Raw genomic sequence first — 72,089 nt, 5'->3', positions numbered from 1 at the left:
ACCTTAACACCAATATTCTTACTAAAGCACAATTACTCATCAACATGACTCACATACCACATCATCATATCTCAAAACGATTACAAGGAATCAAGTTTATTTTGTCCAATGATCTTCATGAAAGTTTTTATTATATCCTTCTTGGATATCTATCACTTTGGGACTAATTTTCATGTGTTGCTTTTGTTAAGCTCAAACAAATATAAGTGAAGATCATGAACATAATTTTTCTTTCTCTCAAAATAATTTAAGTGAAGCAAAAGAGAATTTCTGGAAAATTTTACTAAATCTCAAATAAATCTAAGGGAAGCAAGAGAGTATTTCTTTAAAAATAACTAAGCACACCGTGCTAAAAAAAGATATAAGTGAAGTACTAGAGCAAATCCATAGCTCATAAAAATTTAAGTGAAGCAAAGAGAGCTATTCTAACAAGTCATGGCATAATTTTGGCTCTCTCAAATAGGTGTGTCCAGCAAGGATTCATGACTCAGAACACAAAGCAAAACAACCAAAGACTCAAATCATACAAGACGCTCCAAGCAAAACTCATAGTATGTGACGAATAAAAATATAGCTTCGAGTAAAATACCGATGGTCGTTAGAAGAAAGAGGGGATGCCACTCGGGGCATCCCCAATCTTAGTTGCTTGCTTCTCTTTGTATAATAACTTGGGGTACCATGGGCATCCCCAAGCTTAGGATCTTCTTACTCCTTATTCCTTCATCCGTCGTAAGATAACCCAAAACTCGAAAACTTCAATCACACAAAGCTCAACAAAACCTTCGTGAGATCTGTTAGTATAAAAAAAACAAATCACTACTATAAGTACTGTATCAAACCACTTCATATTTTATTTTTGCATTATATCTACTGTATTCCAACTTTTCTATGGCAAAAACTCATCAAAGAAAACTATAGAATCATCAAAACAAGCACACAACGCAAAGAAAACAGAATCTGTCAAAAACAGAACAGTCTGTAGTAATCTGGATATTTTGAAAACTTCTGTTACTCCAAAAATTCTAAAAAATTAGGAAAACCTGAGCAATTTGTATATCAATCTACTGTAAAACATTCAGGATTTTATGGCGCTTCTGTGATTTTTAAAAATTGTTTTTCTTGGCGCAAAAGTTTCTATTTTTTCAGCAAGATCAAACAACTATCACCCAAGAAGATCCTAAAGGCTTTGCTTGGCACAAACACTAATTAAAACACAAAAAACACAATCATAACAGTAGCATAATTGTGCAAACACTCAAGAGCAGAAAGCAAGAAGTAAAAAATAAATTTTATTCATTGGGTTGCCTCCCAACAAGCGCTATCATTTTACGCCCTTAGCTAGGCATAAAGCAAGGATCTATGTTTTGTCATCTTTGTTTCGAGATCCATAAGATGCCCTCATGATTGATTCATATGGTGGCCTAATTCTTGTTCTAGGGATATTCCATTCCCTTCCTTAGTGGAAATTGAAATTTAACAGTGCCTTCTTTCATATCAATCACGGCACCTATAGTGCGTAAAAACGTTCTACCAAGAATAATTGGACAAGACGGATTGCAATCAATATCAAGAACAATAAAATCTATGGGCACATAGTTCCTATTTGCAAGAATAATAACATCGTTAATTCTTCCCATAGGCTTTTTAATAGTTGAATCCACCAAGTTTAAATTTAAAGAACATTCTTCAGTATCGGTAAGACCAAGCACATCACATAAAGATTTCAGAATTGTAGAAACACTAGCACCCAAGTCACATAAAGAAAAACACTCATAATTTTCAATCTTGACTTTGATAGTAGGTTCCCATTCATCATGTAATTTTCTAGGAATTGAAACTTCTAATTCCAACTTTTCTTCAAAAGCTTTCATGATAGCATCAACAATATGTTTAGTAAAAGCTTTATTCTGTTCATAAGCATGAGGTGAATTTATCATGGATTGCAGCAAAGAAATAAAATCAAACAAAGAGCAACCTATTTTAATTGAAGTCTTTGTAATCCAAAAGAGTGGGCACATCACTAGTTAAAGTCTTGACCTCTTCAAACCCACTTTTATCAATTTTCTCAACAAGATTTTCACCCTCCGAATTATCAGGACGCCTTCTAACTAAAGTTGACTCTTCTCCAATCCCTTTTTTCATCAATCTTTACTTTACTAAACAAGGAATCAATAGAATAAACACCAATCACTTTAAGATCTTCATCACTTTTATGAAAGCAATCACTAGAAAACGCTTTTTCTAAAAATTCTCTTCTAGCTCTAAGCATAGCGGTTCTTTTCTTACTTTCATCCATAGAAACATAAAGAGCTTTAATTGATTCCTCTGCCTTCGGAAAACAAAAAATCATCTTGAGATTTTCAACATCATGAGAAATTCTATCAACACTTCTAAACAAATCATCAATCTTATTCAACTTTTCTTCTATGGTAGTGTTGAAAACTTTTTGCGTGTTGATAAATTCTTTAATATTATTCTCAAGATCAGAGGTGTTCCTATTATTATTATAAGAAGGATTCTCATAGGAATTACCATAATTATTAGAGGAATTAATAGGAAAAGGCCTAGGATTAAAATTACCTCTATAAGCATTGTTATTGAAATTATTTCGAGAGATAAAAATCACATCTATGGCATCACTATTTTGCTCAATCAAAGTAGACAAAGGCATATCATTGAAATCAATAGGAGCACTTCTACTAGCAACCAATTTCATAAGAGCATCAACTTTTTCACTCAAAGAAGAAATTTCTTCAACTGAATTAACTTTTTTACTAGTAGGAGCCCTTTCGGTATGCCATTGTGAATAATTTGCCATAATATTATCAAGCAATTTGGTGGCTTCACCCAAAGTAATTTCCATAAAAGTACCACCTGCGGCGGAATCTAAAAGATTACGAGAAACAAAATTCAATCCCGCATAATTTTTTTGCATGATCATCCAAAGATTTAACCCATGAGTTGGGCATTTCCTTAGCATCATTTTCATCCTTTCCCAAGATTGTGCAACATGCTCATGTTCAAGTTGCTTGAAATTCATGATCTGGGTTCTAAGGGAAATAATTTTCACGGGCAGAAAATACTTAGTGATAAAAACATCTTTGCACTTATTCCAAGAATCGATACAATTGCGAGGCAAAGAAGAAAACCAAATTTTTACAGAATCACGCAAAGAAAACGGAAATAATTTCATATTCACAACATCATTGTCCACATCTTTTTTCTTTTGCATATCGCATAATTCCAGGAATGTGTTAGGATGGGACATGGCATCCTCATTAGGAGTACCGGAAAATTGATCTTTCATAACAAGATTCAACAAAGCAGTATTAATATCACACAACTCCGCACTAGTGGCGGGAGGAGCAATCGGAGTGCCAATAAAATCATTGTTGTTGGTATTTGAGAAATCACACAACTTGGAGTTCTCTTGAGTCATGGTAACTACGCAACAGGATTGCACTCAAAAACAGATCCGGCAAGAAAATGGCAAACGAAAAAAAGGGCGAATAAAACGGCAAAATTTTGTGAAGTGGGGGAGAGGAAAACGAGAGGCAAATGGTAAATAATGTAAATTGCGAGGAGATGAGATTTGTGATTAGGAACCTGGTATATGTTGAAGATCCTCCCCGGAAACGGCGCCAGAAATTGGCTCGTTGACGGGAGACTATGCTGACGTGAATCATCTCCGGCAATGGCGCCAGAAATTCCTTTTGATGTTTGCCTGAACTACGTCGGTATTTCCCCAAAGAGGAATGGATGATGTGTTGGAGAACGTAGTAATTTCAAAAATTTCCTACGCACACGCAAGATCATGGTGATGCATAGCAACGAGAAGGGAGAGTGTTGTCCACGTACCCTCGTAGACCGAAAGCGGAAGCGTTAGCACAACGCGGTTGATGTAGTCGTACGTCTTCACGATCCGACCGATCAAGTACCGAACGCACGGCACCTCCGAGTTCAGCACACGTTCAGCTCGATGACGTCCCTCGAACTCCGATCCAGCTGAGCTTTGAGGGAGAGTTTCGTCAGCATGACGGCGTGGTGACGATGATGATGTTCTACCGACGCAGGGCTTCGCCTAAGCACCGCTACGATATTATCGAGGTGGATTATGGTGGAGGGGGGCACCGCACATGGCTAAGAGATCAAGAGATCAATTGTTGGGTCTCTGGGGTGCCCCCTTGCCCCCGTATATAAAGGAGCAAGGGGGAGGCGGCCGGCCTAGGAGGAGGGCGCGCCAAGGGGGGCGTCCTACTCCCACCGGGAGTAGGACTCCTCCTTTCCTTGTTGGAGTAGGAGAAGGGAAGGGAGAAAGAGAAGGAAGGAAGGGGGCGCCCCCCCCCTCCCTAGTCCAATTCGGACTAGTCCATGGGGAGGGGTGCGGCCACTCTTTGGGGCCTTTCTCTCCTTTCCCGTATGGCCCATTGAGGCCCAATACGAATTCCCGTAACTCTCGTGTACTCCGAAAAATACCCGAATCACTCGGAATCTTTCCGATGTCCGAATATAGTCGTCCAATATATCAATCTTTACGTCTCGACCATTTCGAGACTCCTCATCATGTCCCTGATCTCATCCGGGACTCCGAACTCCTCCGGTACATCAAAACACATAAACTCATAATATAACCATCATCTAACTTTAAGTGTGCGGACCCTACGGGTTCGAGAACTATGTAGACATGACCGAGATACGTCTCCGGTCAATAACCAATAGCGGAACCTGGACGCTCATATTGGCTCCCACATATTCTACGAAGATCTTTATCGGTCAAACCGCATAACAACATACGTTGTTCCCTTTGTCATCGGTATGTTACTTGCCCGAGATTCGATCGTCGGTATCTCAATACCTAGTTCAATCTCGTTACCGGAAAGTCTCTTTACTCGTTCCGTAATACATCATTCCGCAACTAACTCATTAGTTACAATGCTTGCAAGGCTTATAGTGATGTGCATTACCGAGTGGGCCCAGAGATACCTCTCCGACAATCGGAGTGACAAATCCTAATCTCGAAATACGCCAACCGAACAAGTACCTTCAGAGACACCTGTAGAGCACCTTTATAATCACCCAGTTACGTTGTGACGTTTGGTAGCACACAAAGTGTTCCTCCGGTAAATGGGAGTTGCATAATCTCATAGTCATAGGAACATGTATAAGTCATGAAGAAAGCAATAGCAACATACAAAACGATCGAGTGCTAAGCTAACGGAATGGGTCAAGTCAATCACATCATTCTCCCAATGACGTGACCCCGTTAATCAAATGACAACTCATGTCAATGGCTAGGAAACATAACCATCTTTGATCAACGAGCTAGTCAAGTAGAGGCATACTAGTGACACTATGTTTGTCTATGTATTCACACATGTATTATGTTTCCGGTTAATAAAATTCTAGCATGAATAATAAACATTTATCATGATATAAGGAAATAAATAATAACTTTATTATTGCCTCTAGGGCATATTTCCTTCAGTCTCCCACTTGCACTAGAGTCAATAATCTAGTTCACATCGCCATGTGATTTAACACCAATAGTTCACATCACCATGTGATTAACACCCATAGTTCACATCGTTATGTGACCAACACTGAAAGGGTTTACTAGAGTCAATAATCTAGTTCACATCGCTATGTGATTCACACCCAAAGATTGCAAATTTCTATATCTACAATGCTCTGCACGGAGCTACTCTAGCTAATTACTCCCACTTTCAATATGTATCTAGACCGAGACTTAGAGTCATCTAGATTAGTGTCAAAACTTTCATCGACATAACCCTTTACGACCAACCTTTTGTCACTTCCATAATCGAGAAACATATCCTTATTCCACTAAGGATAATTTTGACCGCTGTCCAGTGATCTACTCCTAGATCACTATTGTACTCTCTTTCCAAACTCAGTGGTAGGGTATGCAATAGATCTTGTACACAGCATGGCATACTTTATAGAACCTATGGCTGAGGCATAGGGAATGATTTTCATTCTCTTTCTATCTTCTGCCGTGGTCGGGCTTTGAGTCTTACTCAATTTCACACCTTGTAACACAGGCAAGAAACTCTTTCTTTGACTGTTCCATTTTGAACTACTTCAAAATCTTGTCAAGGTATGTACTCATTGAAAAAACTTATCAAGCGTCTTGATCTATCTCTATAGATCTTGATGCTCAATATGTAAGCAGCTTCACCGAGGTCCTTCTTTGAAAAACTCCTTTCAAAAACTCCTTTATGCTTTGCAGAATAATTCTACATTATTTCCGATCAACAATATGTCAATCACATATACTTATCAGAAATGCTGTAGTGCTCCCACTCACTTTCTTGTAAATACAGGCTTCACCGCAAGTCTGTATAAAACTATATCCTTTGATCAACTTATCAAAGCGTATATTCCAACTCCGAGATGCTTGCTCCAGTCCATAGATGGATCGCTAGAGCTTGCATATTTTGTTAGCACCTTTAGGATTGACAAAACCTTCTGGTTGCATCATATACAACTCTTCTTTAAGAAATCCATTAAGGAATGCAGTTTTGTTTATCCATTTGCCAGATTTCATAAAATGCGGCAATTGCTAACATGATTCGGACAGGCTTAAGCATAGATACGAGTGAGAAACTCCCATCGTAGTCAACACCTTGAACTTGTTGAAAACCTTTTTGCGACAATTCTAGCTTTGTAGATAGTAACACTACTATCAACGTTCGTCTTCCTCTTGAAGATCCATTTATTCTCAATGGCTTGCCGATCATCGGGCAATTCCACCAAAGTCCATACTTTGTTTTCATACATGGATCCTATCTCAGATTTCATGGCCTCAAGCCATTTTGCGGAATCTGGGCTCATCATCGCTTCCTCATAGTTCGCAGGTTCGTCATGGTCAAGTAACATGAGCTCCAGAACAGGATTACTGTACCACTCTGGTGCAGATCTCACTCTGGTTTACCTACGAGGTTCGGTAGTAACTTGATCTGAAGTTACATGATCATCATCATTAGCTTCCTCACTAATTGGTGTAGTAGTCATAGGAACAGATTTCTATGATGAACTACTTTCCAATAAGGGAGCAGGTACAGTTACCTCATCAAGTTCTACTTTCCTCCTACTCACTTCTTTCGAGAGAAACTCCATCTCTAGAAAGGATCCATTCTCAGCAACGAATATCTTGCCTTCGGATCTTTGATAGAAGGGGTACCCAACAGTTTCTTTTGGGTATCCTATGAAGATTTACTTCTCCGATTTGGGTTCGAGCTTATCATGTTGAAACATTTTCACATAAGCATCACAGCCCCAAACTTTAAGAAACGACAATTTGGGTTTCTTGCCAAACCATAGTTCATATGGTGTCGTCTCAACGGATTTAGATGGTGCCCTATTTAACGTGAATGCAACCGTCTCTAAAGCATAACCCCAAAACGATAGTGGTAAATCAGTAAGAGACATCATAGGTTGCACCATATCCAGTAGAGTACGATTACGACGTTCGGACACACCATTACGCTGTGGTGTTCCGGGTGGCGTGAGTTGCGAAACTATTCCGCATTGTTTCAAATGAAGACGAAACTCATAACTCAAATATTCTCCTCCACGATCAGATCGTAGAAACTTTATTTTCTTGTTACGATGATTTTCAACTTCACTCTGAAATTCTTTGAACTTTTCAAATGTTTCAGACTTATGTTTCATTAAGTAGATATACCCATATCTGCTCAAATCATCTGTGAAGGTGAGAAAATAACGATATCCGCCACGAGCCTCAATATTCATCGGACCACATACATCTGTATGTATGATTTCCAACAAATCTGTTGCTCTCTCCATAGTTCCGGAGAACGGCGTTTTAGTCATCTTGCCCATGAGGCACGGTTCACAAGTACCAAGTGATTCATAATCAAGTGGTTCCAAAAGTCCATCAGTGTGGAGTTTCTTCATGCGCTTTAAACCGATATGACCTAAACGGTAGTGCCACAAATAAGTTGCACTATCATTATCAACTCTGCATCTTTTGGCTTCAATATTATGAATATGTGTATCACTACTATCGAGATTCAACAAAAATAGACCACTCTTCAAGGGTGCATGACCATAACTCATATAAATAGAACAACCATTATTCTCTGATTTAAATGAATAACCGTCTCGCATCAAACAAGATCCAGATATAATGTTCATGCTTAACGCTGGCACCAAATAACAATTATTTAGGTCTAAAACTAATCCGGAAGGTAGATGTAGAGGTAGCGTGCCGACCGCGATCGCATCGACTTTGGAACCATTTCCCACGCGCATCGTCACCACGTCCTTAGCCAATCTTCGCTTAATCCATAGCCCCTGTTTCGAGTTGCAAATATTAGCAACAGAACCAGTATCAAATACCCAGGTGCTACTGCGAGCATTAGTAAGGTACACATCAATAACATTTATATCACATATACCTTTGTTCACCTTGCCATCCTTCTTATCCGCCAAATACTTGGGGCAGTTCCGCTTCCAGTGACCAGTCTGCTTGCAGTAGAAGCACTCAGTCTCAGGCTTAGGTTCAGACTTGGGTTTCTTCTCCTGAGCAACAACTTGCTTGCTGTTCTTCTTGAAGTTCCCCTTCTTCTTCCCTTTGCCCTTTTTCTTGAAACTGGTGGTCTTATTGACCATCAACACTTGATGCTCCTTTTTGATTTCTACCTCCGCAACCATTAGCATTGCGAAGAGCTCGGGAATTGTCTTATCCATCCCTTGCATGTTATAGTTCATCACGAAGCTCTTGTAGCTTGGTGGCAGTGATTGGAGAATTCTGTCAATGACGCTATCATCCGGAAGATTAACTCCCAGTTGAATCATGTGATTATTATACCCAGACATTTTGAGTATATGCTCACTGACAGAACTATTCTCCTCCATCTTGCAGCTGTAGAACTTATTGGAGACTTCATATCTCTCAATCCGGGCATTCTTATTAACTTCAACTCCTGGAACATCTCATATGCTCCATGACGTTCAAAACGTTGTTGAAGTCCCGGTTCTAAGCCGTAAAGCATGGCACATTGAACTATCGAGTAGTCATCAACACGTGACTGCCAGGCATTCACAATGTCTGCAGTTGCTGGCGCAGGTGGTACACCTAGCGGTGCTTCCAGGACGTAATTCTTCTGTGCAGCAATGAGGATAATCCTCAAGTTACGGACCCAGTCCTTGTAATTGCTACCATCATCTTTCAACTTTGCTTTCTCAAGGAACGCATTAAAATTCAACGGAACAACAACACGGGCTATCTATCTACAATCAACATAGACAAGCAAGATACTATCAAGTACTAAGTTCATGATAAATTCAAGTTCATTTAATCATATTACTTAAGAACTCCCACTTAGATAGACATCCCTCTAATCCTCTAAGTGATCACGTGATCCATATCAACTAAACCATGTCCGATCATCACGTGAGATGGAGTAGTTTCAACGGTGAACATCACTATGTTGATCATATCTACTATATGATTCACGCTCGACCTTTCGGTCTCCGTGTTCCGAGGCCATATCTGTTATATGCTAGGCTCGTCAAACTTAACCTGAGTATTCCGCGTGTGCAACTGTTTTGCACCCGTTGTATTTGAACGTAGAGGCTATCACACCCGATCATCACGTGGTGTCTCAGCACGAAAAACTTTCGCAACGGTGCATACTCAGGGAGAACACTTATACTTTGATAATTTAGTGAGGGATCATCTTATAATGCTACCGTCGATCAAAGGAAGATAAGATGCATAAAAGATAAACATCACATGCAATCAATATAAGTGATATGATATGGCCATCATCATCTTGTGCTTGTGATCTCCATCTCCGAAGCACCGTCATGATCACCATCGTCACCGGCGCGACACCTTGATCTCCATCGTAGCATTGTTGTCGTCTCACCAATCTTATGCTTCTACGACTATCGCTACCGCTTAGTGATAAAGTAAAGCATTACAGGGCGATTGCATTGCATACAATAAAGTGACAACCATATGGCTCCAGCCAGTTGCCGATAACTCGGTTACAAAACATGATCATCTCATACAATAAATTTAGCATCATGCTTTGACCATATCACATCACAACATGCCCTGCAAAAACAAGTTAGACGTCCTCTACTTTGTTGTTGCAAGTTTTACGTGGCTGCTACGGGCTTAGCAAGAACCGTTCTTACCTATGCATCAAAACCACAACGATAGTTTGTCAAGTTGGTGCTGTTTTAACCTTCGCAAGGACCGGGCGTAGCCACACTCGGTTCAACTAAAGTTGGAGAAACTGACACCCGCCAGCCACCTATGTGCAAAGCACGTCGGTAGAACCAGTCTCGCGTAAGCGTACGCGTAATGTCGGTCCGGGCCGCTTCATCCAACAATACCGCCGAACCAAAGTATGACATGCTGGTAAGCAGTATGACTTATATCGTCCACAACTCACTTGTGTTCTACTCATGCATATGACATCTACGCATAAAACCAGGCTCGGATGCCACTGTTGGGTAACGTAGTAATTTCAAAAATTTCCTACGCACACGCAAGATCATGGTGATGCATAGCAACGAGAAGGGAGAGTGTTGTCCACGTACCCTCGTAGACCGAAAGCAGAAGCGTTAGCACAACGCGGTTGATGTAGTCGTACGTCTTCACGATCCGACCGATCAAGTACCGAATGCACGGCACCTCCGAGTTCAGCACACGTTCAGCTCGATGACGTCCCTCGAACTCCGATCCAGCCGAGCTTTGAGGGAGAGTTCCGTCAGCACGACGGCGTGGTGACGATGATGATGTTCTACCGACGCAGGGCTTCGCCTAAGCACCGCTACGATATTATCGAGGTGGATTATGGTGGAGGGGGGCACCGCACACGGCTAAGAGATCAAGAGATCAATTGTTGTGTCTTTGGGGTGCCCCCTGCCCCCGTATATAAAAGAGCAAGGGGGGAGGCGGCCGGCCTAGGAGGAGGGGGCGCCAAGGGGGGAGTCCTACTCCCACTGGGAGTAGGACTCCTCCTTTCCTTGTTGGAGTAGGAGAAGGGAAGGGAGAAAGAGAAGGAAGGAAGGGGGCGCCCCCTCCCTAGTCCAATTCGGACTAGTCCATGGGGAGGGGTGCGACCACTCTTTGGGGCCTTTCTCTCCTTTCCCGTATGGCCCATTGAGGCCCAATACGAATTCCCGTAACTCTCGTGTACTCCGAAAAATACCCGAATCACTCGGAACCTTTCCGATGTCCGAATATAGTCGTCCAATATATCGATCTTTACGTCTCAACCATTTCGAGACTCCTCGTCATGTCCCTGATCTCATCCGGGACTCCGAACTCCTTCGGTACATCAAAGCACATAAACTCATAATATAACCGTCATCTAACTTTAAGCGTGCGGACCCTACGGGTTCGAGAACTATGTAGACATGACCGAGACACGTCTCCGGTCAATAACCAATAGCGGAACCTGGACGCTCATATTGGCTCCCACATATTCTACGAAGATCTTTATCGGTCAAACCGCATAACAACATACGTTGTTCCCTTTGTCATCGGTATGTTACTTGCCCGAGATTCGGTCGTCGGTATCTCAATACCTAGTTCAATCTCGTTACCGGCAAGTCTCTTTACTCGTTCCGTAATACATCATTCCGCAACTAACTCATTAGTTACAATGCTTGCAAGGCTTATAGTGATGTGCATTACCGAGTGGGCCCAGAGATACCTCTCCGACAATCGGAGTGACAAATCCTAATCTCGAAATACGCCAACCCAACAAGTACCTTCGGAGACACCTGTAGAGCATCTTTATAATCATCCAGTTACGTTATGACGTTTGGTAGCACACAAAGTGTTCCTCCGTTAAACGGGAGTTGCATAATCTCATAGTCATAGGAACATGTGTAAGTCATGAAGAAAGCAATAGCAACATACAAAACGATCGAGTGCTAAGCTCACGGAATGGGTCAAGTCAATCACATCATTCTCCCAATGACGTGACCCCGTTAATCAAATGGCAACTCATGTCAATGGCTAGGAAACATAACCATCTTTGATCAACGAGCTAGTCAAGTAGAGGCATACTAGTGACACTATGTTTGTCTATGTATTCACACATGTATTATGTTTCCGGTTAATAAAATTCTAGCATGAATAATAAACATTTATCATGATATAAGGAAATAAATAATAACTTTATTATTGCCTCTAGGGCATATTTCCTTCATGATGCAGCACAACAACGGTAGGTATTTCCCTCAGTGATGAGACCAAGGTTATCGAACCAATAGGAGAACCAAGCAACACAACGTAAACAACACTTGCACACAAATAGCAAATACTCGCAACCCAACGTGTAAAAGGGGTTGTCAATCCCTTTTGGGTAACGACGCCTAGAGATAGGCAAATGGACGTGAGAGAGTTGTGAATATTGATAGATCGAGCGCCAAATAAAATAAATTGCAGTAAGGTATTTTTGTATTTTTGGTTTAATAGATATGAAAATAAAAGGCAAATAAAATAGATTGCAAAGGAAAATAATATGAGAAAGAGACCCGGTGGCCGTAGGTTTCACTAGTGGCTTCTCTCGAGAAAATAGCAAATGGTGGGTGAACCAATTACTGTTGGGCAATTGATAGAACTTCAAATAATCATGACGATATCCAGGCAATGATCATTATATAGGCATCGCGTCCAAGATTAGTAGACCGACTCCTGCCTGCATCTACTACTATTACTCCACACATCAACCGCTATCCAGCATGCATCTAGTGTATTAAGTTCATGGAGAAACGGAGTAATGCAATAAGAACGATGACATGATGTAGACAAGATCTATTTATGTAGAAATAGACCCCATCGTTTTATCCTTAGTAGCAACGATATATACATGTCGGTTCCCCTTCTGTCACTGGGATCATGCACCGTAAGATCGAACCCACTACAAAGCACCTCTTCCCATTGCAAGATAAATAGATCAAGTTGGCCAAACAAAACCCAAATATCGGAGAAGAAATACGAGGCTATAAGCAATCATGCATATAAGAGATCAAAGAAGACTCAAATAATTTTCATGGATAAAAAAATAGATCTGATCATAAACTCAAAGTTCATCGGATCCCAACAAACATACCGCAAAAAGAGTTACATCATATGGATCTCCAGAAGACCATTGTATTGAGAATCAAACGAGAGAGAGGAAGCCATCTAGCTACTAACTACGGACCCGTAGGTCTACAAAGAACTATTCACGCATTATCGGAAAGGCACCAATGGACATGATGCACCCTTTCGTGATGGTGTCTAGATTGGATCTGGTGGTTCTGGACTCTGCGGCGTTTGGAATTGATTTTCTTCGACTTTCCTAGGGTTTCCAGAATATTGGGGTGTTTATAGAGCAAAGAGTCGGTTCAGGGGGCACCCGAGGTGGGCACAACCCATCAGGGAGCGCCTGGGCCTCCTGGCGCGTCCTGGTGGGTTGTGCTCCCCTCGGAGCACCCCCCCCAGGCGCTTCTCCGGCCCACTTAATGTCTTCTGGTCCCAAAAAAATCCATAAAAAGTTTCGCTGCGTTTGGACTCCGTTTGGTATTGATTTCCTGCGATGTAAAAACATGCAGAAAACAACAACTGGCACTTAGCACTATGTCAATAGGCTAGTACAAAAAATGTTATAAAATGACTATAAAATGATTATAAAACATCTAGGAATGATAATATAACAGCATGGAACAATAAAAAATTATATATACGTTGGAGACGTATCAACACTCTAGAGGACGATCCTCTGGTTACATTTACAAATCGTAAAGATTCAACCAGATAATAAAAACAACTAATCAATTTCAATAGGAACGGTGGATCCGCGAGCAATTATTCCACAACTATAATTCAAACTACACATAGACAATGTTCGTAATTAATTGCACTAGTGATTAAACTTAATTTATTCATAATTGTGCTCCCACTCAAACCAATATCCCTCATAATTGATGTTAAGTGATTCAATACCCATATCTAATGTTGGAGATATGCCCTAGAGGCAATCATGTATGATGATATTTCTTATGTGTTTATGAATAAAGATAGTCCTTGGATATTATCGATGATGTGTATCAACAAGTACGTGACTTGTTTGTGGGACTATGCATTATATGATGACTAAATAGCTGTGTGGACGCGCGGCCAACTAGACTAGCATATGACACGGTGGATGGCTCAGTCTCACTAGCCATTGAACATTGGATGCTAACCGCATAATATGGACTCAGAAGGATCTGGTCGGATTCGACGTAATCGGATCCGAGTCGAGATAAGGTCCGATTCGGACAGACCCACCTATGAGACGCAGCGATATGTCATCTGCGAGTCTCTAGTACAACATATGTTCTATGTCCTAAGACCTAAGCTAGCGCATGTACTCGGGATGGTGACACACCTGATTTGGGCCGACCAAACGCTACTTCGCGACTGGGTAGTTACAAAGGTAGGTTTCAGGCTTGTCCAGACCCATGCTACGAGACATGGTCGAGCAAGATGGGATTTGCCCCTCCTATTAGGAGAGATATACTCTAGGACCCTCGTGTAATCCGACCAATATAATCATGGCCATGCGACAAGTATTATGAGATAATCTGGTTTGTGGTCGGCATCACTGGAACGAGAAAGAGGTCGGGCTAGCACAAGGATGAGAGACTCGCCTTGAGCCCGACAACATATATCATGTGGCAAAGGGAATAGAAGTGTGACATGTTGTACATGTTCATCTAACCAGCTTCATTGGACACTTGGAGTCGGCACACTTTTCTAGAGGCCGCTACCGACTAGACGAGCTGGATGTGATCTGACTCGCGACCAAGTGAACGAGAACCTAAGGGGTCGCGCGCTTAAGGGAAGGAACCTGTGAGGCCCGATCCGACTCCACGAGTCAGATGTAATCCTACTCAGACTCGGACCCAGGCCGAACAGACTTTGGGCTTTCGGATCCGTGCGAGGCCCAAGTGTTGAGCCTGCGACGGATGCCTATATATAGTGGGGGTGCGGCACACTCATTCAGTTGATCGCTTTGGCGCTGTCACTAGGGTTTGCATGTGTTGCGAATAGCCACCTCCACTCGCCGCCGACTGTGTGATCGGACCTAGCAGTCCGCTACACGGGGTTCCTCCTGCACGCGCGGATACCATTAGAGGCGGTGCACTTGCGCCGCTCCGGCGAACCTATTCGAGGGATATGATCGGCTACGTGGGAGATCGATGAGGAGACTCCGGAGACGCGCTGCCCCAACTCTTCTCCCGCTGCACGGCACTGCGCGTCTAGTGGTAACGACCTGTGGTCTATCTCTCGTAACATGTTCCTGGATGTTCTTCGGATAGGAATTTTTAATTTGCAGTCGACACACCCTACAGTAGATCCGAACATCTAATTCACTGTCATTGATGTGGACATCACTGATGACGTGAACTTCAATCGGTAGGCCAACTTGTCGATCACATCTCCATGTGACTCTTGTTCGTCGGTAGAACAATTTCCGATCTCTTTGCTCGAGACTGCGTTTTCGAAACTTTTGGGAGGGATTGCTCCTTGGTATGTAACTCCTTCATTGGTACAATTAGTTTTTCCTCTACTGGATTATACTTTGCTTATTTTCTACTATAAGTGACCATGAAAATGAGCTTGCACATCATATTTTATTTGGTTCTAAGTAGTTTTGATGCATGGTTTAGGGTCTAGAAGCATGTGGGAGTAGTTCCTGTCAATTATATTGAGTTTTGTTCACTTTTTATGAGTTGCTAAAAAAATTCAGAAAATGGAGAAGGTGAAGAAATTATTTTTAGGGGTTCCACAAGCCACAGTACCGCGAGGACCGCCTATCATGAGCCTAGATACAATGTCCCTCGAGCAGTTGATATTCGACCCTATCAATGGCCATGTGAGACCTTTATGGGAGGAGCAGGTATTAAGTTGGAGTTTGAACAATTTGTGGAAAATGTGGGTCTGGCTGCCTTCCTCGCAGATAAGTGTCCCCAGTATCATCTCCTCACTAATACTTTTGTGCAAAATTTTGAGTACATCATTGGTCGTTCTGGGCATCGAGTGGCTTTTCATTTATATTATCATCATATTACCATATCCTTAGAAGAGTTATGTGAGATCCATAAAATTCCATTTTGGGATTCACTTAAGAGCCTCGTTCAGTGGACTTTCAAGTATTTCTTATGATCCTTTGTAATGATGGAACTAGGGGTGTTACCCAGGGTAGAATTCACAACATTCATTTTCCTTTTGTTCATTACTTAGCTTATTTCATAGGAAGATGTGTGACTGGTAAGCAAGATCCTAATGCCACTTGTCCTCCTAATTTGAGTATTTTGCATAGTGCTCTCTACAAAGATAGAACTTATAATGTTGGAGCAATTGTTGCACGTCGTTTGAGCAAGAATGTATCTAGCGGTGATGTTTATGGTGGAATTTACACGTCTCGTCTGGCTGCTCATTTTCAGATACCTATTAAATATGACGAGGACTGTGAGCTTCCCACTAGTTATCTTGATTTTGAAGCTATGCAACGTCATGGATTTATTGATCATAGAGCTAAGGTTAATGATTATAGATATAACCTGCTCTTTGATACGTATCACACTGTTACTATTACTTTGCATGCACCTACTTTATTTGACTATCAGGGCAAGGATAGATATTATGTCACTTCAGGAGAGGTTGAGGATCATCGGGCAGCAATAAAAGCTGCTCATCACGCAAGGATGGATGAACAAAGGTGTAGATGGAGCTTTCATTAGTCTCAAATGGAGAGATAGGAGTACCAACCTGACTTCGGGGCAGGACCTTCGAGGTATCCGCACCACCAGTGGCTGTGAGCCCAAGTAAGCCAGCATGAGTGATGTGTGTATATGTTGAGATAATTTTTTTAAGGGGATATGTTGAGATTGTAGAAGTGCATGTTCTAGCCAATGCAACCAAAAAATCGATCTGATGGAAGAGACTAGGCAATACATTTATACATCAACACTCCCCCTCACGTGTGGCTCCCTTAAACCTAAACGTGGACCAAAAGTGGATTGCAATTTAATTGCGCCAGCCTGGTCTTGAACTCGAGACCTCTTGGCTCTCATACCATGTAGAAATGCATGCTCTAGCCAATGCAATCAAAAGACCGATTTGATGGAAGAGAATAGACAATGCATTTATACGTATCGTACACATCAGGCGTTTTCTTTCTTCGGTTCGAAGAAAGGAAAAGCGATCTCCCCAGCCGCCTCCGGGGGAGTTCCTCCACCGCCGTTCCTCCGGCAACTCCCCTCCGCCGGCGACCTCGGTCGTCGGTGGTGAGGTGGGTCACCGGATCCACGCGTGTGGATTGGTTTAGGCCTACGTAGTCTAGATTTTTAGGCTATTCATCATCTCGTCTTCGGCGGTGGCGATGGCGGTGCTGAATAAAGATTCTTCAGATCCTTCTCCAACGAGGCGATCGGTCCTATGGTTGGGGATGGATTTGGAAACCAGTCTGTTCAAGCAAGGATGGTGTGGCGGCGACGACATCCTCGTGGTGGACATGTGTCCTCGGGCTTTGCTGTTGCAACGATGTTTGCTCCGGCGTCGGCGCAGAGCTTGGGAGGTAGTCCAGGAGCGGATGCAGATTGTGGTCTGCATCGACGACAGCTGGAAGATGGAACATGTGCCGGGTTTGTGGTTCATGGATGGCAGGTATGGTTTCCTCCTTCGACGTCTTAGTCGTGGTGGGGTGCCAGATCTGGAGTTCGATCGCGTGTCCAGGGTGTTGCCCCGGTCTGGTTCGTTCAACGACAAGGGCTTCACTTTTGGTGAGCCACCTTGGAGGTCAGCAAAGCTGCATATCAGCGATGGAGCCGCGTTGAGCTCGGGTGAGGAGATGATCCGTCATTCTTTTTTTGGTGGCTGTTGTGGTGGTGCCGGAGGCAGGTGACGGGCGCTAGTGTCAAGCTCAGAGATGTTCTGCTATATTTTCAATTTTTTTTCTTGAATATGCACGAGTGTGCATATCATATATTAAAGAAGAAAGGCAAAGAAATCCTCCACCGCAATTACACAGTACTTAGTACATATTACTCCTCACTAGTCTCCCACCTCTCCACCCTACTAAAGAAGGGAGCTACATTCCCTTTTATTAGCCCGGCCGATGCCCACACTTGGCCCTCTTGCCTCACTCTCCCTAGTAGAAACTCTATTGAAGGGCGCGCTTCATCGAAGATAATTGCATTCCTATGCTTCCACAACTCCCACCATACGAGCGCAACAATAGTACGAAGATCCTTCATGCTCATGCCATCTAATTCTTGCTTGGAAACTGCCCATTCCGTCAGCGTGTCTTGTTGAGATGGGGTCCAATCCGGCTTGCCCAAGGCCTCACATATCCTCGCCCAAGCAGTCCTAGCAAAGACGCAAGTGAGTAGAATGTGGTTAATTGTTTCCTCCTCCTGGTCACAAAACGGGCACGCGTTCTGGTGCGGCAGCCCTCTCCTCGCAAGTCGATCCGACGTCCAACACCTATCCCTGAGGGCCAACCAAGTGAAGAATCCGCACCATGAGGGTGCACGTGACTTCCAAGTCAGATCTGCCGTCACACTGACCTCTCTACCCCAAAAGCCAGCCGCATAAGCAGATTTCACCGAGAACTGCCCGATGGCCTCCCACGACCATGATATCTTGTCAGGCACATCCACCATGAGCTCCCAAGCTGAAACTAATTGCCATAGCAAGAAGAACTCATGCAGCACACTAGGTCCTATGTCCGGGCCAACATCCAATGCCCAACTTCCATTCTCCACCGCCGGCCCAACTAGCCGGGAGGCTCTGATGCGTGCTGGAACCAAACTGTAAAGGAGCGGCGCAATCTCCTGAATTCTGCTGCCATCGAGCCATCGGTCCTCCCAAAAAAGTGTCGTGAGCCCAGAATTAGCCACACTCCTCATGGCCGCCTGACAAAGCAACTTCGACTCATCCAGGACTTTGATCTTGAACTCATTCCATGGCCTCATCACATCTGTCCTTGCAAGCCACGGCCATCTCGCATGCATTGCTACATTCATCCAGCGTAGGTTAGGCAAACCAAGACCACCTGCCCACTTTGGCGTGCACACCGTGTCCCAACCAACCGCACAATTACCACCATTAGCCTCCGCGCGTCTGCACCACAAGAAACCTCTACAGATCTTGTTCATTGCAGCAATGGTTTTCATTGGTAGGTCCAACGCCATCATTGTGTGGATAGGCATGGCACAAAGCACAGATTGGACCAACGTTATCCTGCCACTCTTCGGCATAAGAGATGCCTTCCATTTCGGTAACTTATTAGCCATTTGGTCCACCAAGTACTTCAACTGTGTCGCCGATTGCTTCCTTAACGAGAGTGGAAGCCCCAAGTACTTGATCGGGAAGGATCCCAAGGGGCACTGGAGCTCGGCACTTGCCATGGTAATCTGATCCTCCGAGCATCTAATAGGAATAGCTGCAGATTTTTGCATGTTGATCCTCAGGCCTGACGCTTCTCCAAAGAGCTCCAAGATGCACTTGCAAGCCGCAAGATCCAGCTTATTGGGCTTGACAAATAATACAACATCATCCGCAAAGATTGATAGTCGCTTCTCAATGCCCACTCGCGCCAAAGGTGCCAGCACCCATCGGGTCACGGCTAACTGCATCATCTTCTGCATCGGCTCCATAGTTAGGATGAAAAGCATTGGGGAGATAGGATCCCCTTGCCGTAGCCCTTTGCAGTTGTATATCGTGTCACTCGGTTCACTGTTAACCATAACTTTTGTGGTGGAAGTTAAGAGGATCCCACAAATCCACGACCTCCACGTTGGCCCGAAGCCCATATGTTGCAACACCTCAACCAAGAAGAGCCATTGCATGGAGTCAAAAGCTTTTGAGATGTCCAGCTTAAGTAGAATTGCATAATTCTTCAGAGCATGCAACCGTCTTGCCGTGCTTTGCACAAGCATGAAATTATCATGCAAAGATCTGCCCTTGACGAAAGCACTTTGGTGATTACCAACCAGTTTAGGTAGATCCTCCACCAACCTACATGCAAGCACCTTCTCGAAGATCTTCACTGCCCCATGCACAAGATTTATGGGTCTGAAGTCACCTCCAGGGCTCCTTCTTTCTTGGGTAGAAGAGAGACCAAGGACTTATTGATGGCCGACAAACCCCTCATGTCACCTTTATAGAAACAGTCCATGGCTCTCATGAAATCCTCCTTGATTATACTCCAACAAGTTGCATAAAACCTGCCCGTAAAACCATCCAGACCCGGCGCTTTATCCCGGGGCATCAACTTGATCGCCCCCTCTACTTCCTCCTCAGTAAACGGCCGTTCGAGGTGTGACAGATTAAGGCGCGGAAGGCCCAGCTCCTCCAAGTTGAGCGCATACCTTCTAGAGCTTGCAACCCCAAAGGTCGCACCAAAATAACCATCCACAGCCGAAGCCACTTCCTCCTGCCCGGAGTATAGATGATCATTGTACCTCACCGTCCTCAAGACGTTCTTTCTTTGCCTATGACTTGCTTGCTGGTGAAACAACCTCGTGTTCCTGTCGCCCTCACGTAGTTGCAGCATTCTTGATCGCTGCCTAGCGATTTTTCTCTCCAACGAGCTCAATCCCAAGAGCTTCCTCTTTAAACACTTCGCAAATGCCTCTCCGCATCCGACAGCGTCCTTGCCTCCATCGCAATATCCAACTGCTTAATAACCTCGAGAGCCATGGCAATTTGCAGCTTCACATTACCAACCCAGCGATCACTCCACTTTTGGAGACTCCGCATCATGGCCCTTAGCTTGTTTTGCAATGTAAGGTAATCATTAGAGGCCGCCAGAGTCGTAGTCCAAGCCACCTTGACCACATCAAAGAAACCTTCCGCACGAGTCCAGAAGGACTCAAACTTGAACCGCTTCTTAAAACAGATGGAGACATTCATGTCCAACATTAACGGGCAATGATCTGAGACCGCAGTGCCCAAAGCCGAGAGGAAACACGTCGGATATGCCTCATCCCACTCATTTGACACGAACACATGATCAATCTTCTCCAAAGTAGCCACCTGCCTCTCATTGGACCACGTATATCGTCTGCCATTTAGGTAGAGCTCCTTAAGCTCGAGTAAGTTCAACTTCGCCCTGAACCTGCCCATCATCCTGCGATTGATCAAAGCATTGGTTTTGGCCTCCTCCCTGCCAATTAGATTGAAGTCTCCCGCCACCAACCAGGGCCCTGCGTGCAAATCACGGATGTCTACTAGGTCTTGCAAAAAATCCACCTTGTCAGCCTCGTCCTGCGACCCATACACACATGTGAGCCACCATGGCCGCTCGTCTTCCGGACACATCACCAGTGCCGTTAGCGTATGATTCATGTAGTGTGGATTCGAAAGTTGCGTAACCGCGGCGTCCCAAGCCACCAAAATCCCACCTTGTGTACCCAAAGCCGGCAAGTAGAAAAAGTTCTCATATTTAGCGCCAAGGCACTGACGCACAATGGTCACAGATACATCATGCAATTTTGTTTCCTGGAGACAAACAATAGCAGGGCTTGCCGAAGTAACAACCTGGAAAACGGTGTTCCGGCGGGCCAGAGCATTTAGCCCACGGACATTCCACACGATCATCCTCAATGGCTGCGCATTCATGATCAGAACCAACCTTGACCACCAGCCAATCTGCTAGTGCACCACCGCACTCGCCAGCGGCACTGCTGGTGACTCCCACTCGAACAGAGAAGTATCGCAGCGATGTGAGCATCCGAGAGTGGACTTGAGAAAAGGTCCATGTACATCCGCATCGCTTCCTCCGAGATTACCTCCCCTTCATGCGCCAAACACAGTCTTCTAATGAGTACTTGTTGCTGTTTGGAAGCACCATTCTTCGCCAACCGAGCACTCCTCCTCGGCGTGACATCCACCCTCTGCTTCTCCTGGGGTTACGGGCTTGCAGCCCACATGCATAGCTGGGCGGGCGTGGCAAGAGCGGGGTTAGAGACTTGCACATCTGCACCCCCATGGACTGAATGTCATCGAGCAAGGGAACCTCCCCATCAGCACGCAGCGGTGTGGTCACAGTCTGCACAGGGTTGAGATGCTCGGCTTCATCCACCGCACCATCCGGACTCACCAGCCCCACCGTACGTAAAGGAGTGCATGGTGCATGGGTGCAGCCATCCTCTGATAGGCTCACCGGAAATGTATCCCAGGCTTCCACCTGTCCATGCAGCCTTCGCGAGCAAACACTCCCTGAATCCTCCTCGAACAACGAGTCCAAGCCATCCCATCTGTCCCCACAGGAGTTGGCGCCATCATCATCCACCGGGTCCCGCAGGGGGATACGATACGATCCGATTTGGACGGATCCATCCCCATGCACACCACCAACAGGCTCCAGATCCGAGAGCCTGGCCACCTCAGGTGCGTGAGCATCTTTGTCGGCTCATGCCCACCGAGACAGCTGGACCGAGGCGGGCGAGACAACGGGAACCTGCACATCTGCCCCCCGAGCCGTCGCAGCACATTGGACCGCCGATGCTTCTTTTTGACCAGTCCCCGCCTGCGCCGACACGTCAAACTCCACCATAGGCTGGCAAACAACCTCACCTGCATGTGGGCCCAAAGGATCGGCCAAAAGCGATCCAGTGACGATGGCCATGCAACTGCCGCTGACCGAACCACCTGCCGAACCCGTCCTGATTTGAATGCAACACATCGCCGGCGGCGGCAACGCCGTCGACGACTCCGCCGTACCGGCCAAAGCGATAGACACCGCTGGATTGCGGGCATCCCCCTCGGCGGCCCGCGCACTGGATCATCATTCCTCAAAGGTGGCGACGACGACGGCGGCGGCGGTGGAGGCCTCCGGCCACCATCATCCTCCAAGTCCACCATAGCCGGCTCCTCCAGGACCACGACGTCGATCGGGTACTAGAGTGTGCGGGCACGCCGGCCAACGGAAGCACGCCAGCCCTCCTCCTCAGCCCAAAGGTTCCGCCGGGGCTCGTCGATGTAGAGCAAAGGGTGACGAGGAATCTGGTGAGGCCGATCCGTGCGCAGCCAAAGCCGAAAGTCCGCCATGTCGAGCCGGCGAGCAGTGCAATCATCCACCCTCACAACGTAGCCGAGACCACGCAGAATCACACTCGCCGTCCTCTGGTTCCACGCATGCGCAAGCACTCCCCGCAGCGAAAATAGGAACAAGGTAGGGGAGCGAGGTCGCCGTTACCTGCGCCTGCCTATTCCATGGTCGGAGGTTGAGCTCGAACCAGGAGGAGTGAGCATGGCCCGCGCGCACCATCCGATCCCGGACCGCCCAATCACGGCAGAGGACCAGGAAGTCGTCGGGGAAGAAAGCGTGGATGGACATATCCGCCGGACCAATGTCGAACGCCGTGTGCAGCGCCTCCGCCGCAGAAGCCAAGTCCACCGAGGGCCTGTTGCCGGTGACCGTGACGAGAACCGCCAAGCAAGCTCGGCCTCCATCCGCCATGTGTTGTCCCCCGCTTCCAAGAAGCAAACTTCCACCGGGGCCTCCTGAGCAACAGCCACCCCGGGCAGTGCAGACTCCGGCGGGCCGAATGGCTCCGAGAACTTCGGGCTGGCAGCCGACCGCGCGCCCCGGGACAGCGCCCGCACCACCTCACTCCAAAGCCTGACCGCGCCAGGTGGCGGAGGACCCGGCGGTGGAGGCGGCAAGATGGTGCCCGAGCGCCGCGGCGACGCAGGGGCGGACACCTCCACCGGAAGACGTAGAGCATGCGGCGGGCGCACAGGCTGCTCCACCGGAGACGGACTACGCGGCCTGGTGCAGCCGCGAGAGATGTGCCCGACACCACGACACCTGACGCAGAACGCTGGGTTAGTGCAGTCCACCGAGATATGCCCGTCGCTCCCGCAGTTGTAGCAGCATCAGTGCAGCTCGCAGGGAGTCGCGAAGACGGCGGCGGGCGGGGAGCACGCAGCACGCGGGGTCGGCCAGGGGGAGCACGGCGCCGAGGACGTTGCAGAGCCCGAGGACGGCGGCTCGTCTTGGTCTGCCAGCCACCCCCAACCCGCAAAGGCGCCGGCGTGCGCGATGGCCCCGCCGCCCTACCCTGGACGATAGGGCCAAAGGCCGTGCCCAGGACCGGCGACACAATGATGGAGCGCAGCTGAGGCCAGGGCTGCGCCGGGGACGGAGCGGAGGGACCAGCATGCGGAGAGAGCGGGGGATCTCGCCGCGCCGAAGAAGGCGGAGATGGCGGGGGAAGGGAGGACGCGGAGGAGAAGGAGCCCGACAGGGAGACTCTGGACGCCATAGCTCAGCGGAGGGAAGGTGGCCGCCGCCTCCGGAGTGGAGGACGGCGCGAGGTGGCCGCCGGCGCCAGAGTGGCGGCTGGCGCGAGCGCAAGAGGAGAGGGGCGCTAGAGCAGGGGAGCGCTAGGAGAGGTCAACGAGTGATGAACTACAGTAGACCTCGTGGCAATTCTCTTTTTAGTTTTGTCATATCGATCATTACGTGACTTGTATTTTAATCTTTACTATATGAATGAGACACGTATTACCATGCAAAAAAAACAATGCATTTATACGTCAACAGAGATAAATTGAAACAGTGGAAATAAACCATGCTTGTAGAAAAGAAAAGTAAGACTCGTCTCGTGAACCTCACTTGGCCGAATATTCCGTGGGCCAGGCTCCGCAGATAGGTCAGCCCACGACCAACTGCGCCCGCGATGCGTACGAAAAGCGGCTTCGCTGCTGACCTGCCTCGAACCCTTGCTCGACTGCGACTGCGATTGCGTCCCGGCGGTAGCCGCTGCCGTCCGGCCGCGCTGCTATGGCGAGTTAGACGTCGCGGCCCTCATTGATCCCCGTTACGGATTTCCCCTTCTTCCCCGGGGATCCCGCCTGCCCTACCACCGAATCGTGCTGCTCCATTGCCTTGGAAGGTCGCCGCCGCCGCCGCCCGTTCCTCCTTCCGTCACAATGTGAGTGGCTACGCCCTTGTTTATCGGTTCCTATGTATTTAGTGTGAGATTCATATCAGTAGATCAGCTGAGTCTGTATGTCCAGGCTGTAGTTTTTTACCCAAAAGAAATGGGTCTTAGAGCATCTCTAACTTTTTTCTTTTGAGAATCACCAGGGGGAGTTTCCCCACCTGAATATATTATTCAAATTGGCCAAAATCCCAGAGTGGTGATCCAGTTTATAAGGAAAACCGGATCGAAAATCTTAAACAAATTGACCCCGTTTATAAAGGAAACCGGGCTGAAAAACAAACAAGGCACGGCCAAGCTAGCAGACATAACACCAACACCATGAGGGACACAAGTAGATGTGGGGTGCCGTCGAGAGATCACAATACGAGGACTTTGCAAACAGCCGAACGCATCGGCGGGCAAACCGGCCCCATGGCACAACTCAGGAGCATCCACAGCCAACGAGTGTCATCCCAGACACGAACCTTGACTGGGGCTCCGCCATAAAAAGAACGGAACGAATAGCAGTTTGAGAGGCATCTTGCGCCATCCTTGAGCAAAGATGAGTCGAGACAACACCAAGAGCACCAAGCTCGCCGCAACACAACAGTAACCATGAGAGGGTCTTGAGCAACCGTTACCAGAGCCGCATGAGAACACCACCACCGTAGACGAAGAGCTCCAATCAACCGAGACCATCCATGATACCTCAAGGCTATTGGTGCAGCCGAAGGGCAACGAGCGACCGAGTCCACACCGGACGAAGAGTCACACGCTGCCGAGTCTACATCACAACAGCGGCACCGCCGGTGAAGCCGAAGGGCATCAAGGAGCTGAGTCTACACCCGGATCGCTTCTCCGAGCACACCAGCAGAAGCCGGCCGCACCACCACCACCGACTAACCCGCAGTGAGCAGCCACCACACAATCCACCAAGCTGATGCCTTCAGGAAGGAATGCGACGCGAATAACGCCGCCGTCGGCCGTTCCGGACGGACCAGGAACATGGGTTTCCCCAGGAGCCTCGAAGGGGAAGTCACTATGACAGCGATGCCTCCAAGGAGGTAAGCGGCACTCGCGGGCGTCACCATCGCCGGCTCCGGCTGGAGCTGTGGCTTTCGCCCAAGTGAGCAGACCACCTCCGAGGAGCACCGGTAGACTGCGGATCGCTGCTCCCTGCACCACCACAGAGCAAGGGTCACTGCAGCCCGCCGCCGCACGTGACCAAATCCGGACCACTGCAGACCAGATCCTGCTCAGCCGCTATTGAGCAGCACCACCGCCTCAGGAGCACCGCACCTTGCCGCCGACGAAGTCGAGCAGCACCACCGCACCGCAGCCGTAAGCCTGCGAGCAGAGGACGGGGGGCTGCCACCCCGCCCCATCGAGGTCGGCCAGATCTGAGGGCCGAGCCAGGGGCCCTGCGCGCCGCCACACGAGCCGGTCCCTGACCGCCGGATCCGCTCCACGCCAGGCCAGGAGACGCTGCCGGAGGAGCCACCCACCGGACCTGCTCCCCTGGACACCGGGACGACGCCGCCGGCCGCCGAGCAGACCGAAGAAGAGCCAACCCCATCCTCCTCCGCAAGCACCCGACGCGGCGGCAGCACCACGCCCAGGCCTGACCACCACGCCGCCCTAGCGGCCGCAGCGCCGCCGTCGCCACGCAGACCGAGGCCGCAACAGGGCAGTCCCGGCTCGAACCCGGGTCATCCGCTGCGCCGCTCCACCACCCCAACGCCGCGCTCGAGCGGCCAAGCCACGGCACCGACGAGATGCAGGTCGCCGGAGCTGATCTGAGACCCACACGAGAACGCCGCCGCGGTCACCGAGGGAGGGCTCTGCCGTGCCCGAGGCCTACCCACGACGCGAGCAAGGTCTCCGCCGCCGCCGTCGGCCGCAGAGGCTTCGCCCTGCAACTTCCTCCGGCGGCGGCGGGGAGGAGAGGGAGGATTTTGCGGCGGGGAGCTAGGGTTGCTTTTTTCCGCCCGAGCCGCTCGCACAGGAGCGACGCGGGGGCCGAAGTTGTGATGGCCTTTCTGCTTTTGATTGAGCATCTCTAACTGAACCCTTAAAAGATTTTCTCTCAACTTTCTTCTCGAATCTGAACTCTTCAAATATGAAAAGTTAAAAAAGTATGAAGCTAACTGAACCCTAAAGTATAACTCCGCAAACCCAAATTATGCACAAACATCTCACTGGAAACTCAAATTTAAAACTAGATTATAATTATACATAGTAGTTCATTACACAACATCATTGGTAGTTCATAATTAAATTATATAAAACTTAATTAGAGCTAAACTAAAGCTAAAACGAGGTAATTTAAGATAAAACAAGCACTAATCCGATTCGGGGTCGAGGTTCATCACCGCCGGCAGATCCCTACGCCTCAGCGTGATTGGTGCCCCGCCATGGCATCGGCACATCGCCGGAGTCGTCGGCGACGAGCTCGTAGAAGAGTGCATCGCACTCGCGATCTGCCTCAGCCAAGTACCGTCGGCTGGCCTCCGCCTCACGCTCATCGGCGATGGACTGCTCGAAAGCTCGTCAGACCTCCATCATCTCAGCGTCTGTGCAAGCCAGGCGGCCGCCTTAGTGTTGACGTGCTCCACTGCCCGGTGCTCCTCCTCATCGAGCAAAGCACGCTCATACTCTCTCCGCCTCCTCCCACGAGAAGCTGGCGCCGGCGCCACCCTTCTCCTCGGCTTCATCCGCCGGCCTGTCCTCCACCTTTGCCTCGCCCCCTCCTCCTCTTCCTTGGCTTTCGACGCCACAGCCGCTGCAAGCTGCGCCGCCTCTTGCTCGTCGCCAGAGTTGTGTGCCGATGACGAGTTGATGGGCATGACATCCGCCATGGTGATCCTCCGCTGCTCACCCCATTACAGGAGGCTGGTGATTCCAGCGGCGACGACGACGAAATCGAGCGGCGGCGGCGGTGATTTGGGTAGAAATGGGGGTGGCGGTGAAGGATTTAGGGTTTGTGTGGGGCGCCGATGTGAATTTTATACCGGCGGGCCGTCAATTTAGTGTCTCGCTGTCGGTTGAGCCATTTTTCCAGTGAGAGGAGCACAAAGGAGATTTGATGGGAAGTGGTGTTGCTCTCTCAATTTCGAGCCAAAAAGGAATCTTTTTAGGCTTAACTCAATTTTTTGGAGGTATAGGTTTGAGAGTTCGGTTAGGTGGCGTTTAACTTCCCAAAAGATGCAGATTTTTATATTAGTTATAAAGAAATTTGAGAGTTCCGGTACAGATGGTCTTAGCTACTTAAGGTAGTTTATTTTGGTTTTGCACGAATAACTAAGAAATTACATGTCTATTTGTTATCATTTATTCTGAAAAATATAAGCTGAACCAAAATGATTGATGATTTTGTCATGGTACTTTGCTAGCTTGTGATGATTTCAGAGGTTAATAACGTTGATTTTTGAAGTAACTCCCCGTATGAAAAGTCAAGTGATTCAAGAGCCAACATAGTGAGGTGTTTGTGATTTGTGCAGACAAGGTGATCAATGGCGTCAGGTGCACCTGGTATCATGCTCCGACACCTTTCCAAAACACTTGCTGTAAGCCCAGCAGTGGCATCTGGTATGACCAGCCAGCATCACCAGCTTCAACAGCGTGCACCAGTGGGTGGCACATCCAAAGGCAAGGCTAAGCTCAAAGCCGGCCTGCCTTTGAAGCGCAGCGTCATAGCAAAGAAGGGGGGCGCGCCTGCCACTGCTGGGAGCGGTGGTGCTGGCCGTGGTCGTCGTGAAGCCATTGAGCGCATTACTCAGATTGCAGAGTCTTGTCTGAAGTCCTCTACTCCTCTACGGCACTTGTCCCCCAAGGAGTGTCTTCGCGAGGCAAAACGTGAGGAGCTTGGACTCATCTCCAAGGAACGACAACGTGAACTTGATATTGCCAAGGCTAAAGCCAAGTCCAAAGGTACCATTGGAGGTGATGGTGGCCGTGTTCTGATGGGTCCACCTGGCCTTGACTATATCAGTCTTGGCCTTGTAGATGAGAAGACCATCCCTACTTATGAGCTGACAGTTGAGGATGGTCGGCGTCTTGCCAAAGAATACAGCCGTGTGCTAATGCAACGACACCGTGCACGCCAAACTGCGGAATCAACACTTTTGAGCCTCAAGAAGGAGGCCGTTGCTGCACTCCCCGAGAAGCTGCAAGCTGCTGCTATGGTTCCTGACATGACACCATTCCCTGCAAACCGGTACATGGCAACACTCACGCCACCAATTGAAGGGTATATTGAAAAGGTGCGAGATGCTGCCAAGAAGTATTCTGTGAAAGAGAAGCTTCGCTGAGTTCAATTCAATCCATATAAGGTGGCTGAGAGTTCTGGAACTTTTTCTTATGTTGTATTCTTGAGAATCTGTCAGTTTTGCTGACTTCGTGCTGTTTTTGCCTCTAATAATCAGATAGCGGTAATAAACTGCCACGATTTTGCTTTGCAAGACCATGTTATTTTGGCTGAATCTTTTTACTCCAGTTTTGCTGTGTAGCACAAATTGATATGTTGAACTAAAATCAAGAAAAGTTTGTTGCTTTGAAATGATGCTTATACTGAAAGTATCCTGCCAAGGTTACTAGAAAAATGACTTGTCCAAGCTTTAAGTAGTAGAGTACTTACGTAAATGTTATGTTGCTTTCCATCAATATTTTTGAGTTTATTGCGAGTAATGTGCCTTGGCCCCTTAGAAGATACATTTATTAAGTTTAATTGTAGCCATTAGTGAGTGCAGATATAGTGATGATGCTGAGTGTTTGTTTGTGCGTGCTAGTACCAGAATAACTTCGTTTTTGTGGATCATGGCTGCGAGATCTAAGGTATACAAGAGCATCTACAGCTGGACCTCTCAAACACGCGGGCAGACCGTCCGATCACTGATCGGTCACAAAAAAACGGATCCAACCGGAGCTCTCAAACCGCGGACAAACGTCTGGGTTGGACGGCATCCCTCATATCCAGCCCAAACGTAGAGCGGATATGAGGCAGCCCGGGCGTGTCCGCCACGTCAGCCCGGCCCACCGTTGGCCCACCCTGACCCAACAAAATCCTCCTCCGGAGCAAACCCTAGCTCACTCCGCTCCGCTCTGCTCCCTGACGCCCCCCTTTCCCCAATCCGTCCAATCTCTAGCGCCGGCGAGCATCTCCAGCACCGGTAGTCACTCCGACGGCAGCTCCGGAGACGAGGACGGCTGGCGCTTCGTATCGCGCTCGAGCGCTCGCGGGTCAATATGGGTGGCAGCTCCAGGTCAGGTGCGACGCCACCTGTCGCCGCAGCGCCAACGCCGGCACTAGACCTCCGTGCGTGGATCTGGAGGGCTGCCCAATCGGCGTCGCCTACCCGACAGCCTCCTCCACCTTCGGCCACTGCTCCGCGCGGGCAGCGATGGGTTCTAGTGCCCGTTCCACCGGAACCGCGGATGCGTACTCCGGAGTCGTAGGCACGCGCCGCCCGCCGCGAGAGGCAGAGGGCAAGGGAGATGGAGGGAGCGTCCGACGTGGCTGCGCAGTTCGCCCGCCGCAGTCGCGTGATGCCGGTGCACGGCGAGGAGGAGCGTCTCCTCCAGTGGGTGTACCGTCGGTCACTTACCACAGTGGAGACGGATGCCTGGCGGCTCCGGAGGATCAATGCCAAGCAGCTCCGACTCGGCATTGAGCAGTCTGAGCGGGAGGCGACGGAAGCAGCGAGGGTGGCCAAGCTCAAGCGCAAGTAGGACCGCATCGTCCGACGCTTGCAAGGCTACACCGTCATCTCCGGTTCCTCCTCCTCCGACAAGTCTGACTCGGACGACTCCGACGTCGATCCACCTCCTGTCGTGGACGCCTACAGCAGCGCCGGTGACCGGAAGGGCAAAGGACTGGCGAGGAAGTGGTGAAGCTTGGCCCTCTCCTTTTATATAATCTAGCTCTAGTATCTAGTTAGGATGTGCTGGATCGCTGAACTGTGTGAATTATGCCCATTTGGTGATCTTTTGGTGATGTTTATGTGAATTATGCCTGTTTGGTATCGATTTATATGTCTGTTTCCTGTCGATTTTGATCGTTTGGTGAGCTACGTACTACGTTGCATGAATTTGTATGTATATAGGGTGTCGGATATGAGATACACGACTGTGGAGGCGTGGATTTAGGGACTGCGCGATCACTATCCGCGGACGTGCCCAGGCGCGTCCGTGGGCGTATAGGGTGCCAGATTTGGCATGTCCGGCTGTGGATGCTCTAAGTCTGGCTGTGAGATCTAGGGTGTGTTTGGTTGCTTCTCTCAATTTGCTTGCATTGCATGTGTTTCTCACTTGGGCCTGGTTGTGAAAAAACAGGGAAATAACCAATATCTGCACCTTGATTGATTGCCCGCATTGAGGCTGCTTGCATTAGGGGGTCGGTTTTGGCATGGTGTTCGGCGTTCTGCATTGGCTGAGCATATGCAAATACACGATGTTTGGTTGCACACGAGGAGCAAGGTGTGATAACATTGTACCCTACATGGTGAACTTACCAGCTACACCTTACACACGATCACACCGAATTACCGAATGCCACAACAGTGCAATCACGACGAATTGGACGATGATGATGAAGTTCTTCAGGCCAAAATGTCGATATGCCTTGGCAACTTCAACACTGCTGCAATGCTGCTTTAGCATGGCCTTGGAGTAATCATCCTTTGCCGCCTGTCTACTCTTGGACCCTTTGTGGCAGCTGTTCTTGAAACCTCACACTTGTTCATTGTATATTCCCATGAACTGCAAACCCCTAGAACCCTCCTGTGGAACACCACATACTACTTCTCCTAGCATTGCAAAAGAGCAACAGTTCAAGCAGCAAGCAATGGAGCACACTAGACATGAAACATAGCAAAGCATGCATGATCATAAGGCATAGCAAGTTCAACCTACAACTACCATGGTGTCATCCTACCACCACATCCAAAAGAGGGTGTAATCCTACCACCGCAAGTTCGCCATCAGCGTGAAGGGTTAGTATATACCACCTCACCAAAATATATAGGCCATCAATAGTTTTCAAGCACTGGCTACACAAAATATAAGTCGCCATCGTCGTCACCATCTCCATCATCGTCGAGGGTCATGCACACGGTCACCACCACTAGAGACATCGCTAGTAGTAGTGCTTGCCCAGCCAGCTCCTGAGCCAGAGCACCTTGTGAGAGTTTGCCATGGCAACAAACCCAACACCCTGGGCCTTGTTGTCCAGCAGGTGCCTTAGAGAAGCCATCAGAGCCTCTTGGCTGAAGCCACCTTGGTCCATGAGGGCGGTGTAGAGCTTAGGGTGGACGTCGATGGAGTTGCTCTCCCTTATAGCGGTTGCCACCTGCTTGATGGCCCTAGCCATGATGGTGAAGACACTGATCATGTCCTCCATCAAGCCGCCCCTCTTCCTCTTCCTATCAAGCACATGGATGTGCTCAAAGCCCTTATCAAGACTATCTTCCTTGATGGTCTCTGATTCCTGGGTGTCTGGGAACTCAGGCATTGGCGGACCGAGCGGCTCACCGAAGCCCATGGCACGCTTATCGGTTGCCAGCCCAAAGGAGAAGATGTGTTGCATATGGTTGTAGTTCTGGATGGGTGTGTTGAGGAACTTCGCGTCTTTGGGGTGGTCCTAATAAAGAAACGAAATGTTGTTAGTTGCGAGAAGACAATGGTTGAAAGGCTTAAACAAGCGGGGGCATGAGCTAACCATGGTGTGGCCTAGGTAGTTCTCTGACTCCAGAATGACTGTGTAAGTGTTTTGATCCCATGAGGCGCCGCTAAGGTCTCTGAGCTTGGACACTTGGATCCATCTAGCTCTCCACTTCCTGAGGTGGTTCTAGACCCGGGTGGAGGTCACCTCCTAGCCAGAGAACTCGAACACCTGCTTCGCAACGATGTTCAAGTGCACCTCATTGAAGCCCTTGTCAGTCCTAACCTCACTACATACGAGCTCACACATCTTGTTAAGCACGAACGTGGACAGGAACGGCCGCCACTTCATGTTGTTCCCCTACCATCCTTCTTTGCCTTTGCGGCTGCCATTTGTGTAGCGGCAACAACACTAGCATTTGGCATGCGAGCACAAATGTTGTAGGCACAAAAGGAGGACCCATGCCTGAAACCTCGAACACATCTGAATCAGAAGGCATCTGGTTCTCGATGGGGGGCTGGGAGTCTTCAACATAGGACGTCGGGAACTGGCTCTCGGACAGGCAATGGCCTAACTAACCTCTTGCATTTGTGTGGTCATGTCCTACAATCGTAGCACACACATGGAGTAATCATAGCCCGCAGCCACACACTACCGGAACATCTAGCTCAACACAACAAATGAACAACATACACCAACACGCATTCTACCAATTCATCACAAGTAGCTACCAATCCAACACTACGATACAACCCTAGCATGCTACAAATCAATCACCACCAGCTACTAAAAAATCACAATCTCAAAGATCAACAATGTACAATGCTACAAGATGGTCACAGATCAAACCCTACCACATACTCTCAGATCAAACCCTATGTGACGCCCACGTTTATAACCATGCACTAATCGTAGCATCATGCACGATCATGAATGGCGACTCACATTAATATCACAACACAACTCTACGACACAAATATAAACATAAATCTTTATATTACAAGCCAGGGCCACGAGGACCCATAATACATCAGTCATGAAAGCAAATAATATCTGAGTGCAGACATAGTTATACAAGTTTTGCCTTAAGAAGGCTGAGCAAAACAATGACACTAGATCGAAAGGCAAGCCCTCTTGCCTGGGACCTCCGAACTACTCCTGGTCATCAGTCTTCACGTAGTAAGCACTGTCGAGATAACCTGCATCCGCGGTGCTACCAGCTGTTGTAGTAACCGGGTCGAATGAAAAGAGTAGCAAAGCAATGATGAGTACTCATCCAAAGTACTCGCAAGACTTACATCAGATCTATACTAGATATCCATCAGTATCAAAGGAAGTGGGGTAATATCTATGGACTAAGCTATAGAAATGCTAGAATAAGGGGGAGAAGCTCATCTATCGAAGACTACATCTTTCACTAGTGGAAGAGAGGAGCGTATCTGGTATCATTTTAAACACCATATAGCAATAATCCTGCTTGGAGATCCTCTCCTCATCTCCCTGAGAGAAAGCGGTCACCAGGTGTATCTCATTGTTATCTGGGTGTGTTTTATCAAGTATCCGGTTTTAGTTGTAAGAGGTCGGGATACAACTCCAAGTCGTCCTGTTGCCGTGGACACATCTATTCAAATAGTCTAACTTCCCTACAGGGGTGCACAACATTTCCCGATACACTCGATTACCTCTGGCTGGACACACTTTTCTGGGTAATGCCCGACCTTGGATAATTGACACGCCAAAGTCCTACCTAGGCTCTCCAGAGAGGTCAACACATCGGTCTACATCCTAAGCGTGAAGGGATCATGGGCCAATTGCCCTAAACACTCTTGCATGTTGCGTGACTGGCGAGGGACCAATACCACCTTTGTATACACAACAGGCATAACCGACTCACCTCACCAATCAGGTCACTCCATTCTGACTTATAATAGACCTTTCGAGAGGAACGTATGACACCGAGGGCCCCATATACCATTATCCCACGCGACGGTTAGTGCATATATGCCAGTGGCAGTCTCAGATCAAATACACAGATCTCGTTAAGTGTGTTACTACGAGATAATCGCGGACACCCACCAGGGCCCAGGCCCACCTCTCTCCTAGGTGGTCTCTACCTGCCCTGTCGTTCTGCCACAAAGAATCACTCAGGGCTATCGTGAACCCATGCTCATCGCAACCTGGATGGTACCACCAACCCCCATTCTGAACAGTATCATAAGTTTGTATTATAACATAATATATCCTTGATCATCGCTCGAAGTGATCATGACCCGATAATATAGCATGGCAATGGACAAGGGTGTAGGGCCAACTGATGGGACTCTATCATACCTATACTAAGCATAATAGGATAGCAGGTAATTTATCAAGAACAGTTAACAAAAACATGCCATGCATCAGAATAGGATCTACCGATAAAACAACAACTGCACCACTACCGCGGTGAGGCAAGCGGCGGTGGCGAGCTATGGCAACAGTGGCGCAGTGAGATACAGGGACAAAAAGGCGTGGAGAAGAGAGGGGTTTCGATGAGGAGCTCACCGAGAAGGCTCAAAGGGGCCTGAAGAAAGCTTAGTAGCAGCAGGGCGGCCGGGATTGAGGAAGATCACCGATGGGGCAGAGGAAGAAGATGACATTGACCCGGTCGATGCAGTGTCTCCGGGCTTGATCTCGTGGGCAAGGAAGATGAAACAGACGACGGCGGAGCTCCTAGACACGTCGGCGAGATGAGGGGAGGTCGATGGCTACGCGGCCGAGCAAGCAATGGCGATGGCCGAGGTGGCCATGGCAGGAAAGGAGAGAGTAGCGTGATGTGGAGGGGGAAAGATCTTTTACCGTGACCAGGGCGTCGGCGCTGGCATTCTTATCCGCCCCGCGGCTCCTATATCATCATCGTGTTGTGCATCCACCGGCACATCGCGTCGGGACGACCATGACGTGCTCTGTCTCGCGCGCCCGGCGGGAGGTGGACAAAAGGCCGGGGCAGATGGGTTGGGCTGTACTGTGGCGCCGGCTAGCCAAGTGCACAGTAGTTTGTTTTTCTTTTTTCTGCTTTATTTATTTCTTCTCCGTTATTCAATTAATTCAATTAGCAATTGAATTTGGTTGAACTTGATAATTAGCACATACATAGTTGACAACATTTTGAGCTAAAACAAACCGTTTCAATTTATTTTAAAATGTTTAACTATTTGTTTATTTTCAATGGCTTATTTTAAGGGATAATTAATTTGGTGCCCTTAGTTGTGTCCCCCTCGGCAGGTTTGCCCCTAGTTTCCGAAAACCCTCGTTCTTGCCCAACTCACTTTGGTTTCTTTGTGCTTTTGCCCTCCCGTCACGGTTCCATCCAGTCAGCGCCGTTTGACCGCTACCGGCGCTAGATTTAGGACACGGCTTGCCCCCCATGCTCACTCGCTTGTTCCCCCCTCACTCTTTCGTTCCCCATTCCTCCCGTCACTCTCTCTCCCTGTCCAAACCCTAGTTCGTCGGCGCCTCAACACCAGATCCAGAAACCCTAGGGGCACCACCACCAGAATGTCACCTGCAGCACCAGCACATCCATTTCCAGGCGATGGGGGAGAATGGAGAAACCCTAGGCGGCGGCCGCCGCCACAAGAAGGGAATCACATCGGCGCGGGAGGGCGACGGCTGCGCGCACGACCACGGCGGCGGTGGCGTCGTCGACGGCGACAAAAGCTCGCCATCGGTTAGGGGGAGCGTTGAAGGCGGCTGTGGTAGCAGTCAGGGCGACAAGGGCAAGGGCACCGCATCTGCACTATAGCTGACATCGAACAACTGCATAATTTCTTTGACAACTACCATAGTAGTGCAACTATCATACTAATTCCCACAAGCAACAATGCCCACAACAGCAACATCTCATCTCTCTCTAAGCTTCTTCTTCAAAGCCTTGTTCTTCCTTGCCAGCTCAATGTTTTCCTTCTTGAAATGGTGGCACTTGATCCAACTGCCTTCAACCTCAGCGTGCAAGTCTTCAAAAGCTAGTCCAACACGCAATGGAGGAGCTGGGTCAACCCAAACCACCCAGTCACACTCATCTGGTAACTAATTGTAAATCAAGAGTCATAATTAGAAAAGTAAAAATTAGAGAGCAAAAAACAAATCTGGATCAATTTGACATGAACTTACATCCAATGGGCAACCTAAAAAATGGCGGCCATTGCTTGCACCACCCCATGATACACGCCGGGCAGGAACAAGGCCATGACCGGGGCATCGATGTTTCGACAGAAACTCCAAGCCGGAATAAGACTCGTCGGGAAGATAAAACTCTGATGAATGCTGCACAATCCCGACCCCATTGACCTAAAAAAAAGTCAAATTTCCCCCAAAATGTCACAAACCCTAGCTTTGAACCCCAAAATGTCGGGTAGGGTGGAGAAGCAACGACCCCACCACATTGCTTACCTCTCCGGTCGCCGGCGAGAAGCTGGATGAGCCCGAGCTCGCCATGCGCACCGGCTCCTTCTTCTCCTGCGTCCCGGTCCCCCCTCCAATCTGGCCGCGCCTTCCTTTCCTCTGTTTTTCATGAGAGCTGGCTGAGGACGAAGGGGTACTGAAGTTAGCAGCCACATGGGCAAAAATGTCCAAAATCTAGCGCCGGTAGCGGTCAAACGGCGCTGACTGGACAGAACCGTGCGGGAAGGGCAAAAGCATAAGAAAACCAAAGTGAGTTGGGCAAGAACGAGGGTTTTGGGAAACTAGGGGCAAACCTGCCGAGGGTGACACAAGTAGGGGTATAAAATCAATTTTCCCTATTTTTAAAGTTGCTGGTTCTGTTTTAAATAGGTTAAGGCCATTTTAAATATTCAAATGGTGTCGGTTTCTACATGATAATTACTTAGTGATTATTTGCAAAAACACAAACAATTTTGTTTAACTATTTGGAGAAGTAATAATTTGATTTGTAATTTGAATTTGACTTTGGTTTTTATCAAAGGCAATTTAGCTTAGCATAATCAGATGACATGGCATCATTAGTGTGAGATTACTGTAGCTAATCATCATGGATGTTACACCCTACCACATGCTCTCAGATCTAGTTACAATGAGTACAGAGAAGAGGGTGATTGAACTCATAGAGGCCATAACTATAGCTCGAGGGAAACACGGAACAAGTCGGAGGAGAGGAGGAACTGAGTCGCCGTCGTCGTGAATCGTCGCCCGGAGAAGAAGCCCCGTTTACCTGCTTGTCGGTGCCGATGCGAATTGGAGGGAAAGCTCGAAAGGAGGGAGAATGGTGGCGGGAGTTTCGGCTGTGAGGCAAAGGAGGCTATATAGGGCGACCGAATCGATGGGAGGTAACCCAAAATCCTCCCGCCAATTTTCAAAGACACGCGCGAGCTCACGCCATATCCGTGGTACCATGAGCTCCACGCCGCGTTCCCCTCCCCCGCTTTCGCCGTGCCTGGCTCGCTAGATACTGCCGATTCAGGGGTTCCTAGCGGGCCTAGCTGTGAGGTGCTTTAAGCATCGTTCTATGCAGGCCAAACAGTGTATGCGGGAAACCAAAGAACCCAATTTCTTTTCGTGCAAACCTGGTTGGGCCTCATGCAGACAACCTAACACGCCCCTAAGGTATACAAGTCTACCTGTAGTAGATCATACAAGAAGCCAGGGGAGCTTGAGGAGATTTGAGAAGTTATCACATGTGGCGGGCGGAAAACGGCGGCCGTCCGCCACTGACCTCGCGCCACTGGTAACACAACATCAATGGCGGGCTCATGGCCCACGACTGATCGTATACCTACCTGTGGTGGGTTTCCATTTCCACCCACCACAAGTATATTATGACAGGCAAAAATAAAAAATAAACTGCCATGGCAGCGTTTTTGGGTGACGTGACAACCATTTTCATTTTAGCAATAATATCAGTATCCTAAAGTTATAAATAGCACACTTTAAATACACCCTTTAGATTATCAACTCTCTGATGTTTAATACTTACACATGACAATATAATAAGTGCATCACTACTGCAGGATGGTCCAAACGCGACACTACGATCAGAGACCCTTCGACGAAACTGTGTGCGATACCATAATCGCAAACGGTGGTGTAAAAAAATCGTCAAAAAAGGCGCAAAACGTTTGCGATGACGGATGCATCAAACATGGTTCAGATTTTAGTTGCGTGTGCGATGCAGGGCATACAGTTCAGTTCAGTTAACTATTTGGGATGAGTAGGAACAAAAGAAATGGGCAGCCAGATGAAGGTGTGTGCAATATACAACATACGGTTCACTAGGATGAACTGTGTGTTAGGCAACACAATGGAAACGGTTCAACTGAACAAGATGTGTGTGATACGCGACAAATAGGTCCGTAATTAGAAATGTGTGTTAAGACCAATAATAACACAGACGACTGCTGCTAATAAGCCGTGTGATTTGCTCTATCTACAGAAGAATAACATGTATATATATGTATGTATGTATGTGTGTGTGTGTGTATATATATATAACTGAAATAAACATCCAATTACATAAGTCACTATACATATCATTCGCACACACCTCAATAAACAATTGCATGCATTCTAAAGTAGGAGAGATGATCATCTAGTCATCTACTTCTTGTGACGCTCCCGCCACTGCTCTATGGCTCGGTCCCTCGTCTGGGGCAGGAAAAAGACACTTCCTCATGTCAACAATCCGCCTGTACATCTCGTAGCTTGTGTACGCGTCCATGGCCACGTACTTGACATGTTGTTCATCCAGTCTCTCATGCCACACACTGTGCCAGGCATTCTTGTCCTTCTTGCTCTCATTCTTCATCTTCATGTAGTAGGGGTCGATGATGGCCGAGGCGAGGTTAACCAAGGAGTTCAGTTTATTTTTGCAGCTGCCCTAGACCTTGTAGTGGTGCTGGATGTTGACAAGATTCGGGCATTTCAAGTCCGAAACCTTGAGCGCTTTTAGATCGTTGGTGGTGTCCACCGTAGGGAAACTGTAGTCGGAGCTGTTGATAAACCTGGAGAAACGCTCGCAAGGCCTTGTGGCAAGGTGCTAGTGGTAGACGAGGACGTCATGTCGCACGCACAACTGGGCGACGGCAACCTTCTGATCGTGCCCGGCACGACCAATGGTGTACTCAAGGTCGAAGCCGACCACTCGGTACTTGTCCTCGGCAAGGAACTGGTCCATAGTTTGGATGGAGCTCTCCACTAAGACTGGATCCTTCGTGTACACCACCGAGAGGGCCTTTCCCCTCATGTGGGTGTCCACTACGTGATGGGTGGTGAACTGCCCGCTGTTGTCGTCGTCGGCCGCTGGGAGCGCCATTGGAGCCACGGGGAGCGCCATTGGAACCGCTGGATGTCCTCTCTGTATGTGTCGTCGTGGGTGTGCTTATATATTGTGTCGTGTCATGCGAGAGATGAAGGTAAATGGCCGTAGGAATAAATGGGGGCCGGGCGGCCTGGATTCTATGCGTGTCCGCATGGCAGTCTTTGTAGCGGGTAACTGCATTGTCGCGCCGCGCCCGGCACAACCGCATGCACACGAACATGCGTGATCGTGCACCGGTCCCAAACACTGGCAGCGCGCATGGAGGGACGAGGGCAGAACACCCGGAGGGACGCGAGAGCAGAGCGCGCGCGGAGGGACGCGAGCAGAGCGCGTCGCGGCCGCCTGAACCGCAAGCAACCACACACATAGAGCAGTTGAACACGCAGGAAATGGTCTCCTACAACCGGCCGACAGGTGCATCGCTGCATAGAGAGCGGCCGAGTGCTACTACCTCCGTCTAGTCTATAGTCCCCTTTATATTCTATGCCATACTTTGCCCTCAAATTTAACCAACAAAATGTTAATGCATGTTATAAAAATTATATAATTGGAAACTATGTTCAAATACGAATCCAACTATATAATCTTTGGCGACATGCATTCGTATTTTATTAGTTAAATCATACTTATAAACCAGGACGGGGGTATAGTAGGTAATTAAGTCGCAAATGTTTTTTTATTAATCGTATGTGTACGTGGCCTTTCGTCCTCCTCTCGCACGTCTTGTCACCCCGTTGCCGCAGACGGCTTATAGCGCAAGCTTGCGCAGCGCGCGGGGGCGTTCATTTGGCCAAACGGTGGCACCAATTAATCATCGCTGAGCCCGTTCCCGTGCAACCTCGCAGGTTCCCACGCACGCTTCCCGCCCGACTCGGTGAAATCCCCCAAAATCCCAATTCTTACCGTCCTGCTATATAAACCCTCATGGCCGACGAGTCCTGCATCGCATTTTGCCCTCCCTCCCTGTAGCTTATCTCGTCTGCTACTCCCACAATCGCCAATGGCACCGGTCCGTCATCGTCGCTCAGCCACTCCGCCGTCATCACAGGACAGCTCCAGCTGGGAGGCTACACTGCAGCGGCGGCGTAGTCCCCGGCGTAGTGTAGTGTGCGTGGCGTCCCTGTTGGGTGTGCGCGGAACACCCACCACACGCTCCGCCGCCGATGCCCGTCGGCAGCTGTTGCCGGCAGCCGTTGTTCACACACCACCGTCGAAAGCTAGGGCCATCGCCCGCTCCGCCGCCGCGGCCCGAAGGTGGGAGGTGGCCGTCGTGGCCGCCACCCCACTGCCGGCCACCATGGACATCACCCGCTCCGCCACCGCGGCCCGAAGGCAGGAGGTGGTGGTCGTGGCCGCCAACCCATCGTCGGCCATCGTGGCCGCCAGCCCACCGTCGACCGCCAGGGTCATCACCCGCGTCGCCACCGCCGCCCGAAGGCGGGAGGCGGAGGTGGATGCCCGCACGTGCGTCAGGGACCTTGCGCGCTACATTGAGTTCCTGCGGGAGGAGGAGGAGCGTCTCGTCGAGCACGCAAAGAGCCTTACCGCCGCCATGGCCGCGGCACACGCCGCCCCAGAGGCAAGGAATCAGGAGATCTACTAGGAGAACCACCGCTTCGAGAGGGGTCGTCTGGAGCGGCAGAGGGCGTTTGAGGTGAGCGTCGCTGAAGCTGCAGCAGCGGCATGCACCGTATTGTGGTTGCCCAGCTCGTCGGTAGGCTCCTCCTCCTTTGCCTCTTACTGAGCGCGCTCGGCAGAGGAGAGGCAGCCGGAAGTAGTACAAAGCCCCTATGTAGTAGTAGTATTTAGGGGCTATTTTGTTCAGTTCATGTGACTATAGATGTGGTGGAACTGTACAACGTACTTAAAATTAGCTAGCATATATAGTTGAACTAGCTATTTTAGTACGTGGTTGGCAACAATTGGGGAAAAGTTTGGTCGGTTCAGCCGTTGAGTTGAACTGTTTGTATAAATTAAGAACGACTGCTTAATCTATGAATGAAATCTATGCTTAATTACTCAATTTTAGTTGCAAAAATAAGATACTGCTAGTGATTTTGAGCTTCATATTTTGACAAATCGCAGTGTTACAAGGTTGAAAAATGGCAATGTTACTAGATCAATAAATGTCAATCTTTCCAGTTTGAAAAATGGCAACATACCCAAATTGTTTGTAAGTGGTTGCACACGGGTCATCCAAAAGAACCGTTCGCATTGAAGAGATGCACAAATCCTGCTCTCACTTTGCATACGGGTGTTCTATCTAAAACGTTTGCGATCAAGTGCTGCACAAATCCTGCTCAGCACATTTTCCCTTGGCTTCCTGGGGAAGCTGTCTGTTTGCATACGGGTGTTCTAACTAAAACGTTTGTGATGATTCTTTTATATTTAAAAACCATTGATTTTTTTCAAAAGAAAATCGTTTGATAAGTCTGTATATTAAGAGAGAAAAACACAAGTTCGCTCAAACCATATCTTTCATTCAATCATACTGCGAATTTATATTCATATGATCGAGATACATTATTAAACCCAAGAAAAAAACTATTTCCGGCGGCGGCGGATGCGGCGTGCCGCGCCGTTGTTGTCATTGTCGTCCTCCGGGACGCCGTTGTTGAAGTCTTCAATGCAGCACAGAATGTTCTTCACTTGTAAATCAAACATCATGTCGTCGCGCGAATGGCGGCTGGGGCGCGGGAAGACGGCAGCTGGCAGCGCTGAGAGGTAGCGGTCGATGGTGGTGTCCCGTGCAGCTGAGGGGGGCACGGCGGGTGCAGCCAAACGCACGGGGACTGGCGCCGCGGTGGGTGGAGGGCGCGCACGGGCACGGGCGCTGGCATGTACACAAGCTCGCGTGGGTCCGCGGAGACCTCGCTGACGCGTGCGGTTTCCAGCTCTACGATAGTGCTCGGCGACCAGCCCGTCAATGCTATGGGAATGGTCGCTGGCGCGGGCACGGGGATGGGAGCTGGGACGGGAGCGGGGGTAGCAACCGCCGCGGCCAACTCGTTCTGGGCCATGTCCATGAGGCCCCATTCCTCCTTATTTTCTATCTCCTCTGGCTCGGAGTCGACTTCACCAAACTTGAAGACTAGTGGCAAATGATCCTTCTACGCCATGGCGTTGGTGGAGGTCTGCGGGAGGGAGGGGGATGGGAGGCGAACAGTAAGGCCGCCCGTATTAAGCAGCGGCTCGGGTGCCCTCAATGGAGAGGAAGGCGGGCGGCCATGGAAATCAAAGGGCTTGCTTCCCAGTGAGCCTGTGCAACGTACAGCTCACACGCTTCCCGGTAAGCCTGCGCATTGGAGGACAGCTTGGACGCATCCCGGTCAGCCTGCGCACCGGACTGCGCTCGCACGCCTCCCGTTCAGTCAAGGTCAAGCAGCTGTCCGCACGGCACCTCCTATAGCCATTAAAACCAAGACACGTGGCGTCACGTGAATGGTTAACAGAATGCACACTGTTTGAATTATACAAACGTTTGAGATATTAAAGTGGCAGCTATTTTTTTTCAAAATGCCTTTATTGGCTGTTATTCGAGTGCGCCTTCTCTCAAAATGGACACAAAAAATACCACTGCATGTCGGGTGCCATTCCATGATAGCATGCCAAGTTTCATGAATTTCACACGAGTTTTGGATTTACTAGAATTTAAAAACAAAGTATCTCAACGTTGTGCCGGCAATCAACGGTGCCCTGTTGTTTGAAATTCATTCCCATTTCTTGCATGGGACCTAAGCATGCACCCAAGGACACACATTTGATTTTCAACCAATTTATATGCACGGGAGCATGTGCATGTAGTTCAAATTTGAATTATGCACATGAATGCATTGAAAACTCAGTTAATGCATAAAAATGTCCAAACGAACCTCGAAAAATCACAACAATTGACACAACACTCCTATTGTTTTATATTTCAGACGAGTTTTGGATTTACTAGAATTTAAAGACAAGGTATCTCAATGTTTGCGGCCGAGTGATGGTGGCAGGGTGTTTGACATTCATTCTCATTTCTTGCATGGGACCTAAGCATGCAACCAAGGACATGGATTTGAATTTTCAACCAATTTATATGCATTAGAGCATGTGCATGTAGTTCAAATTTGAATTATGCACATGAATGCATTGAAAACTCAATTAATGCATAAAAATGTCCAAATGAACCCCGAAAAATCACAAAAATTGACACAACACTCCTGTTGTTCTATGTTGACATGAGAAATTTTTTGAAAGCAATAAGAGGCAACGGATATCGTTTCGTCCCCAAAGGTGGGACGTTCCCTACCGAAATCATCATGCTTGTTGTGAGAAGCTCTGGTTTGTGAGAAGCATATACCCAAACCTGCCCCAAATGGGACAAAATTTTTACCACGACATGTTGATGCCGCTCCATGATAGCATGCGAAGTTTCATGAATTTCAAATGAGTTTTGGATTTATTAGAATTTAAAAATCAGGTATCTCAATGTTTGCGGCAGAGTGACGGTGGCAGGGTGTTTAACATTCATTCCCATTTCTTGCATGGGACCTAAGCATGCTACCAGGGACATAGATTTGAATTTTCAACCAATTTATATGCATTACAGCATGTGCATGTAGTTCAAATTTGAATTATGCACGTAAATGCATTGAAAACTCAATTAATGCTTAAAAATGTCCAAACGAACCCCGAAAAATCACAAAAATGATACAACACCCCTGTTGTTCTACGTTGACACGAGAATTTTTTTGAAAGCAATAAGAGGCAATGGATACCGTTTCGTCCCCAAAGGTGGGACGTTCCCTACCGCAACCATCATGCTTGTTGTGAGAAGCTCTGGTTTGTGAGAAGCATATACCCAAACCTGCCCCAAATGGGACAATTTTTTTACCATGACATGTTGATGCCGCTCCATGATAGCATGCCATGTTTCATGAATTTTAGATGAGTTTTGGATTTACTAGAATTTAAAAACCAGGTATCTCAATGTTTGCGGCCGAGTGACGGTGGCAGGGTGTTTGACATTCATTCCCATTTCTTGCATGGGACCTAAGCATGCAACCAAGGACACATATTTGAATTTTCAACCAATTTATATGCATTAGAGCATGTGCATGTTGTTCAAATTTGAATTATGCACATAAATGCATTGAAAACTCAATTAATGCATAAAATGTCCAAACGAACCCCGAAAAATCCCAAAAATTGCCACAACACTCCTGTTGTTCTATGTTGACACTAGGAAAAAAAGTGAAATCGAGAAGAGGCAATGGATATCATTTCGTCCCCAAAGGTGGGACGTTCCCTACCGAAACCAGCATGCTTATTGTGAGAAGCTCTGGTTTGTGAGAAGAATATACCCAAACCTGCCCCAAATGGGAAAAAACATTAACACGGCATGTTGATGCCGCTCCATGATAGCATGCCAAGTTTCATGAATTTCAGATGAGTTTTGGATTTACTAGAATTTAAAAACCAGGTATCTCAATGTTTGCGGCCGAGTGACGGTGGCAGGGTGTTTGACATTCATTCCCATTTCTTGCATGGGACCTAAGCATGCAACCAAGGACACATATTTGAATCTTCAACTAATTTACATGCATTAGAGCATGTGCCTGTAGTTCAAATTTGAATTATGCACATGAATGCATAGAAAACTTAGTTAATGTATCAAAATGTCCAAGCGAACCCAAAAAAATCCCAAAAATTGACACAACACTCCTGTTGTTCTATGTTGACACTAGGAAAAAAATTGAAATCGAGAAGAGGAAACGGATATCGTTTCGTCCAGAAAGGTGAAACGTTCCCTACCGAGACCATCACACTTGTTGTGAGAAGCTCTGGTTTATGAGAAGCTTATACCCAAACCTGCCCCAAATGGGACAAATTTTTTACCACGGCATGTTGATGCTGCTCCATGATAGCATGCCAAGTTTCATGAATTTCGGACGAATTTTGGATTTACTAGAATTACAAAAGCAAGTATGTCGACGTTTGCTGGAGAGCCACGATGCCGTGATGTTCGAATTTCATCCCATTTCTTGCATGGGACATAATTAAGCATAAACCCATGGACACATATATGATTTTACAACCCATGTTGGTGCACCGGAGCATGTGCATGTAGTTTAATTTTGAATTGTGCACCTGTAATGGCTAGATAACCAATTTAATATGTAAAATGTTAAAACGAACCCTGAATAATTCCAATTCTTTTACGAGACACATATAGTTGCATGTTCATTGTAGATAAAAGGTCTAGCAATTCAAACACCGTCCATTGCCGCTGTGACCCCATTATGTAATTCAAATCAAGATGAAAAATCAAGTAGATCCGACACAGTTTATTATCACCAACCGTGTGAGATGCAGCACAAAATATCCTGGAGCACCGTCGGTGTATAGTACGCCTATGGCTTACGCGAGAAGGTCCGTCGCTACAGTCCACAACCGGCGTCTCAAGCACAATAGCTCGCTCCCCAAATATCATTTCACTGTTCAATCATCACCGGTGAAAGATGGGCACGTGGACCCGTGTCGTGAGGGCAACTTCGGTGGCCCAGTCCGGCGAGAGCGCGGCCGCAACCGCCATACGCGTGCTAACAAGGTGCATGAGCGCGGCCGCAATCTGCGACCGGGCGGCCAAGGAGGCCCAAACGGCTGTTGTTGCTTCTCAGGTGGCGGCAGCAACATCGGCCTCGAGGATAGCAACTGGCGAGAGCGGCACAACAGCTGCCTGTTCCGCAGCGGCAGCCTTAGACCGGATGGAGGCCGCCCACGACCATGTCGAGGCCGCCCACGCCCAGCTCATGGCGGTCACCGCACAAATATAACGAAGCTTCTCCAACAACGGTCGGCAACCCACGGCCCAAGAGTTGGCAATCGCCGAGAGCGTTTGAGTAGCCGTCCGTTCCTCCGCCGCATACCTTGCGACGACGGAGCCCGTCCAAGCCCAGATCGTGGCCGCCCACGACCAGCTCGTGGCGGCCTTTTCCAAAGAGATGGAGGACACGGATGGCGAGATGCTTGCCGAGTATGGTGCGATGGATGCCATGGAGCCCCTTCCCTAGGAGACCGTCGGGCGCGAGCTGGACATGGAGGTGGCGACGGAGATCGATGAGCACCACCCATAGTAGTACTCTTTGTTTTGTTTAATTAAGAATGATGGTCTTTAATTTGCCAGAGTAATGTTTAGGTCAGCTAGCTCTGTTTAATTGCTGAACTTGCTTGATTAAGAAGTGTGGGTGTGCTGTAGTCTCCTTTGTGTACCCAAATTATGAAATGACGTGGATGACCACTGTAACCATGGAAATTCGAACTAAAATTTTTGACGTTCAAACTCATCACACACGGGTTAAGCTATCTGAATCGTTTGTGATATTCACATATCGTACACAGTTCTGAATATGGGACCGTGTCTGATGACACTTTGCGCGCCAGTTTTTTCTCTAAAGCGATTCCAAATTTTCGGCTTCCGTGGAAATATCTGTCGGATTTCGGGTTCCGGCAAAACCCTTGAGGTTCGAACACTGGGGTGCGCACGAAGATCTCTCCCCCTCTAGCTCACGCCCTCACCGCGATCTCAAAGCTCAGTGCGCCGAACTCGCTGAACAAAGGGACACAAGGTTTATACTGGTTTGGGCCACTGATGTGGTGTAATTCCCTACTCCAGTGTGGTGTGGTGGATTGCCTGTTGGGTTGAGGATGAACAGTTACAAGGGAAGAACAGCCTCCTGAGGAGAGGTGCTCCTGTGCTTGGTGAGCTTGTGTGGATGAGGGTGATCTGAATAGCCCAAGATGAGTTGCCTCCTACTATGGTGGCTAGTCCTATTTATAGAGGCCCTGATCCTCTCCCCAAATGTAGGCGGGAAGGGATTCAACAATGGCCAAATTTGAAGGGAGACAACTAGTACAAGTTATCCTGGCCAAAGGTGGTCTTCGCCTGCCAAAGGCTCTGGTGGTGACGCCGTCTTGGGCTCCACGGTGACCTCTGTCCTGTCGTCCTGCTGGTCTTGGTCTCGTTGCACCGATATGGAAACCTTTGCCTGATGCCTCGGGACTTCTCGTCTGCGCTTGCCTCTTTAGCACCAAAGAGGAAACAAGTACACTGCACGCGCTGGTGCCCGCCTGGCCTCGGTCGTCATGGCTTGCGTCACAAGGACCTCGCGAGGTGCCCCTCGCCTTGATCTCTCTGTCCCTCGCGAGCCAGCCTAGTGAGGCCACCCCCGAGGAGGTCTTGCGTCGTCCGCCTCGCGAGGCTTGGTCCCTCGCGAGTGTCTTGAGTGTTGGCTGATGAAGATGGGCCATACAGGGCCGCTGGTGGAGCCACGCCGTGGCCCGCAGGCAGGCAAGTCTGGGGACCCCCGTTCCCAGGACGCCGACAGTAGCCCGCGGGCCTAAGGCGCGCTCGGGCTTGGCTTTGAGGCGAAGCCAAGGGGCAAGTGCGGAGCGCCGCGGGCCCCAACAGCCTGTGGCCTCGGTTGACGCGTGGCGATTGACGGGACGTGGGCGTCTCCGCTTCCCCACGCTGCCTCGGCAACCGCCCGACTGGACGAGTCCCTGATACATGCAGAAAAACCATCATTACCTGTGATCGTGGGGGTCGCCGGTTGGCCTTCTCCTGCTATAAATGAGGAGGGGGGCCTCGCTCATCTCTTGCTGCTCCGCTCGCTTTTTCTCCCTTGCTTCATTGCTAGCAGCGACACCCATGGCACCTGTGAAGAGGTTCTCGGCTGCGGAGAAGGGGAAGGCCCGCCAGGAGGAGCCCCGCTCACCGCTGCCCAAGAGGGGGCGCGGCCGCCCCCGCAAGCACGCCGCAACCCCCGCCGTGGCCCGTTGCGGCCGCGGCGGCGCCTCTTCGTGTGGTGGGAGTCGGCCAGGTCGTGGCAGCCCCGTCGATGAAGGGAGGCGCGCCATGGTCGCGCGGCCTCCCCGGCCGTGTTTCCACTCGACGGAGGTGCTGCCGGAGTTCGTCGTGTGGTCGGAGAACCCGGCTGGCACCTGGCTTCAGCTCCCATGCTTCTTCACCGATGAGCTGCCGGCCACGGGTCCAGGTGGTCTCTGGCTGCAGGCTGACGGCAGCAGCAGCAAGGCTTCGTGGGTCGCGGTGGAGGTCTCCGTCGCGGGCAACGCAGCCTTGGCCCGCGGCTGGCAGATGTTTGCCCGCGCGCGCGGCCTGGGCAGGCGGTGCACCCTCCACTTCAAGTACGACGGCAACGCGACCCTCTGCGTGAGGGTGTTCGGGGAAGATGGTCGCCGCGTCGGGTGCTGCCCTGAGGACAATGATACGTCTCCATCGTATCTACTTTTCCAAACACTTTTGCCCTTGTTTTGGACTCTAACTTGCATGATTTGAATGGAACTAACCCGGACTGACACTGTTTTCAGCAGAATTGCCATGGTGTTATTTTTGTGCACAAATAAAAGTTCTCGGAATGACCTGAAACTTCACGGAGAATATTTCTGGAATTAATAAAAATACTGGCGAAAGAATCAAGGCCAGGGGGCCCACAGCCTGTCCACGAGGGTGGGGGCGCGCCTACCCCGCCTGGGCGCGCCCCACTGCCTCGTGGGCCCCCTGGTGCTCCACCGACCTCAACTCCAACTCTATATATTCACGTTCGGGGAGAAAAAAAAATCAGAGAGAAGGATTCATCACGTTTTACGATACGGAGCCGTCGCCAAGCCCTAATCTCTCTCGGGAGGGCTGATCTAGAGTCCGTTTGGGGCTCCGGAGAGGGGAATCCGTCGCCATCGTCATCATCAACCTTCCTCCATCACCAATTTCATGATGCTCACCACCGTGCGTGAGTAATTCCATCGTAGGCATGCTGGACGGTGATGGGTTGGATGAGATTTACCATGTAATCGAGTTAGTTTTGTTAGGGTTTGATCCCTAGTATCCACTATGTTCTGAGATTGATGTTGCTATGACTTTGCTATGCTTAATGCTTGTCACTAGGGACCGAGTGCCATGATTTCAGATCTGAACCTATTATGTTTTCATGAATATGTGTGAGTTCTTGATCCTATCTTGCAAGTCTATAGTCACATATTATGTGTTATGATCCGTTAACCCCGAAGTGACAATAATCGGGATACTTACCGGTGATGATCGTAGTTTGAGGAGTTCATGTATTCACTAAGTGTTAATGCTTTGGTCTGGTACTCTATTAAAAGGAGGCCTTAATATCCCGTAGTTTCCAATAGGACCCCGCTGCCACGGGAGGGTAGGACAAAAGATGTCATGCGAGTTCTTTTCCATAAGCACGTATGACTATATTCGGAATACATGCCTACATTACATTGATGAATTGGAGCTAGTTCTGTGTCACCCTATGTTATAACTATTGCATGAGGAATCGCATCCGACATAATTCTCCATCACCGGTCCAATGCCTACGAGATTTTCACATATTTCTCTTTGCTTAGTTACTTTTCCATTGCCACTGTTACAATTACTACAAAACTGCTACTATTACTTTTGCCGTTGTTACCGTTACTTCCATACTACTTTGCTACTAAATACTTTGCTGCAGATATTAAGTCATCCAGGTGTGGTTGAATTGACAACTCAACTGCTAATACTTGAGAATATTCTTTGGCTCCCCTTGTGTCGAATCAATAAATTTGGGTTGAATACTCTACCCTCGAAAACTGTTGCGATCCCCTATACTTGTGGGTTATCAAGACTATTTTCTGGCGCCGTTGCCGAGGAGCATAGCTCTATTCTTTGAGTCACTTGGGATTTATATCTGCTGGTCAATATGAGGAACTTGAAAGACGAAAGAACTAAGATTTTTCCCTCAACTACGAGGGGAGGTAAGGAACTGCCATCTAGCTCTGCACTTGATTCACCTTCTATTTTGAGTAAGCTTGCGACACCTAAACCTGCTTCTGCTATTAATTCTTATATGTCGCATGTTATTGATGATGCCACTTCTGCTATGCATGATACTTATGATGAAACTACTTCTATGCTTGATACTACTGTGCCATTAGGTGAATTACTTGATGAACAACTCGCTAGGGCTAGAGAGAATGAAATTATTGAACCTGATAATATTGATGAACGTGATGATGAAGATTCTCCTCCTAGATATGAATTGCCTGTTGTGCCTGAGGGTTATGTTATGGATGAAGAAACTGCTAGAGACTTTCTTGCTTGCAATTATAGATATGATGTTAAGAAATTATTAGCTAAGCTGAAAGAAAAGTCCTTGAATGCTAGAATGAAATATGACCCTGCTTTTGCTACTTCACCTATCTGTGTTACTGATAAGGATTATGATTTCTCTATTGATCCTAAGATAATTACTTTGGTTGAATCTGGTCCTTTTTATGGCTATGAATCTGAAACTGTTGTGGCACACCTTACTAAATTAAATGATATAGCCACCCTATTCACTAATGATGAGAAAACTCACTACTACTATATCCTTAAGTTATTTCCGTTCTCATTAAAGGGTGATGCTAAAACATGGTTTAATTCTCTTGATCCTGGTTGTGTGCGTAGTCCCCAGGATATGATTTATTACTTCTCTGCTAAATATTTCCCCCGCTCATAAGAAACAAGCTGCTTTAAGGGAAATATATAATTTTGTGCAAATTGAAGAAGAGAGTCTCCCACACGCTTGGGGGAGGCTTCTCCAATTACTTAATGCTTTGTCTGATCATCCTCTCAAGAAAAATGAAATACTTGATATCTTCTATAATGGACTAACCGATGCTTCCAGAGACCACGTGGATAGTTGTGCTAGTTGTGTTTTCAGGGAAAGAACAGTTGATCAAGCTGAATTGCTATTGAATAATATGTTGACTAATGAAAATAATTGGACACTTCCTGAACCAACTCTTAAGCCAACTCCGAAGAAAAGGGGTATTCTATTTCTCAGTCCTGAAGATATGCAAGAGGCAAAGAAATCTATGAAAGAAAAGGGTATTAAAGCTGAAGATGTTAAGAATTTACCACCCATTGAGGAAATACACGGTCTTGATAACCCGACACAGGTAGTAAAGGTAAATTCTCTCTATAGATTTGATGAAGGTGATATTCCTTGTTATAAGTCTGCTAGCCAATGCTTAGATGAGTTTGATAATTTGATTGTTAAACAAGAAAACTTCAATGCTTATGTTGGTAGACAATTGAAACGAAATGCTTATATGATTGAACACTTGAGTGATTATATGTCTAGAGTTAAAGGTGAACTTAAACTCATTAGTAAACATGCTTCTATGGTTAGCACTCAAGTAGAGCAAGTGCTTAAAGCTCAAAATGATTTGCTCAATGAATTAAATAATAAGAAGAATGATAATGCTGTTAGAGTTATGACTAGAGGGGGTAAAATGACTCAGGAACCTTTGTATCCTGAAGGCCACCGTAAGAGAATTGAGCAGGATTCTCAGAGAACTAATGTTGATGCACCTAGTCCTTCTAAAAGGAAGAAAAAGAAAAATGATAGGACTTTGCATGCTTCTAGTGAACCTGTTGTTGACACACCTGAGAATCCCAATGATATTTCTATTTCTGATGTTGAAACACAATATGGTGATGAACATGATCCTAGTGATAATGTTAATAATGATGTTCATGTTGATGCTCAACCTAGTAATGACAATGATGTAGAGATTGAACCTGCTGTTGATCTTGATAACCCACAATCAAAGAATCAACGTTATGATAAGAGAGACTTCGCTGCTAGGAAGCACGGTAAAGAAAGAGAGCCATGGGTTCAGAAACCCATGCCTTCTCCTCCTAAACCATCCAAGAAAAAGGATGATGAGGATTTTGAGCGCTTTGCTGAAATTATTAGACCTATCTTTTTGCGTATGCGTTTGACTGATATGCTTAAAATGAATCCTTATGCTAAGTATATGAAGGATATTGTTACAAATAAAAGAAAGATATCGGAAGCTGAAACTTGGAGATCCGGGAGTACCAACTATACCATGCTCCATTAAAAGAAACTATGTTAGAACTGCTTTATGTGATCTTGGAGCCGGTGTTAGTGTTATGCGTTTCTCTTTATATCATAGACTCGTTTTGAATAAGTTGATACCTACTGAAATATCTTTGCAAATGGCCGATAAATCAACCGCCATACCTGTTGGTATTTGTGAGGATGTGCCTGTTGTGGTTGCAAACATTACTATTTTAATGGACTTTGTTATTGTTGATATTCCCGAGGACGATAGTATGTTGATTATCCTTGGTAGACCCTTTTTGAATACTGCAGGGGCTGTTATTGATTGCAACAAAGGCAATGTCACTTTTCATGTTAATGGTAATGAGCATACGGTACACTTTCCGAGGAAACAACCCTCAAGTTCATAGCATAAATTCTATTGGAAAAATTCCATCGATTATTATTGGAGGTTTTGAATTTACTCTTCCTACTGTCAAGAAGAAATATGATATTCTTATTGTTGGGGATGTGCATATCCCCGTTGAGGTAACCTAGTGTTATTCGAAATTTCTCCGGTTCCATGTTATTCGAAAAGAGTTTGTTAACAAGACTTGATCAACCTTGTTAGTGGATTCCTTTTGATGAGCATGAGATGGATGAAGTTAGAAAGCAAAACCTTCTGTACCCTCATTTTACTTTCTGTTATTTAGATTAAATAAAGCAAAAATAGTATTTTCTGTCTGTTTTCTGAATTATCCTTGCAATAAAAAATACCCCGAAAAAAAAAGTTCTCCAAATGCCCTGAAAATGGAATATGATTTTTTCTAGAATATTTGAGAATATTTGGCACTGAGAACACATCAGGGGGAGCAAGCACCTGGCCACAAGGGTCCAGGGTGCACCCACCCCCCCTGGGGCGCGCCCCCTGCCTCGTGGGCCCCAGGTGGCCCCCTCCACTTATTCCAGCACCCAAACACTCCTTCCCCCTCCCAAAAAAAATCACCAACCAGCTCAAGCACGAGTTCTAGTTCATCTTGCTGCCATTTTCGATCTCCTTGCTCAAAGCTCCACTCACAAAACTGCTTTGGGGGATTGTTCTTCGGTATGTGACTCCTCCAATGGTCCAATTAGTTTTTGTTCTAGTGCTTTATTCATTGCAAATTTTTGCTGCTAAGGTGACCCTGTTCTTGAGCTTGCATGTGAAATTTATATGGTCCCAAGTAGTTTTAATGCATGATATAGTCTCTAGGCACTTGTCGGAGTAGTTGCTATCAATTTTGTTGAGTTTGGTTCACTTTTATTTTGAGTTACTAAAATTTTCAGAAATTTTTCAGAGGAAGAAATATGTTTAGGAAAATGTACCAACGTGGTTCTTCAAGGAAGCAAGGACCCAGGCCCGCAATACGTGAGCCGGACCATGAACCACCAAGAGAAGCTCAAGTGCGGCCTTGTGAATGGCCGTCAGAAGATTTCATGGTCCAAGCAGGAATTAAGGAGGAATTTGACGCATATGTGCGTAATGCTAAACTTGAGGGCTTCATGCTAGATAAGTGCCCTCAGTACTATTACCTAACTGATTCCTTTGTGAGAAGGTTCAAATTTACATCTTCACGCAATTCTCACACTGTCCTATTTATCTCTATAATAAATCTTATACCATGGACTTGGAAGATTTTAATACTGCTTGTAAACTCCCGCAATGGGGTAGTGCTAGTGAACCTCGCAAATCTGAATTTAAAGATTTTCTTGCTAGTATCACTATGGGGGAATCTAGAGAAATAACACAAGCTACCATAGGGAGCATTCATTTTTCTGCTATACATTATTTTGCTCTCTTTATAGGTAGATGCATAAACGGTAAGGATGAGGCATGTCACATGTGTGTTCCAGATCTTACTGTTCTCAAGAGTGCTGTTTTAGGAGATAAACAATATAACTTGTGGGCCATTGTTGCACGAAGGTTGCATAATAATGGTTTAAGTGGAGACTTGTTTGGTGGGATTTATGCACCCCGTGTGGCTAATTTTCTTGAGATACCCATACATGAAAATGATATGGAATTGCCTCCCGCTTATCTAGATTATGATGCTATGGTTCGCCATCAGTTTATTGAGAGGAATGAACAGCCTCTCCAGTACCGACTAATGTTTGACAGGCGCCGCACTGTCCATGTTGCTCTCCCTGCTCCTACTTTCTTTGACTTTCAGGCAAAAGGGAGATATATTATAACCAGGGAGGAGGCGAACGAGTATAAAAGGAGGACGGAGGCAGCTCGCCTCCAAGCTGCAGCTCATGAGGCAATAGCTGCTGCATCTCAGTACGACCCCAGCTACAACTTTGATCCTTGGGCATAGACCAACTTAGGCCAAAAGCCTAAGCTTGGGGGAGTACATATTTCTCACCGACATTACATTCATGGTAACACACTCATTCTAGTTGTTGCTGCTCATACTTTTTCATTGTAATATCCATGCTAGTTTATTTTCTTTTCTCGCTTTCTTGTTGTGTGTTTGAAAAACCTTAAGAAAAACCAAAAAAATTAGTTGTAGCTTCTAGCTAGTTTACTTTCCATGCTTGTAGTAGTAATAATTAAAAGAAAACCCAAAAAGATTTCTCGTTCTTCTTTTGCTTATTGGGAGCTTTCCCGTGTAAATAGTTTTATTTCTTTTCTTTTCTTTGGGGGTCGAGAGGAGAAGACCATGATTAAAATGTTTAAGTGGCTCTTATATGCATTATTGTTGATTTAACCAAGAGCCCATGTTACCTTGTCTTCTCCTTTGTATCAGATGCTTGCAGATTCCAGCTTAGTCCAATGCACGTGCACTATTATTATTATCTCATCGTTCGGTCGTGCAAGTGAAAGGCAATAATGACGATATATGATGGACTGGTTGAGATGAGAGAAGCTGGTATGAACTCGACCTCTCTTGTTTTTGTAAATATGATTAGTTCATCGTTCCCGATTCAGCCTATTATGAATGAAACATGTTTGCAATGACAATTAGAGATTATAGTTTCCTATGCCATGCTTAATTAGCTAGGAGTTTATAATGGTTTACCTTGCGTGCCAACATGCTATTAAAATGGTTGTGATGCGGGATGATAGGGTGGTATCCTCCTTTGAACGTCGAGTGGCTTGACTTGGCACATGTTCACGCATGTAGTTGAAACAAAATCAACATAGCCTCCGCGATATTTATGTTCATGGTGAATTATATCCTACTCATGCTTGCACTCAGTGTTGATTAATTTTAATGCATGTTCATGACTGTTGTCGCTCTCTACTTGGTCGCTTCCCAGTCTCTTTCTAGCCTTCACTTGTACTAAGCGGGAATACTGCTTGAGCATCCACTTCCATAAACCCCAAAGTTATTCCATATGAGTCCACCATACCTTCCTATATGCGGTATCTATCTGCCGTTCCAAGTAAATTTGTATGTGCCAAACTCTAAACCTTCAAATGAAATTCTGTTTTGTATGCTCGAATAGCTCATGTATCAACTAGGGATGCCTATATCTTCCATGCTAGGTAGGTTATTCTCACGAGGAGTGGACTCCGCTCCTCACTCACGAGAAAATGGCCGGTCACCGGGATGCCTAGTCCCATGCTCAAACCAAATCAAAATAATTGCAAACAAAACTCCCCCAGGACTGTTGTTAGTCGGAGGCACCCGTTTTTTCGGGCCAGCCATGGATTGATGCTTGTTGGTGGTTGTCGGTGTCAAAACCGGCGGATCTCGGGTAGGGGGTCCCGAACTATGCGTCTAGGGTCGATGGTAACAGGAGACGGGGGGCACGATGTTTACCCAGGTTTGGGCCCTCTCTATGGAGGTAATACCCTACTTCCTGCTTGATTGATCTTGATGAATATGAGTATTACAAGAGTGGATCTACCACGAGATCGTGATGGCTAAACCCTAGAAGTCTAGCCTGTATGACTATGGTAATGAGTATGTGCTATCCGGACTATGCTCTCCGGTTTATATAGACACCGGAGAGATCTAGGGTTACATGGGGTCGGTTACACAGGAAGGAATCTTCACAGTTGGTCGCCTAGCTTGCCTTCCATGCCAAGGAAAGTCCAATCCGGACACGGGTATAGTCTTCGGCCTTCGTATCTTCACAGCCCATCAGTCCGGCCCACTAAATAACAGGTCGGACGCCCGAGGACCCCTTAGTCCAGGACTCCCTCAGTAGCCCCTGAACCTGGCTTCAATGACGAGGAGTCCGGCGCGCAGATTGTCTTCGGCATTGCAAGGAGGGTTCCGCTTTTTCCGAACTCCAAGATAGTCTCCGGACGCGATGATTGTATCCGGACCTGTTATGCACCATACACAACCGTAGAGAGAATATAATATTTGCACGAATCTAATCTGTTGACAGCTTCTTTGCAACACGACATCGCCTCTGTCCGGTCATAATTTTGAACCGTTTTTATCTGCCATCTCACGTTTCGAGACACGGTTGCTATTGGCACGTCTTGTCGAAGCAGAGATCGTGTCCCCTTATTGCGGGATTCTCATCAATGCAGGCATGGGTAACTCAACCGTGTCGTTTATACAGCCCTTGGGAATAGGCGAATCCTAAGGCGAGTGAGGAGGCGTTTAATATTTGTTGCCTTAGGGGATCAGGATTCCCTCTTCCTCTTCTCACGCTCTCTCTCCGTCTCCGCCTTTCCGATCTCAAGCTCCAGCGCCCAAGTTCTCATCTCCTTTCCACTCAAGCAACCATGTCCGGATCCGGTGGTCAGGGCAAGTGGATGGTCTCCTCCGTGAAGGAGGAGGACGTTACTGAGCTTCGGGCGGCCGGATATTTGGCGAAGGAAATCGCCCATCGTCTGCCGGCCGAGGGACAAGTCGTCCCCATGCCGGAGCCCACAGAGAGGGTAGTATTCATCCCCCATTTCTTCCGCGGGCTAGGGTTTCCACTCCACCCCTTCGTCCGCGGGCTAATGTATTATTACGGGGTAGATTTCCATGATCTGTCCCCGAATTCCTTCCTCAACATCTCGGCGTTTATCGTCGTGCGAGGCCTTCCTCCGCATCCACCCCCACTTCGGGCTGTGGCTCAAAGTTTTCAACGTGAAGCCGAAGGTGGTAGACGGCCAGCATGCGGAGTGCGGAGGAGCCATGGTGAGCAAGCTGCCCAATGTCTCCTGGCCGAAAGGTATTTTTGTGGAGACAGTGAAGGATTGGCAGAGATAATGGTTCTACATCACAGAACCCCGCGACACCACCTGGGCCGTGGCTACCGAATTCCGCTCCAGTGCTCCCATGCGTCTCACCTCTTGGGTAGAGAAGAGTCCAGACTGGTGTTCGTCTGATGAGCTGATAGCGTTGCAGACGCGCGTTCAGAGCATGATAGCCAAGGACGTCAAGCTCGTCGATGTAATCCAGGTGATGCTAGTTTGCCGGATTCTTCCATGCTAGCGCAGAGGACGGCCTCTGTGGGATTTCAACCCGAAGAAGCATCGGACCCTGGTGAGGCTCTTCGAGACCACCCACGAAGATGCCTGGAAGTTGCCCTTTAAGGGCAACGAGAAACCGCCGGCCACGGACTCAGACCGTGGTCACGACGGTAAACACCCCGCCAGCGAGGTATGTTACTTTTGACGTACCCCCAACTTAAATGTTTCGAGGATGATGTCTTGAGACTTTATTATTGCTCCCTCAGGACTGGATGGAGAGGGCAAAGCAAATCCAGTGTCCGGCTCCGCTGCCCGAAGAACCGGTCATCCCGCGCCTGGCGAAGATGCTGGTGTCGGCGCCAAATAAGGCGCCGGAGAAGAAGGCCAAGAAGAAGGCCAAGGGGGCCAAGAGTGGCCCCCGTCGCAAGGGCACTTCGGACGCGACGTCCGAAGATGACGAGGCCCATTCCTCTATCCCCGAGGACAATGACGAGGAAGAGGAGGAAGAGGAGGAGGAGGAAAAGAACCCTCCTCCCGAGGAGAATAAGAAGAAGAGGGCGGCCTCGGCACATCCGGAGGTGAAAGCGCCCAAAAAGGGGGAAGGGCGCCCCAACGGTCAATACCGCGTGGGACATTGACAGTAGTCCGAAACGGCGCCCCTGCACTAAGCCCCAGGCCGCATCGTAAGTGACATGGTTTATTTATGCGCACATCCAACCCTTTCTCTTTATTATTTTAACATGGTTAACTGCACTATTGTTGTCCGGCCCGTGACCTTATCCAGCGATCCTCATCTGGAGGTTCGTTGGCTCCATCGGAGATGGCGAGCCTGTCGCCACCGCCTGCTTACTCCCCCGGGGCCAGGGACGACACCGAAGTGCTGTCCCGGAGGACCGCTCCGAAGGGAGGAGCCCAGGATGTTGTCCGGGAGGCGCCACAAGGCGAGACCTCCGCTGCCGGACACATGGGGGAGCCACTCCCCATGGAGACTGGCGAAGAGGGCCGTATCCAGTTCAGTCCTCAGCCGAATACGATTCCGGAGACCCATATGGCTTCGGAGTCGGGCGAGCAGCCCCCTTTGAAGGAGGGGGGTGCGCTGGCTCCACCGGTGGCCCCTGTCCATCCAGGAGGGCCGGATGACCTGATGGGGGTGCTATGAAGCGCCTCCGTCGTGGACGAGCACCGTGTCCTTATGGGTGCGGTGATCGAGAAGGTTCAGTCCGCCAAGAGCGGACTGAATGAAGCCTGCAGCAGCCTGTTAACAGGTTTCGAGGTAAGTGACATAGAAAGAAAAACCCCATGTAGTCAGTAGCCCCTGAGACACTGTCCGGTGTTCGGCGAGGAGGACCGGACAGAGGATCAATCTTCTGTTGCAGGAGACTAACGTAATATGTATGCATAAGCAGGCGTCGCTGTTGGCCGCAACCTCGCATGCTCCCAAAGTCTCTGAACTGAGGCAGAGACTGGAGCGGACCAAGAACGAGCTCGGCGAGGTTAAGGTTCGGCTCCAGGAGAAGCAAGGTGAATAACGACCTACTGTGTGTCCGGAAGGCGTAGGTGCTGTATATTGACTGTAGTGTCGTAATATGTGCAGGAGCCGCGACCGAGGTCGAGGCCCTAAGGAAGGCCCTGGGCGAGGCCGAGGAGAAGGCTTTCCAGCATCAAGCCGCCCGTAAGAAGCTCAAGGCCCGGTTCAAAGAAATCCAGCAGGAGCTCCAGGATGCGGTGAGAAAATGTGAGACCTTGGAGCATGATGCGTCGGCTGAAGGGGCCGAACTCACCAAGGCTCGTCAGAGCGCGGAGACTGCACGGAATGAGGCCAGGCCGCCCTCCAGGAGATCCAGGAGGCCAAGAAGATCACGGCGGGTAAGGCTTTTAAGATGCAAAGCAAGTATGCGGCGAAGCAGTATCTGTTACTAACCCGGGTCCGGAGTTCCCCAGGGGCTTTTGCGGATCTACCATGCAGCGTATCAGACGCTGCGGAGTTCTATCGAGCCGAAGGAGGAGGCTCTACTGAGAGGCTATTCTGGTCGCAGTATGCGACGCCAGAGCATCCCGTGTCCTTCACCGATCAGCTGAAGCAGCTGGTGGAGCTGCACCGGGTGGCCGAACTAGCCATGAAGGATGTGTGATCCGGCTATGGCCAGCCGAAGCTATGCCCGGCAACTACTTCGGACTCGTGAGGCGGCTAGTGGAGGCCTGTCCGCGGCTGGACGTCGTCAAGCGCTCTGCCTGTATTGAAGGTGCCCGTATGGCCTTCGCTCATTGCAAGATGTGGTGGGCGAAGATGAACGCCGTTGAAGTTGCCAACGGGCCGCCGGAGGGCAAGGAGCACCGCACACCCGAGAGGTATTTTGCGGATGTCGTAGAAGGGTCTCGACTTGTGACAGCTCAATGTTCGCAGGACATTGTGTTTGAATGAATGTATTCATGTTGCCCCCGCATTGTATTATGGAAACAAAGCCTATAATGTAATTTTGTTATGCTTTAATTGTTTCCTCCTATGCGGCCGTGTTATTTGTAATATGAGGGTTGGCCAGTCGTCGGCTTCTGCCCTCGCGTAGGTAGTACGGAGGTGTTCGGGATGGGATCTAAACAATCTTGATCCAATTATATGGTCCTTTGGAGGAGTTGTTTAGCGCAACGAACAAGGCAAACGGACTATACGGCTTGAACGCCCTCACTTAGCCATAGGAGTTTTATAATTAAGCAAGTGCGTAGCCCCTGGTCCAAGCCAGGGTGCTGTCAGCATCTGATCGGGAAGTGCCGATCCTTCGCATGACGCAGAAAAAATCTCCAACGATTTTGTAACACTCAAACAGCTGACCGGCTCTCGCCGTATCATGACAGTCAGTTTTCGGCTTTCTCTACTGAGGTGCTCATCCGGTCGAGGCCATGGCACAATCGCAGTAGTTCTCCCTTTACTACCCTAGCCGATGTAGCGGAACGTAGGGTAGCAAGCACAGGAGCCGGGCAACCCAACTATTGACCAAAGACATGATTCGGAGCCAATGCATATAATGCTAAATTCGGGGTGCCGAACTTATATATAAGAAGTGTTCGGACTTTTGCTGCCGTATTGTGGGGCGACAAGTAGCCCCTGGCGAATATGAAACGTACAAAAGAGTACCGATGCAGCCAATAAGTAGATCGAAATAAAACAAAGAAAAAAGCGAAAACCACAGAAACTGGGCCATGAACCATTTTAATTATAACTGGATGGATACGTCAAGGTGTATCTTGTACAGATGGTGCGAGAACTATTCGGGCTGTGCTGCTTGCCTCCGTTGTATGCCAATCCTTCTAAAGGACTTGCGATCAGGCCTGTGGAAAAAGGAACCTAAAACGAGAAAAAAGTTAAAGTATGTGTGTCCGGGATCGGTATGGCCGAACTGTAGGCCCCGGGTTATCTTGTGCCTCCGTCGATGTCCATGGAATTTTGAGTGCGTAATTGTGTACGCGTGGTACGAATGCCACTACCTCATTGGGACTGGGACGGAGGCCGAATTGCTAGTCGAGCTCTTGACGAGCCGCACCGTCCTGTTGCGGTGTAGTCCGGAGCCTCTTAAGGATGACCGAGGGCTCGACAGTCGTACTATGGTGCTACTTGAGAAGGCCGCTCTGTACTTCTGCTGCTAGGGCGGCGGTGTGCTCCTTTGTTCGGAGGGAGCGTTCCGTATTGCCATTGACTGTTATGACGCCGCGTGGACCGGGCATCTTGAGCTTGATATAAGCATAGTGTGGCACTGCGTTGAATCTAGCAAATGCGGTTCATCCGAGCAGTGCGTGATAGCCGCTGCGAAAGGGGACGATATCGAAGATTAACTCTTCGCTTCGGAAGTTGTCCGGAGAACCGAAGACCACCTCCAGCGTGATTGAGCCCGTACAGCGGGCCTCTACGCCTGGTATGACTCCTTTAAAGGTAGTCTTTGTTGGTTTGATTCGCGAGGGGTTAATACCCATCTTCCGCACTGTGTCCTGATAAAGCAGGTTGAGGCCGCTACCACCGTCCATCAGGACTCGAGTTAGGTGAAACCCGTCAATAATTGGGTCGAGGACTAGTGCGGCTAAACCGCCATGGCGGATACTAGTTGGGTGATCTCGACGATCGAAGGTGATCGGGAATGATGACCACGGATTGATTTTTGGGGCGACTGGCTCTAGCGCGTAGATGTCCCTAAGTGCTCGCTTACGCTCCCTTTTGGGGATGTGCGTAGCGTATATCATATTCACCATTTTGACTTGAGGGGTAAATTTCTTCTGCACCCCCCCCCCCCGTGTTCGGCTGCCGGGGCTCTTCGTCCTCGTCCTCACTTTGTGATCCCTTTTCTTTGTTTTCGGTATTTCACTTGCCAGCCTGCTTGAAGACCCAACAATCCCTGTTGGTATGATTGGCTTGCTTATCCGAGGTGCCGTGAATTTGGCATGGACGGTCGAGTATGCGGTCCAGGCTGAAGGTCCTTCGTTGTTTCTTTTGTAGGGCTTCTTCCGTTGGCCGGACTTGGAGCCACTGAATCCGGCGTTGACTGTGGTGTCATCGGTGTTGTCGCCATTGCTTCGGCGTTTGTGTCTATTGCGCCAGAGCTTGCCGGTGCTATTCTTGGCCTCGATGGGGCCTGCCTCGCTGGCTGTGTTTTTGCTACGAGCCAGCCAGCTGTCCTCACCCGCGCAAAAGCAGGTCATGAGTGCCGTAAGGGCTGCCATAGACTTCGGCTTTTCTTGGCCGAGATGGCGTGCTAGCCATTCGTCACGGATGCTGTGTTTGAAGGCTGCTAGGGCCTCGGCATCCGGACAGTCAACGATCTGGTTCTTTTTGGTTAGGAACCTAGTCCAGAATTTTCTGGCTGATTCTCCAGGTTGTTGAACTATGTGGCTTAAGTCATCGGCATCTGGTGGCCGGACATAAGTTCCTTGGAAGTTATCAAGGAAAGCCTCTTCCAAGTCCTCCCAGCTGCCGATGGAATTCTCAGGCAGGCTATTTAACCAGTGCCGAGCTGGTCCTTTGAGTTTTAATGGGAGGTATTTGATGGCGTGGAGGTCATCTCCTTGAGCCATATGGATATGGAGAATAAAATCCTCGATCCATACTGCAGGATCGGTTGTGCCGTCGTATGATTCAATGTTGACAGGCTTGAACCCCTCAGGGAATTCGTGATCCAGCACCTTGTCTGTGAAGCAGAGAGGGTGTGCGGCGCCTCTATAGAGGGCCGCATCGCGGCGGAGTTCTGACGGAGTTCGTCTGCGGCATTCGGCCCGGGCGTGGTTAGGTTTGCCACGTCCGAATAGGTAGCCATCGTCGTGCCTCGAGGCATGTCCTCGCGATCCGTAGATCGATCTTGTATGTCCTGCTCTACTGTACAGTGTCTGCCGGAGGTCGTACGTGTGACCCCGAACTCTTTCGTCTCTATTTTGACGGGGCGATGGGGCAGGCTGCTGTTCGGCCTGAGTTGCCGCTTTATACCTACCGCAGGGTGGCCGGTCGGCCGCCCTGTCTCGACCACGTGGTGGTCGTTCCGCGTTACGCGAGGGAGATGTGTGCTCCGGCGCCTCCTCATCGAATTAAGGTAGCAGTCTGCATTTCGGGTAGCTCTTGGCTGGGCGCTTGAGGCCGTATTCTTCGGCTATCAGGACATTAGTCCATCTGTCGATGAGCAGATCTTGTTCGGCTTGAAGCTGCTGCAGTTTCTTTTTCAGGCTCCTTGCGGTGGCTATGAGCTGAATCTTAAACCGCTCCTGCTCCAGAGGATCCTCAGGCATGATGAAGTCTTTGTTGCCGAGGCTTGTCTCCTCCTCGGAGGGTGCATGGTAACTACATCCTCCGAGTCATCTTCTATGGCCTGTTCATCAGGGTTGTCTTGCCTGTTGTCCTGTTCCTCCTGTTCGGATGTAGCTCCGACAGGGTCTTCGTTGTTTTCGGCGTCGCCCGGAGTACTATTTTCTCTGGTGCCGGTGTTGCCGTCCTTTGAGCGACGAGGCTTAGAACGGCGCTTGGGGCGTCGGTGCTTGGACTGCGTCCCAAAGGTTTTATTCGCACCTGGCTCTTCGTTGTCGTCGCCAGATCCTTTGGGTGTATCAATCATGTAGACGTCGTACGAAGAGGTAGCCGTCCAACGTCCGGTGAATGGCGGGTCTTGGCCTTGCTCCTTATCGGCATCGTCGTCCATACCGTCGATGTCTTCGGAGCCGTAGTCAAGCACGTCGGTTAAGTCATCGACAATGGCTATGAAGTGGGTGGCGGGTGGGAAGCAAAATTCCTTGTCATCCGTTTCTAGCTCGAACCGGACATAGTTCGGCTGTGAGTCCTTCTCCAAGGACAAATTCTTTAAAGATTTTAGCACGTCACCCAAAGGCGAGTGCTGGAAAACGTCAGCGGCGCTGAACTCGAAGATCGATAACCGATCTAGCTCGGTGTCCGCAGGCGTACACAGTCCGGAACTTATAGTCGGAGACAAGTCCGAAGTTCCGTTAAAGCGAATACTGCAGGGCGTTGAGTCCATGTGCAGATCCAACGCCGCGGACTCTGCGGCCTCGGATGGCCCGATCTGCTTTGGCTCTAAGGTCGTTGCAGCAGCAGGAACCATCTCCTGGGTGTGATCCGATGACAGATTTAAGTCACGTTCATCGGGGTCAGGGGGAGCGATCGCCGCAGGCTCAAATCCTTTGAAGATCAAGTCTCCACAGATATCCGCGACGTAGTTCAAGCTTCCGAATCTGACCTGATGGCCAGGGGCGTAGCTATCGATCTGCTCCAGATGGCCAAGCGAGTTGGCCCGCAGTACGAAGCCGCCGAATACGAAGATCTGTCCAGGGAGGAAGGTTTCTCCCTGGACAATGTCATTACTGACGACCGAAGGGGCCATTGAGCCCTTTGTCGACGGCACAGTGGAACTCTCAATGAAAGCACCAATGTCGGTGTCAAAACCGGCGGATCTCGGGTAGGGGGGTCCCGGACTGTGCGTCTAGGGTCGATGGTAACAGAAGATGGGGGGCACGATGTTTACCCAGGTTCGGGTCCTCTCTATGGAGGTAATACCCTACTTCCTCCTTGATTGATCTTGATGAATATGAGTATTACAAGAGTGGATCTACCACGAGATCGTGATGGCTAAACCCTAGAAGTCTAGCCTGTATGACTATGGTAATGAGTATGTGCTATCCGGACTATGCTCTCCGGTTTATATAGACACCGGAGAGATCTAGGGTTACATGGGGTCGGTTACATAGGAAGGAATCTTCACAGTTGGTCGCCTAGCTTGCCTTCCACGCCAAGGAAAGTCCAATCCGGACACGGGTATAGTCTTCGGCCTTCGTATCTTCACAGCCCATCAGTCCGGCCCAGTAATAACAGGCCGAACGCCCGAGGACCCCTTAGTCCAGGACTCCCTCAGTGGTGGGGGAGTATAAACTTTACCATTCTATTTGGAAACTACCTATAATGTGTGTAGCATGGAAGATATTGAGATCTCTCGGTTGTTATGTTGACAATGAAAGTATGCCGCCCAAAATATTATTTATCTCTATTTCAAAATCGAGCTCTGGCACCTCTACAAATCCCTGCTTCCCTCTGCGAAGGGCCTATCTATTTAGTTTTATGTTGAGTCATCATCCTCTTATTAAAAAGCACCAACTGGAGAGCACCGCTGTCATTTGCATCCATTACTACTAATTTATATTGAGTATGACTATGACTGGATCTCTTTAACCATGCATTACAATTTTTAGTCAGTCCTTGATCTTCAGAGGTGCTCTGCATTTATGTTTTGAGAAAGTGTTGTCATCCGAGATTCATTATTATTGCTCGCTAGTTGATTATGCCATTGATATGAGTAAACATGAGACCTAAATGTTATTGTGAATATGGTTAGTTCACAATCTTTGCTGAAAACTTGAATGCTGGCTTTACATATTTACAACAACAAGAGCAAACAGAGTTTGTAAAAAAAATTCTTTATCACTTTCAGTTTATCAACTGAATTGCTTGAGGACAAGAAAAGATTTAAGCTTGGGGGAGTTGATACGTCTCCATCGTATCTACTTTTCCAAACACTTTTGCCGTTGTTTTGGACTCTAACCCGGATTGACGCTGTTTTCAGCAGAATTGCCATGGTGCTATTTTTGTGCAGAAATAAAAGTTCTCGGAATGACCTCAAACTTCACAGATAATATTTTTGGAATTATTAAAAAATACTGGCAAAAGAGTCAAGGCCAGGGGGCCCACACCCTATCCATGAGGGTGGGGGCGCGCCCCCTGCCTCGTGGGCCCCCTGGTGCTCCACCGACCTCGACTCCAACTCTATATATTTACGTTCGGGGAGAAAAAATCAGAGAGAAGGATTCATCGCGTTGTAAGATACGGAGCCGCCGCCAAGCCCTAATCTCTCTCGGGAGGGCTGATCTAGAGTCCGTTCGGGGCTCCGGAGAGGGGAATCCGTTGCCATCGTCATCATCAACCTTCCTCCATCACCAATTTCATGATGCTCACCGCCGTGCGTGAGTAATTCCATCGTAGGCATGCTGGACGGTGATGGGTTGGATGAGATTTACCATGTAATCGAGTTAGTTTTGTTAGGGTTTGATCCCTAGTATCCATTATGTTCTGAGATTGATGTTGCTATGACTTTGCTATGCTTAATGCTTGTCACTAGGGCCCGAGTGCCATGATTTCAGATCTGAACCTATTATGTTTTCATGAATATATGTGAGTTCTTGATCCTATCTTGCAAGTCTATAGTCACATATTATGTGTTATGATCCGTTAACCCCGAAGTGACAATAATCGGGATACTTACCGGTGATGATCGTAGTTTGAGGAGTTCATGTATTCACTAAGTGTTAATGCTTTGGTCTGGTACTCTATTAAAAGGAGGCCTTAATATCCCGTAGTTTCCAATAGGACCCCGCTGCCACGGGAGGGTAGGACAAAAGATGTCATGCGAGTTCTTTTCCATAAGCACGTATGACTATATTCGGAATACATGCCTACATTACATTGATGAATTGGAGCTAGTTCTGTGTTACCCTATGTTATAACTATTGCATGAGGAATCGCATCCGACATAATTCTCCATCACCGATCCAATGCCTACGAGCTTTTCACATATTTCTCATTGCTTAGTTACTTTTCCATTGCCGCTGTTACAATTACTACAAAACTGCTACTATTACTTTTGCCACTGTTATCGTTACTTCCATACTACTTTGCTACTAAATACTTTGCCGCAGATATTAAGTCATACAGGTGTGGTTGAATTGACAACTCAACTGCTAATACTTGAGAATATTCTTTGGCTCCCCTTGTGTCGAATCAATAAATTTGGGTTGAATACTCTACCCTCGAAAATTGTTGCGATCCCCTATACTTGTGGGTTACCAGACAATGGCGGAGGCAAGGTGCTCAGCCTTGGCGACTGTCGCGATGAGGGTGAAGGCGGGCTTGTCCTCGGCGCCGGCCATGGCTCGTCCAGCTACGGCGACTCTTCTTCCGGCGACAGCTCCAGCAGCGGCGGCTATGACTAGCCGCCATGCCACCGTGCCCGCTTTGAGGGCGGCAGCGGGTCGTCTCGTCGATGTGCCCTAGTGAAGCGCGAGGAGGGGTCTGGCTGAGTCCAGGACGGCGCCAAGGCCTACCCTCGCGGACCGCTGCGGGGCGCGTGCCGCTTTTGTTTTATCCTTTCTTTTCTTCCTGCATTACAAAAGAAACGAGTATGGGGCCCTGCGAGGGCGTGCAACGAGCCGTGGTTTCCAAGTTGCTATGTTATGTTTGTCATTCATGTGTTGTCTTGCGTTATTCATGTTTTGTGTAAGCGTGTGGAGATAACTTAGCTTGACGTGTCTGAAGTAGTTTCCGCCTCGTGAGGCGCGCATTTCCTAGTACTTGGCGAAACCTCCTTGGCCTGGGAGGCGCCTAGGAACTACAAAAATTTGTTAGGAAACTCTTATTCTTCCGGGGCCTGGTCGCAGGCGCAGCCGGCCATGACCCAGCGCTTCGCATCACGGTACCCGAGGGGCACGGATTGAGAGAGGTGCGCCAGCTTGCGAGCTCGAGCAAGGGTGCCTCGCGAAGAACAGGAAAAACGCTCACGAGCGTGCCTGGCCAGCCCCCTCGCGAGGCATGCGAGGGAGAGTACGGGTCAAAACAAGGAACCGAGGGAAGAAACAGAGGCAAAAGGCGATGGAACCAAGCCGGCAAGAAACACCAGAAAGCAAATTTCCGTTAAAAAAGGGGCAAGCCAACTACGGAAAGCAAATGAAAAGCTGCGTCCGGCACCTAGTCTATTCTTCTCACCAGAGCGGAGCTAAGTGCTGCCACTAGGACGTGGGAGGGAGCCCCCGAGGCTCGAGGGCGGCACTCCTGAGACTCCGGGGCATGTACATCCCCACTCATTATTACGTGAGAGTGTCACGAGCGGAGACCTTCACACGCGTGCTGTAACATCCCAAATTTTCAATTTGGAATGTTATACATAGATCATTCATGCATATCATATTTTTGTTGCATTTTGTTTCGTGATCCTCGAAATTCTAAGCAACTCAAGGACCCTCGGAGAGAGTTGGGGATTTCACTGTTTTCATATTTGAATTTTATCAAATATTGAAACGAGGATTATTTGTTTTTTTTTTCTCTCCAAAAATATTTCATATTAAAATATATGAGAGGAGATGATATGACTTCTCCAAAACAAATGAAATATTGGAGGAAAAATATTAAAATCAAATATTTATTTTATTCGGATTTTATTGCTATTTTATTGCATAGGAAAAATTGCATGTTTTCAAAATAACATTTTAGGGCCAAGAAAATGTTCATCTTGTTCTAAATATTTTATTTAGACGGCAAAAATTTGTTTTGGCATTTTTTTGATTTTTATTTATTTTTCTAGAATTTATTTTCGGGGGAATCTGTTTTAAAAAAATTCTTCTGCGCCCGACTGGGCCAAGGCCCAGCCGAGCCAGGCCGCCGGCCCACGCCGCGCCACCACCTCTGCCGTGCCCGAGTCCAGCCAGGACTCGGCAGCCGCCGCTGTCGCCGCCCAGGACTCCTCCCGCCCCCTCCCGCAAGCCACCCGCCCCCTCTCCTTTATAAGCCGCCGCCGCCGCCCCCAAATCGCCACCACCGCCGCCGCACGCAGCAGCAGCCGCTTGCCGCCGCCAGCCGCCGCCGCCAGCGCCGCCGGCGCGCCGCACCACCCCGCGCTGCCCCGCCTCGCCGCGCCGCCGCGAAAGCCGCCGTAGCCGCCGCAGTCGATCCGATCCGGAGCCGTTCGGTTTTTTTTCGGTTTAGGTAAAAGCCGACGGTTTTTGAAACCCTAGTTACGTTTTTCTTCGTTTCGCCGGTTTTCTCGGTTTAGTTTATTTAGCAGACGTTCGTCCGTACGTTCGTTTTAACGAACGGTTTTCGCCCGTTAGTCACAGACAACGAACGTTCGTTCGTTAGCCTGTTTGTCAGTTTTTCTTTTTCTCGGGTTTTTCGTGATTATTGTCGGTCGCGATTTCTGATCCAAATTTTGTTTTAGTTTATCTTTTCGCTCGTTTATCGGAATCTGACGATTCAAGCGCCTAGATCTTCGTCTCGAAGCCCTCTTTCTGTTTAACCAACTTGAACAAGATTTTGGTACTGTAAAATTTGACTTTAGTCCAGATTAGTAAACGAATCTTGTTTCTTTCGCAGTTTGAGTTTCCTTGCTGCGTTTGATTTGATTCTTTTTGCAAACCGGAGTTCTTAAGTTGAACTTTCTGGTTAGATCTTCTTATTTGAGTTAACCCATGCATCTGTGATTGATTGCTTATGTATGCTATTGTTTGTTTGCGATAGAATTCCCGGAGTGCGAAGCGTGCTACTACGAGTCTCTAGGTTTTGCGGATCGTCAGCAAGGCAAGTAACACATTGATCATACTCCTTTCATACCCTGTTTTTATGCACTAGCTCCAATCCTCAAACATTGCATGATTAGGATGTGATTAACATGTGGGTATTGGGAAGTAGTTGATGAGGTAGAACCTATTGCCCTGTTATTATCAAACCCTTGGGAGTTACTTCTACGTATTGCTTATATTGCTATGCTATGCTCGTAGACGTGGTTTGGGTGATTGAATCCATGACAGATGTGATATTGTTAAATAAAGGTTCAACTTAAGGTGGCAACTTTAATACACATCTGGGTGGATTGCTTGTCGGGCACCTGGAGAATCCAGTGTTGTCCTAGGATATCCCGGAGTACCCGTGTGATAATCCTAAGGTCCGCCACCCAGGCTCAAAGGGAACTGAGATATTTCATGCTAGAAACTTCCGTGTGCAGCCACAAGCTATTATGGGCTCTAGCATAGTTGAGTAAGTTGCATGACCTCTTCAAGTGGTAGGCTAGCAGATGTAGAGGGATGTAGGTTGGTACTGTCTACCCGGGGTTAGAGTTAATGCTTCTGAAAGACTGTGTGTCTCGGTCATCCGTTTCTCAAACACCATGTAGTGCGAGAAATTCAACGGAGGCGATCGAGTCTTGTGGGGAAAAGTGCGCAAACCTCTGCAGAGTGTACAATCTAATCATGGTTAGCCGTGTCCCAGGTTATGGACATCTTGAGTATCTAGTACTTGGATTATCATATGTACCTCATCACTTTAATTTAATATTGTTGGGTTGATTATTACTTTAACTGGGATTGAGTTGGAGGAACCTTCTCAATGATGTTTCAACTACCATGATAGTTAAAATAAAATTTATTCCTTTGTTGTAGGGAAAAATTGGCTTTTCGCAAAACTATAACCATAGAGCTTTCCACCAGCCAAATATGCATGTAGTGATAGCATTATTCTGTTCTTGCTCTACTGTGTTATATTGCCAGCATATTCCATGTGCTGACCCGTTTTCGGGCTGCAACGTATTATGTTGCAGACTTTTCAGACGAGGAGTAAGGTTTGTTAGGTCGTTGCCGTGCAACTCAGCTATGCCGTTGGAGTTGATGGACTCACTTTATCTTTCAAGCCTTCCGCTGTTATCGTATTAGATGGCCTTATGCCATATTTATTGTAATAAGTTCTCTTTTGAGACATTTGATGTAATAAGTGTGTGATTGCTACTCTGTTATAAATCCTTCGAGTACTGTGTGTGTCAGCATTACCGATCCCGGGCACTGAAGCACAGAGACTTGACCGTTGGAGGTCAGGTCGCACAAGATGGTATCAGAGCACACGCTGAGTGTAGGACACGACCACTAAGATAAGCCATAGGTCACTCTTCTCTACTCATTTCTGACTCCTCTCCATTTTCTACTCTTAGGATGGCGGATTCGAGGAACAAGTTTGCACAACCGGATGAAGACACACCCTTTGGACGCCACTTGAAGGAAGTCACTAGGTACCTGAACATCGGAATACCAAGCTTCACCGGGACCTACAACGCCACTTTACGAGAAGAGGAGCGCTGGATGATTCGAGTTCAAGTTCCAGGAAGGACGTTCGTGCCAACCACTGAGCTCATAGAGTTTTCCTTTGAAGCACCAACCTGGAGTCTAGGCAAGAGCATGGCAGCTCACATTGCTATGGGACGTATTGGAGAAGTCTACAGCAAGGATCTCAAAGACACTATCTACCAGATATGTGGGCGCCGAGATGAGCAATGGGAGATGATCAGCACCAAGAAGGACAGATCTATTTGCAGCTTTCATCCAGGAGTTAAACCAGCACATTCGACGCCAGGAGAATCAGATGTGCGCAGACATGATAGATTTGAAGAAGGCGAAGCCAAGGATCACCGAGCTGGAAGAAGAACTTAAGTCTACACGCGATGGATACGAGGAGGAAATCGCGACACTATTGGAGAAGAATGACGACCTGATAAAGAAGAT

The 72,089-nt window shown here is 48.2% G+C and overlaps 1 protein-coding gene across 1 annotated transcript; it reads left to right on the top strand.

Annotated features, from left to right (window-relative positions):
• Positions 1-24,711: 24,711 nt before the first annotated feature.
• On the top strand, positions 24,712-29,548 carry LOC123181017 (uncharacterized). Its single transcript, XM_044593225.1, has 2 exons — positions 24,712-24,999; positions 28,491-29,548. The coding sequence occupies exon 2, from the start codon at positions 28,503-28,505 to the stop codon at positions 29,298-29,300; it is 798 nt and encodes a 265-aa protein (XP_044449160.1). The 5' UTR covers positions 24,712-24,999; positions 28,491-28,502; the 3' UTR covers positions 29,301-29,548.
• Positions 29,549-72,089: the final 42,541 nt, after the last annotated feature.

Source organism: Triticum aestivum, chromosome 1D (assembly GCF_018294505.1).
Source record: "Triticum aestivum cultivar Chinese Spring chromosome 1D, IWGSC CS RefSeq v2.1, whole genome shotgun sequence".
NCBI lineage: Eukaryota > Viridiplantae > Streptophyta > Magnoliopsida > Poales > Poaceae > Triticum > Triticum aestivum.
The sequence above is the reverse complement of the archived record's forward strand: the minus strand, read 5'-3'. Positions and strand labels throughout refer to the sequence as shown.

Bases quoted from the DNA above. Each gene is read 5' to 3' on its own strand.
- LOC123181017 (XM_044593225.1), top strand. From the start codon at position 28,503: ATGGCGTCAGGTGCACCTGGTATCATGCTCCGACACCTTTCCAAAACA.